This window comes from Triticum aestivum, chromosome 5A (assembly GCF_018294505.1).
Source record: "Triticum aestivum cultivar Chinese Spring chromosome 5A, IWGSC CS RefSeq v2.1, whole genome shotgun sequence".
NCBI classification, from domain to species: domain Eukaryota; kingdom Viridiplantae; phylum Streptophyta; class Magnoliopsida; order Poales; family Poaceae; genus Triticum; species Triticum aestivum.
This window is the reverse complement of record NC_057806.1, coordinates 3,601,580-3,673,668: the sequence shown is the minus strand read 5'-3', so window position 1 is coordinate 3,673,668 and position 72,089 is coordinate 3,601,580. Positions and strand designations below refer to the sequence as shown.

At 43.4% G+C, this 72,089-nt stretch overlaps 1 protein-coding gene and 2 non-coding genes across 3 annotated transcripts; all 3 read right to left on the bottom strand.

The window, feature by feature from the left end:
* Window positions 1-32,315: 32,315 nt before the first annotated feature.
* TRNAR-CCU (transfer RNA arginine (anticodon CCU)) lies at window positions 32,316-32,388 on the bottom strand. The gene has a single exon. It is a non-coding gene; the product is annotated as a tRNA-Arg (tRNA).
* Window positions 32,389-39,780: 7,392 nt separating this feature from the next.
* LOC123106266 (1,4-dihydroxy-2-naphthoyl-CoA thioesterase 1) lies at window positions 39,781-40,679 on the bottom strand. Its single transcript, XM_044528474.1, has 2 exons — window positions 40,229-40,679; window positions 39,781-40,134 (listed from the first exon to the last, which is right to left on the bottom strand). The coding sequence occupies exons 1-2, from the start codon at window positions 40,562-40,564 to the stop codon at window positions 39,937-39,939; spliced, it is 534 nt and encodes a 177-aa protein (XP_044384409.1). The 5' UTR covers window positions 40,565-40,679; the 3' UTR covers window positions 39,781-39,936.
* Window positions 40,680-45,125: 4,446 nt separating this feature from the next.
* TRNAR-CCU (transfer RNA arginine (anticodon CCU)) lies at window positions 45,126-45,198 on the bottom strand. The gene has a single exon. It is a non-coding gene; the product is annotated as a tRNA-Arg (tRNA).
* Between the last annotated feature and the right edge of the window lie 26,891 nt (window positions 45,199-72,089).

Here is a 72,089-nt window from a genome sequence, read left to right as displayed (position 1 = left end):
CTATTTCCTTCTTCGCTTAGAGATCATGCTAAAGCTTGGTTTTCGTCTTTGCCTAAAAATAGTATTGATTCATGGAACAAGTGCAAAGATGCTTTTATCTCTAAGTATTTTCCTCCCGCTAAGATCATCTCTCTTAGAAACGATATTATGAATTTTAAGCAACTTGATCATGAACATGTTGCACAAGCTTGGGAGAGAATGAAACTAATGATACGTAATTGCCCTACTCATGGTTTAAAGTGCAGCAAGGTGGCCCAATCCTTTTTGGAGCAAAGGACAAGCCTGGACAAACTCTTATATAGAGAAAAGCGCTCCCGAGGACACATGGGAATATCGTCAAGCTAGTTTTCATCACGCTCATATGATTCGCGTTCGGTACTTTGATAATTTGGTATGTGGGTGGACCGGTGCTTGGGTATTGTCCTTACTTGGACAAGCATCCCACTTATGATTAACCTCTATTGCAAGCATCCGCAACTACAACAAAAGTATTAAGGTAAACCTAACCATAGCATGAAACATATGGATCCAAATCAGCCCCTTACGAAGCAACACATAAACTAGGGTTTAAGCTTCTGTCACTCTAGCAACCCATCATCTACTTATTACTTCTCAATGCCTTCCTCTAGGCCCAAATAATGGTGAAGTGTCATGTAGTCGACGTTCACATAACACCACTAGAGGAGAGACAACATACATCTCATCAAAATATCGAACGAATACCAAATTCACATGACTACTAATAGCAAGACTTCTCCCATGTCCTTAGGAACAAACGTAACTACTCACAAAGCATATTCATGTTCATAATCAGAGGGGTATTAATATGCATATAGGATCTGAACATATGATCTTCCACCAAATAAACCAACTAGCATCAACTACAAGGAGTAATTAACACTAGTAGCAACCCATAGGTACCAATCCCGGACTTGGAGACAAGAATTGGATACAAGAGATGAACTAGGGTTTTGAGAGGAGATGGTGCTGGTGAAGATGTTGATGGAGATTGCCCTCTCCTGATGAGAGGAGCATTGGTGATGATTTCCCCCTCCCGGAGGGAAGTTTCCTCGGCATAACAGCTCCGCCAAAGCCCTAGATTGGTTCCTCCAAGGTTCCGCCTCGTGGCGGCGGAGTCTCGTCCGGGAAGATGGCTTATGATTTTTCTCATTGAAAGACTCCATATAGCAGAAGATGGCCATCGGAGGGCCACCAGGGGGCCCACGAGGTAGGGGGCGCGCCCCCCACCCTCGTGGGCAGGGTGTGGCCCCCTTGGTGAACTTCTTGCGCTCAATATTTATTATATATTCTGAAAATGTCTTCCGTAAAGTTTCAGGACTTTTGGAGCTGTGTAGAATAGGTCTCTAATATTTGCTCCTTTTCCAGCCCAGAATCCCAGCTGGCGGCATTCTCCCTCTTTATGTAAACTTGTAAAATAAGAGAGAATAGGCATAAGTATTGTGACATAATGTGTAATAACAGCCCATAATGCAATAAATATCGATATAAAAGCATGATGCAAAATGGACGTATCAGCTGGCGGCGCCGGGGCAACTTAAAGCAAAGATCCGTCATTGTCTGGAAGACTATTGCATGCTCTACTCCGACTACTTGACAAAGTGTTTTGGCGCCATTATCTAATGAGCCGAAAGCTTTTTCTTGGGATTGTGAATTCCATCCGGGAGTTCGACAACTACTTCAAGTGCAAGAAGGATTGCACCGGCAAACTTGGATTCACCTCAATCCAGAAGTGCACGACATCTATGAGGATGGTTGCATATGGAGCTCCCGGTGATTCACTCGACGACTATGGGTGCATGGCCGAGTCCGCGACCATTGAGTATTTCTATGAGGATGGTGGCAGTGTTTGGACCGCAATACTTGCGATCACCCAATAATACTGAAGACACCGCTCGGATCCTAGCACAGAATGCAACAAGAGGATTTCCTGGGATGCTTGGAAGCATCGACTGCATGCATTGGAAATGGAAAAACTATCCATTTGCTTGGCAGGGGATGCACAAAGGCGCCAAAGGCGGTTGCAGTGTGGTACTTGAGGTAGTGGCCACATAGGACCTCCGGATTTGGCACTCCTTCTTTGGTATGCCAGGAACTCACAATGACATCAACGTGCTGCAGTGCTCCCCTGTCTTTGCCAAGCTTGTTGAATGTCATTCTCCTCCGGTGAATTTCGAGGTCAATGGGCAGCACTACAACAAGGGATACTACCTAGCAGATGGCATCTATCTGAGATGGTCTACATTTGTGAAGACTATCTCAAACCTTATGCCAGAAGGCAAGAACTCCCACTTTGCGAAGGTTCAGGAGGCTTGCAGGAAGGATGTCGAGCGGGCATTTGGTGTGCTCCAATCTCGATTTTCTATTGTACGGTACCCCGCTCAGACCTGGTCGAAAGATCAAATGTGGGAGATCATGACTTGTCGTGTCATCTTGCACAACATGATCATTGAGAGCGAGCAGGAAGAGCCAGTGTTTGACATGAACCATATTACAGGCAGGGTCCTCTTGCCCAAGTTGATCACCAGCTACCGGCAACCTGAAATCCCTTTCTCAATATGCGTCAGGAGATCCGAGACCCACAGGTGCATCAACAACCGCAGTAGGATATTGTGGAGCACCTATGGAGGTTCAAGGGCAATGCCTAGCTCGACGTGTCATGAAATATCAGTTTTTATTTGTTGAACTATATAATTTGTATTGAACTATTGGTTGAACTATTTGATTTCTATTAATTTCCTATGATGAACTATGTGATAAAAAATAACTTCCGTTGAATTTGCGCTGAAGCATGACGAATATGTGCTGATTTGTGCCGATAGCGGGCCGATTTTATGCCGAAAGTGGGCTGAAAAAGGGGCAAATTTGCGTCAAAATTGGGCCGATATCAGCGCCTGGGGGCGGCGACTGGGAACTGAATCGCCACCAAACCGATTTTAGTGCCGGCTCGCCCCCAGGCGGCGATTTTTCAATCCCCCTGGGGGGCCAACGGCTAGAGATACTCTAAGGTAAATAGTAGCAACAAAGGGATAGTATTTCAGCATCAAACATAGTATATTTCAGCATGAAGAAGGAGCATATTTCAGTACAATACAATAGTATGTTTCATCAGCATTTCAACAATAACAGTAGCTAAAAGGAGTATATTTCAGCAACAAACGGGAGCAAGTTTCAGTCTTACATGGTTCAACAAGATGGGCCTCGAGCTTGGATCAGTACATGGACGTACTTTGAGACGGGTATGTCAGGTTTTGGGTCCGGTACTACTCAAACGGGTTTAAACCCGTCAAACATGTTGGGTTTTATAATGTACCCATTAGTAACCCGTGGGGTTAGAAAGATGCTCATTTCCGTCCCCTAATAGGGTAAAAACCATGGGGACACGAGTTTCGAAGCATGTTGCCATCTTGAACCACATGCCGGTGGCTGATGGACAGGCCATGGAGGTAGCCCACCCATCGAAACAAGCGAGGCTACATCGATTCAGATAGGCAACAAATTATTAAGAGCATTTTGATGCATGCGGCATGTTAGAATTGAGTGGCTGCAAGGCAACCCCATTGTTCCCATAGCTTTGCTCCTTTTACCCGTCCTCCTCCCCTCTGCCTCATGTGCTCTTATGCTTTTTTCAATACGTGCTTATGGAATTATTCTAGCAATACTGGATTGAAGAGTTTGATAGAGGTTTAAGTACAGATAATATACACTGATTTGTTGGATTCTTTCTTTGCTAGGATCCACTGTTAACAGAATTCTATTGCAAATGATTGAGCAAACTCCTTTTTTCTTGATACAGTAAGCATTATTTGGAGAGCCACCATATTGATTCGCCTCAAATACGTACATTCTCCAAGGTGTGGCAGATGGTAATTCTGAAATTCAGGTAACAAATTTTCTTAATTTCCATCTAAAACAAGTTCCCAAAATTCATAATAGCACCCAGTAAATTTTATATGATATAAGTGCTTTTCTGTGATTTACTTTTGGAGATCCTCCAATAGCAGACTTGAGGAAAATTACAACTCTGAATAAATGAAGCGGGTGTGTTCTGTAACTAGCATACTCCAGATGAAATGAGAGACATTGCTAAATGGCGTTTCATTGTGATTCCGAAGCCCATTTTAACACATTCTTTTTGCTGGTTGCAGGTTTAATATGATTACAACATGCACACTTCTTGAACTGATACCATGATACTTGTGATCACTTACATGTCTACTATTTTGAATTGTGCACACATATTACTTTGTTAAATAAAAAGAATGTCGACATTATTGGTAATAATCTATCCATTCATCGTGCCTTACAACTATTTTAGGCAGGTTTGCGACCGGCATATCTGCATGCTATCCATATGTTCAGATTTCCTAAGCTGATATTTCTATTGTTGGAATTATGTGTCCTGCAACTGTATTCAAATTACTTGGAATTGATAAATATTCGGAATACCTCATTATGGAATTATACATGTATTTGTACATGGAATTGTTTTACATGTTTAGCATGGAATTGTTACTTGCTGGAACATACTTAAGTTTTATATATACTTAAGGAAGCTGGTCGATTATCGGTGGAATACAATATATACTAATTATATTGGAAAGACTACCCAGGTACACCGATGATTGGAAGGAGTTAGATCGTATAATTAGATTATAGCCCTAATGTTGATCTACATAATTAGAGGAATTTACACTCTATTATGACGCGTTGCTCATAAGCGCGTGCTCCGGGGACAAAACGGGTAGAGTCCGTTAAACAGACAAATATGATCGTGGTTGGTAATTTGATCTGGACTCTATCCCGGAAACTAGTGGAAAAGACTAGGAATCTTATATCTATATAAGAGATGGACTCTTTGGAACGACAGTATAAGAAGGTCCCTACCCCCTAACCTCAGATATGCGAATTGTGAGCGGTATCACGGATAAGCGCAAAGGAATAGGGGATAGACCACAAACCCTAAATTATTAACATTGGCATCATGAACAAGGTTCGGCCGTCGCTTGAACCAAATCCGCTGTGCACTCCGCCGTCGGTTGTAGTCGTAACCGGCAAACTCCATCGACCGTGGACTTCTCCACTACGTGTTACGTCCTGCGCTGCGATGTACGCACAAGGTACTGCTTAAATTGCTAGAGGCTGTCTGCAGTCTGTGCATGCACCGAGGAGGAAAAATCAAGCAGCTGGAGTACTGCTGCTTGCGCGTGGATGGAGGAGTAGATCTCGCCGTTTCCTGCTGCTGCTTGTTCGTGGATCAATCATGCTGAGGCTTGAGGTGATCTGCCACGCTGCTCGTTCGTAATCTGAATCCAACAAAATCAATTGGAAGAACTTCCGTGAAGACCAAGCTACCGTGGAGGGATCCGGCTTGCCTGCTCCCTCGCTATGCTCCCATCCGTGCTCCCACTCCATCCTACGCCTGTCTTTTTCTCCTTTTTCTTTCTAATCTAATCATCTCCTTCTGATTTTAAGGGGTGGGGTCGGGCCTTATCTTGTTCCAATTAAATCATGCCACCTATGCGGGAGCACGGATGGGAGCACGTTGGGGAAGCAGGCAAGTCTCGTCCATCGTGGAGTAGTACTCTGTACTGGCAAATTGATTTGTTGCACGGGTTTCGAGATTTGATTGTTTAATCAACCGCTTGCTACTTCTACGTTATACCAAGACCGCGATGGAAGATGGTCACGTCCAGAATTCATACTCGGTCTCTGCATCGAAGCTCTTTCTCGCGGGGTGCGTCTTCTATAAATATCTTCGCCAAATCTGTTGATCGTCCAGGCCCATGTGCGCCCCTGCATTATTTTGTGAGGCAAGGAAGGGGTACTTGAAGGCTCCCTATTTATTCGGGGAATATCGGTGGCATCAACTCTCCCTGTGACCATTTCGTCAGACCTGTAATTTTTTCTCTAATGGTATGGAAATGACATATTTTCTATTTTTGGGGGTTCATATCGGTTTGGCAATTATTATCACGGTTTGGAAAGTTACAAATTATGGTTTTATTTTCTACGGAGAAAATTGGTTATATGATTGATTTAAACAAACCGGAAAAGGCCAAACTAAAATGACAGTGTTGAGGAAAAGGAAATATATTGGGTAATGTGGTACTTATCAAATGGCTTGCATATTGATTTGGGGTCATTACATTGTTCTTTGTTTTGTTTAATATGTGAGCAAACGGATTGCATGGAAAACTATGAGCAATCTGGAATATATTTTTTCTAGAGGAATATTTCTCATAGAGTGCTCAATAATATTTATGATATTTTGTCTTAATGAGCATCTCAGTGACCTTTGTGTATGGGTGGCAAATGAAACATATTACTCGTTGTCTATTTTTTATTATTCTAAACTCTATGTCAAAATTGATCACAATAACTCCATTCGGTATTTGTGATTTGGGAGATTATTTGTTCTATGGAGGAAGATATATACTTTTCAAGGAAAAGATCTAGTCAAATGTTGTGGACTGCACCTCGGAAAGAATTTTAATATTTATCAACGGAATTGGCAAAGAGGAAGTGGAGGAAAATTGTGGTAATTATACCAACTTTGCATAAAAGGAATTCATGGAAGTGTTATTATTGAACATACTTTTTTATGGAGGAAGATAGGAGTCACTCCAAGGACAAGGAAATTTGATCTTCGTTAGTTCGTATGTATAATGATAATATTTGCACTATGTATATTTGTTTGTGGGCACTCTTTCAAATAGTTGGATTATGCGCTGGTTTATATACATCATTTATTGTTGGAATCCATAGCAACTTTATTGGCATGCAACAATTTCAAAGGAAAATTGATGTACTTTGGATTGGAAATTATGCCATGAAACTCCCTTGTGGAGGAAAACTATTATTGTTATAGGACACTCTGTGCAACTTCAGCGAGAAGTTAATTGATTTATTGTTTTATCTTGAAATATATTGATTATGACATACTATTTGGAAAAGGAAGAGTGGAAATATTGCTCATTGGTTGAATTAGTGCATTACGAATTTTCATACAATGGTCTATCTTTCTTGATGTCCATTGGAAGTTGGCAAATTGTTTATATTTGGCAAAGATAACTCCATATGGAGGAATATCGACAATGGGAACACATGCTTGGAATCTTATTATCTACATCATCAACGACTTGGTCACATATCTTGGAACTGGATCAAGAGACTTATTGATTCTGGAATTTTAAACTTTAGTGGGAGGACTATGGACATCCCCACTAGAGGTCAGATTATTTATTTCATCTCACTCTTCCATGATTACACTTTTACATGGTTACGCTTATATTTTATTATACAAGTTGGAAGGTTTTATTGTGCTGGTCACATGTTATACTGAAGTGGAAATCAGTTGATTAAATAATATCATAGTTTTAACAACCGATTGGTGGGGGAAGTACACTTCAGTAATATATCATTTGTATGTAAAGAGCATGGAACTATTCACCATTGTAATATACCATACACTCCACAATTGAATGGATGTATTGACTGTCTTGTATACTCCCTTTTTTGGAAAGAAGCATTGCACACTGTCATTTGTTGATATCATTCTCCATCTAGTACAGTCACTTGACTGGAAGGAAATCTTCTATTTTGGCATTAAATTCTCAGTTATTATAAAGCGCACACCAGGAATTTTTCATGGTTATTCTACTGGATCAAAGGGTGTTTCCTTAGTTATCTGGAAAAGGAATACTGGTGGAAAGTAGGAACACAATCATTTTTTATGATCAAGGGTGGAATTATTGACAATCATACTATAGTATAACCTTGATCACAAAGGAACCTACAAGTGAAACTCCCGACACTAACATGCTTAGGATAAGTGGGAGGAATTAACTTGGAATGTCATCTCTTGACAATTATTGTGTGTTTTTAGGGGAAGTCACTCTAAATTTTAGAGGAATCACTAAATTCTCTTAAGAAGGTTTGTTCATCAATGTCAACTATGGGTGGAAGAATTGCGGGAAGGAATAAACTCAAATGAGGAAGAGCATAGTTTGGGAACTTAATATCATATCAAATAACCGCAAGCCTATTGTCTGGAAGTGTTCTTTTTGTAAGGATATTTGGCTCACTGGAATATTATGATGTCACTCTTGTTATTCAATTATTCACACAGAGGGATATACTTTGTGGAAATTCTCTCTCCTGGAATTTTTGGGAAAGAGGAACTAAATACATGGTTTGCTAATTGAGTATATTAAATGTATGGTCTTATAACAAGCTTCACATCAATGGAATAGCAGGTCATATGGTTTTCTAAATGAAGCAAGGTGGTCATCTTCAAACGTAAGTGTAAAGTATTTTGCATTATTATTGTATATGTTAATATTGTTTTGTTGTTTGCAATGATAAAGTCACATTGATGGAAGTGTAAGCTTGGTCATCTTTTAACTGTCATATGAAGGGAACATTTGAAACATCCTATGTCTTACAAGTGGAAATACATAGAAAATAATTTGAAGTGTTTCTCTATGGAGAATTGCAAATTTGTTAAAATACCTTTGATAAAGGGAATCATACTCAGCGAGGAATTATATTTGAACTCCTGAGGAAAATAGAATAATAAATGGTACTGGAATTCATATGTACCTTCATTGTATTATCATACCTTAGCTACCGGAATTTATGTTGCATTCAAGCAGTGGGATGAAAGACGAGCAGCTAAGGGAATCTCACACATCATATAAGATTGTGGAAAGTGCATCACAACCTGTCACTTGTTCTGAAATTTATATTGAAGGTAAACACATTGAGGAAGCTATTACTCTATCTACAAGATGAGAAATAAGTCCAGGTACGCAAATTCATTTTTTTTTTGTAGTGCTAATATGGTGCAGGTTCACTGACCGAAGTCAGGAATTTCTTTCAAAACATGGTTACTGATGGAACTTCACTTACTGATTGGATTTGATATTTATGTGGTTTCGAAAATTTATTCAACATGATTATCTTATACTTGACTCGATGTGGAAATAATCATATTATTATATATGTGATGGAAAATAATTGATGCGGAATTTCACTTGAGGAAATAAAATACTCAAGGTGACTACAAAGGTGGAATTACACTCGAGCTAATAAAACTCGCGGCGCTGAGGACAGCTATGCTGGAATAATTAGGCGGAAATTAAGGTCTCTAGTGATCTTAAGTGTCACTGCAAGAAAACATACTGAGGGAAGGTATTGCTATATATTTCTTTGGATTTTCAACCTAGTGTTAATATGATTGTAGATCCCTTGACTGAGCCTCTTAGTCAGGAGGTGTTTGGCAATCATGTAAAGGCTAAGAGTTTACGTATATTTGAATGATCGTTTTGGACAAGTGGGAGATGTTGGAATTATGTGTCCTGCAACTGTATTCAAAATACTTAGAATTGATAAATATTCGGAATACCTCATTATGGAATTATACATGTATTTGTACATGGAATTGTTTTACATGTTTAGCATGGAATTGTTACTTGCTGGAACATACTTAAGTTTTATATATACTTAAGGAAGCTGGTCGATTATCGGTGGAATACAATATATACTAATTATATTGGAAAGACTACCCGGGTACACCGATGATTGGAAGGAGCTAGATCGTATAATTAGATTACAGCCCTAATGTTGATCTACATAATTAGAGGAATTTACACTCTATTATGACGCGTTGCTCACAAGCGGTTGCTCCGGGGACAAAACGGGTAGAATCCGTTAAACAGACAAATATGATCGTGGTTGGTAATTTGATCTGGACTCTATCCCGGAAACTAGTGGAAAAGACTAGAAATCTTATATATGTATAAGAGGTGGACTCTTTGGAACAACAGTATAAGAAGGTCCTACCCCCTAGCCTCAGATATGCGAATTGTGAGCGGCACCACGGATAAGCGCAGAGGAATAGGGGGTAGACCACAAACCCTAAATTACCAACATCTATGAATACTGTTACAGTAGCACAATAATTAATTGCCTTCAGGCAACACAGCAAGTGCACTTCCACACATACACCTAGTAGCTTCCTGAACAATTCCATATCATCCACTAGCATGCTCCAACCTTTCTTCGACTGTCTCATTCTTCAGATTGTCTCTCTTTCTGGTTCTTCACGGCAAACAATTCTTTCTCTAACTGTTCTTTACATAAATCATTACTGGTCGTCTGACAAAAACTAGTGCCATGGGCTTCAAATATATCACCTTCAACACCTGAATCAAAGCAACCGCTGCCGACTCCTCTGCATCAGTGCTTGCCAAATGCCAAATGGCTTACTCTTATTTAATAACATTATTTGTATTGCTCTCATGCCTTCTTCCATACAAAACATTTATACCGTGCTTTTCTGCCACCAAGTTTTTAATGAACAGAGACTTCAAAAACGAGACTTATAGTGTGATCCTGGATTTTATCTTTCACAACATAATACTTTATTTTTATTGTTTTCGCAGCATTACTTGACTAATAACATGTTATGTTACTCTAAGCATCTCTCTTCTTATTAAGTACATGTCACATAAGTAAAAATTTCTTGAAATACGCTATGTTGCTACTTAACTTATGACTAGTCTTAACGAGCAATACTTTCATTGGGTAACACATGTGTTTAATGTGTAGCGGAGATCGTGGGCGATGCCTTCGAGATCCTCGCCCGAGTAGAGGAAAGTTGCCTGACCGGAGGCCTGACTTGCACTTGAAAGTGACCCTCGTTGGTCGTCCCATGTTTTGTAATCGATCTGCATGGGCCTAGGCCTTTAGCTGTGCCGCATGTCATCGTAGGCCTCCCGATGGGCAAGTCCCTCGTCAGCCACCAAAATGTGCACCTGGCATGGGTGCTCTGGGCCGGCCCTGTTATTAGTTTCCCTTACTGTTGGTCCGTTTTGCACCGAGAGGGTGTTGGGCCGATTGATTTTGAGTCGGTTTTCCAATAAAAGCCGACTACCTTTGGAATTTTTAAGAATGTTCGCGAATCTTTCTTCTTATTGTAGCTGGGCCGGCCCCTTTTTTTACTGACCGCTTTATTTTCGACATTTAACGTTTTCAAATGCTTCATTAACGTTTTTCAGATTTGACACTTTTTTTATTTTTGTATGTTTTGGTTTTATATTTTTTTGGTCGGATTTTTATTTTTCTGTTTTTCTTCCTTTTCTTCATGGTTTTCACTAGTTTTCCCTTTTTTTTTCTTCGTTTTTATTTGTTTGTTTTTCTGTTTGCACTGTTTGTTTTCTTTTCTTGCTTTCTTTGTTTTTCATTTGTTTCTTTCCTTGTATTCATCTGTTTTTTTTCGTGTTTCTTTCTTGGCTTTCTCTACTCCCATTCTTTTGCATTGGTTTTTTTTCATTTTCATTTTCTTTTTTTTATTTTATTTGTTTTTTTATTTGTGGTTTTATTGGATATCTTCGGTTTTCTTAGTTTCTTTGTCGTTTTTCATAGGTTTCTTTGTTATTCAACACATGTGAACTTTTTTGGTACAAATTCTACACTATTCATATCAATCGATTTTTTTCTGATATGCATGCTTAAGATTTTGAAATGCATAATTCACATTTTTTGAAAACTTATATTTTTTTTCGGTCTACTTTTTTCCATACACATTGTACATTTTTTGTATGTATCTAATACATGTTTAACACTTTTACAATACAAGGTTAACAATTTTTAAATAAACGGTTAACATTTTTATATACACACGTTTAGTATTTTTCAATAGCTTGATTACATTTTAGAAAATACAATATTAACATTTCTTTAATACATGGTCAATATTTTTCTATACACATTTAACGTTTTCAAAATTCTTGATTATCATTTTTCAAATACACGATAAAGAATTTTTGAATACATGGTCAACCTTTTTTCTATACACATTTAATTATTTTTCAAAGTATTTATTAAAAATTTAAATACTTGTTTAACATTTTTAGTACATTGTCAGCATTTTTCTATACACATTTAACATTTTTCAAACACTTGATTAACATTTTCCAAATGCTTTTTAAGATTTTTCAAATACTTGATAAACATTTTTTAAATACATGATCAACTTTTTTCATACACATTATGTTTGTTTTGTATACATGATAAAGATTTTCTCTATACACATTTAACATTTTCAAATGCTTGGATAACATTTTTTCAAATGTTTTAGGTAAAGTGATTTTGGTAATATATTTATTTGTTGGGAAGTATAAACAAAAGTAGAACAGAAAGAAATAAACAAACATAAAAAACATGCAAAAAACGAGGTTGTGTCATCTCGTGTGGCTAGGCCGGCCCATCTCGTGCCTGGTGAAGGTTCCCTCGTGAAGCGGACAATGAGGTGCCCAGTATTGTGGGGCTGTCGCCCTAGAATATGATAAAAAATGCATAGCTCTGTAAGCCCACACAGCCCAATGATCAAAGGTCCACATGCTTAATGTACCGAGTTGGTGAAATAACTTGTTATATGTATGACAAAAATAAGCAATAAAATCCTTTGCAAATATAAATGTAAGAACTTTGCTATTTCTACATAGAACACCATCTAGTTCAATAGTAGCGCATGATTTTCATTTCCCCTTTTTTCTCAAAACACACAGACTCGTGGCTCATGGCGAAAAAACGATCGTGTATAAAACAGGCAAATTTGTTTATTAGTTTATAAAGCTATACATGGCAACTTTGTATGGGTAGCTTGTCCACTTTGCCTAGGTAGTTGCTTGATGTGTTCGTTCAATTGTCATAGTCGCGCTTGTTTTTTTATTTCATGTAGTTGTTACTCTGTTGGGTCGTCACCAGACTCTCTAGTTTTATCGGTTTTATTTCTGTTGTTTTCCTTTTATGATTATCTTTATTTTCTTCATCGGTTTTTAGGGTTTTAAAATTCCTTTCCTTTTCTTCTCACTGGTTTTCTTTGTTTCTTTCTCGAAGTTTATTATTTTTGTTTCTATTTTCTCTGTATTTCATTGTATCCTTCTCGGTTTTTGCTAGCTTTTTTCCTTTCTTTTGTCTTCATTTTTTCTTTTCTTTTGTTTGTTTCTAGTTCGTTTTCATTGGTTTTTTTTGTTTTTTTCTTTCTCGGTTTTCATTATTTGGCATTGGTTTTGGGTTTGTTTTCTTTGCTTCTTTTTGTCTCTCTTTGTTCATTCTCGGTTTTTACCATTTTCTCTCTTTTTGCAATGGTTTTCATCTGTTTTTATTTTCCTTTTTTTTATTCTCTTATTTTCTTCTTTGTTTCTTTGTCGGTTTTCATCAATTATTTTTTATTCAACACATGACTACTTTTCTCAGTACACAACATATATTTTTACTGTACATGTGAAACATTTTTGTTGCCACACTTTGAACATTTTTTTTAATACACGGTGTATATTTTCCCTTAAAATACAAGTTTTCAACAGTTTTTTGAATACATGGTCAACAGTTTACAAATACATGGTGAACATTTTTTAAATACAGAATTAAAATTTTAAAAATATATATATGTTTTTATGTTAATTTATTTAATGTATGTTGTACATTTTTTTGTATACGTCAGGAATAGTTTTTATGCACGTTTAACATTTTTTAAATACATGATCAACGTTTTTTCATACACATTGTATATGTTTTGTATACATTATTCGTATACATGGAAACCATTTTTTATTATACACACTTAATGTTTTTAAATTCTTGATTAACATTTTTCAAATACTTGATTTTTTTCAAATGCTTGATTAATATGTTTCAAATATGTGATCAACATTTTTTTTCATACACATTGTATATTGTTTGTATACATTATCTGTATCCATGAGAAACATTTTTTCTATACACATTTAACATTTTTCGAACATTGTCCTACTCTCATTCCACCGGATCAGCACGTCATTGGGCCTGGCTTATAAATGTGAGCCATGCAAAATCCAAAAAATGAGTGGAATGCCCCTCGTGTATTGAGAAGCTCTTGTGTTGTCATACACTCATTCTTTTATTTTGAACTATTGTCCTTCTCCCATTGGCTCGTTAGGGACCATGCGAGGTGGTGGAGCCATTAGAAAGCTCTTTCCCTGACATCATCTACCTTCTTCCTATGAACTCTCCCTCTCTCTCTCTCTCTCTCTCTCTCTCTCTCTCTCTCTCTCTCTCTCTCTCTCTCTCTCTCTCTCTCTCCATGAACCCTCTACATGTATCCTTCTGTAATCGAATTGTGAGATCCTGAGTAGTAAATCCATGTGTGTTATTAACATGTCATTCTATGGACACTCGGTACAGAACTAATTTACGAAGCATCGTCTTTTGGACACTAGGCAGAATACTCAACATGATCCTCGGTAAAAATTTCAGTTCCGTCCATTTCCCCATATTGTTTGGTGAAGCGAGAGAGGATTTTGTACGGTAGCTGGCGCGAGAATTTTTTTGCTGGGAAAGGTTTGGCTGGACGCCTGAACCCAGGTATAGGTGCTCCATGATTTTCCGGCCTTTGGAGGGATTGATGGATGGAGGGCTGATGGTTCACTGATGTGTCACTATTGCAAGGAACAAGTATGTACTTTGTTGAGTTATGTTATGTTCAATAAGTAACGTTTGCTACTAGTTATTAATTAAGCAATGAATTTACAAATAAAAGGTGAGCACATAATTTTGATTAGTTCTTAGTTAGTGCGGTCAAAGGCATGTCATTTTCAGTTGGTACATGGCCCTCATTGTGGTTTCAGATCGGCTCCATGGGAGCCAAAACCTAGGCCTGCTCTCGGAGAAGGCGTTCGCGCTTCCGCTCCTGGCACAAGTGTAGGCATTGCATCTTTTTTTTTTGGTTTTGTTCGAATTTCTTAGAAGTTTCGTCATTGCCCATCATGGTTGTGGCGAGCAGGGCTAGATCATCCTTGCCTATGGCGGCGACGACTACGTTCTCGACATTGGCATTATCCCCTTCGCTGTTGAGATTATCAACCATGTAGCAAGAAGTTGCCTGCTAAGGCTGGGAGTGGGTCGGGATGGCCACTGGAGAACTGTTGTCGCTCTCCTCTTCCTCCACCTCACCCTCCTCGAGGACGTCGTAAAGAGATTCCACATTGAGGACGAAGTGGGCAGTGGGTGGGTTGACGAAGATCAGCTCATGTGCTCCACGGGGCGTCGGGCTGTAGAGGGAGAGCTTGCCGCTTGAATCAACGATGAATTCCAACTCCCTGAAGAAGAGAAGCTGGCCTAGATTGTAGGTGTCAACGCCTCAGATCTTCCCCGCCGAGTTGGGGATGAAATTCATCGCTCCAAATGCAAAGATCTAGAGGTGAGGGAAGATGACATGGTTGAAGTTAGATCCCATTTGAATCTCGTCAAAGGATCGATATGGTTGACTAGAGGGGGGGTGAATAGGCAACTAACAATTATTAACTTTTCTTTACCAAATTAAACTTTGCATCAAAGTAGGTTGTCTAGATGTGCAACCAGGTGAGCAACCTATATGACGCAATAACAACAAACAAACAAGCAAGCAAGAGAAGTAACACTAAAGAGCTTGCACAAGTAAAGGTAAGAAATAACCAAGAGTAGATCCGGTGAAGACGAGGATGTGTTACCGAAGTTCCTTCCTTTTGAGGGGAAGTACGTCTCCGTTAGAGCGGTGTGGAGGCACAATGCTCCCCAATAAGCCACTAGGGCCACCGTATTCTCCTCACGCCCTCACACAATGCGAGATGCCGTGATTCCACTATTGGTGCCCTTGAAGGCGGCGATCGGACCTTTACAAACAAGGTTGGGGCAATCTCCACAACTTAATCAGAGGCTCCCAACAATACCACGAAGCTTCACCACAATGGACTGTGGCTCCGTGGTGACCTCAACCGTCTAGGGTGCTCAAACACCCAAGAGTAACAAGATCCGCTAGGGATAGGTGGGGGAATCGAAAACCTCTTGGTGGAAGTATAGATCGGGGCCTTCTCAACCACTCCCGAGCAAATCAACAAGTTTGATTGGCTAGAGAGATAGATCGGGCGAAAATGGAGCTTGGAGCATTAATGGAGCTTGAGAGGGAAGAGGTAGGTCAACGGGGAAGAAGGGGACCCCCTTTTATAGTGGGGGCAACAATCCAACCGTTGCCCCACTAAACAGCCCCGCAGAGGGCGGTAGTACCGCTTGGGTGGGCGGTACTACCGCTAATCCAGCAATACTGACGTTCCACCTAGCGGTACTACCGCACAAAGGAGAGAAGCAGGGACCTGGACCCAGAGCGGTACTACCGCGGTGGTAGGGGCGGTACTACCGCTGAGAAGCGGTACTACCGCCTCTACTGCCGCAATTAGTGCCGCAAAACCCGACACGAGAAAAAGAGCCCTCGAGTCGAGGCGGTAGGAATCTGGCAAGCCAGCGGTAGTACAGCTGCAGAGTCACCGGCGGTACTACCGCTGCGGAGCGATACTGCCGCTTGTGACCCCTCAGTAGTACTACCGCTGGGTAGCACGGTACTACCGCTGGGACCCAGACAAGACACACAAGTAGAGAAAAGATATCTCCATCGAAGCGAAAGGGCTCGGAGGGAGAGAAGCGGAAGTGTACGTGTTGATTCCACCCAAGCAAACCCACAGCGGACCCCCTCTTGATAGTACGGTGCCCTCTACGCAACTAGACCACCGAAAGAGAAATGAAAGAGCTACACCATCTTGAATGACACTCCGAGGGGAATAAATCATCTCGTGCCAAGGATGAATCTCTGATATGCTCAAAGCACACGATTAGTGCGCAAACACGTGGTCATCAATCACCAAAACCACATCGAGAGAGATATGCCTCAACAATCTCCCCCTTTTTAGTGGATTGATGACAACTAGGGATTTGCACAAGGAAAAGATATAAAAGTAAGAATACTTAGAACTACAAAATATAGACGGGCTTCCCCTGAATGTGTGCACCTAGTTAGTGGATCCTTTGGAATGCAAGACACACACATTCGGATCAATACTCCCCCTATATTTTATAGTCCAACAATTCTAAGCACAGGATATATGAGAGAAGGGTATAAAACAGGATAAGCATGCAACTCATAAGATACTACAGTACTGAAAGACATAAGTAATAAGGTAGCGATAGGGAGCATATGTCTCACACCATGTGTCTAGAACTTAGGTCTCACTGGCACCAAACCAAACCAAGCAAAGACAACTAGAAAACACACGAGAAAACACAAGACACAAAGACACGCTCGCAACACAGCAACAACCCAAATCCCTAAACTCTCCCCCCTTTGGCATCGAGACACCAAAAGGGCAAAGAGCATTGCTACGGCTCCAGGTGATGGCAAGATGAGGATCTCGAACATCACATCTCATCGTGATCATCTGCATCTCCGTCGTTGGTCGGAAACAGCTCGGCATCTGAATCAGTCCAAGGGCAATGCTGGTGAATCCATTCCTCCTCTTCAGTGATCTGTCCCTCAGAACCGCTGACAACGGTCGCACCCAGGTGACGCATGAGCTCCTTGTGGCGCACCCTGGCCTGCTTCTCAGCCACATGAGTCATGTACTGACCATGAGACTCCATGCAGAAAAGCTTCTTCATCTTGCGTTTAAGCTTCTTTGCCCAAGAAGGTTCTGCACTAGCGGGCCCAAAGTCCTCCTCATGATCATCAGTTTCAGCCTCACCCTCAGCCTCCATGGCAGCAGCAGCAGCAGTAGATGGACCCCCGGGTTTAGGCGCTGGGGTGCCCCAATTGTCCTTCTTCCTCAGAAGCTTGATCTCATGAGAAACCAAGTCTCCAGTTTCCAACATCACTCAGGGATAAACACGTGCCCAGGCCTTCTCAATGAGCCTCATGATGAATGGACCATATATCGGGCACTTGCGCTCAGAAACGGCAGAGAGAAGTTCAGACCACATAACATGAGAAATGTCCAGGCTCTCTCCAGTGTTTGCTTCCTTCTCATGCTAGCAGAAAAGAAGCATGTCCACGAGATAGGAGTGGGCCTGATCCAAATTCCCGATGCGAGGGAAGAGAGTCTCACGGAAGACACGATGAAGAATGTCCAGAAACGTAGACAGCTCATAGGTTTCCTTCTTAGTCACTGGGTGAGCCTTCACAGTGCAGTAGGGCCAAAGGGCTTGCTTGTGAGTGGATGTAGCATTGCGGTGAGGGCGGAAGCCTACTGGAGTCTCAAGCCCTTGATCTTCCACATCAAGTAACTCCATGAAGGCCTTCCACTTGACGGAAAGCAACTTGCCATTGGTCATCCAAGTCAGAGTCCTATCGGCATCAGTTCCAAGATGAATGGTAGCAAAGAATTGAGCCACCAAATCTGCATCGAAATCCTTGTTGAACTGCATGATCCTGAGAATGTTCAGCTGAGTACACATCTGAAGGGCTTCGCCAAAGTAGTCAGGGTTATTCTCCATGGCATCAGTGTCGATGGATCAAACATCAACATAGATATTCTTCTTGGCCTTGATCACATCAAAATAGACGGCAAACTGAAAGCGGTTCCAGAACGGGCGGTTGACCAAAGTGGGATCTTGGTCCGCCTCATAGGGGTTGCGGCGACGCTTTTCCCAAAACTCCTTGGCAGTCATCTCAGTCACAGTCTTTCCCTTTGGCTTGTTGGCGGATCTCTTCGACTGCTGAGGTGGTGGAGAAGCACTTGCGGATGCGCCTGCTGGTGGTGGTTGAGTGCTAAAGGAACCACCTGTTGGCTCAGAGGTGCGGTAGCGCTTTGATGTTGCATGCCCAGGGTTGACACGGTGGACCTGCTGCTCAGGATGATCATCACCTGGAACCAAACACAAGAACACGCAAAAAACCCAGAAAGAACGAGCATAAGCCAACAAACACAACAAAAGGATCAAGGTATGGCAGGAACATGATGGAACTTGGCAGGTAGCGGTAGTACCGCGACATGCACGCGGTAGTACCGCCCAAGCAGTAGTAGCGCTCCAAAGAGAGCGGTAGTACCACTCGAGGTGGGGAAACAGCAGTTCCCTACTACCGTGGTCAGATCCGGCACTACCGGCCTGCCAAATTCAAAAATATTCCTACCAAACTCTAATCTAGATAGTCTAGTTGCCTTCTCCAACCTACTCAAGCCTAGATTTAGCCAAAAATCTAGAGATGCAACCACCATTGCCCCTAAGACACAAGATCTGAAAACGAGACAAAAGGAGAGAAGGAACGGGGCCAATACCAGCATCCATGGCAAGAGAACGAGGTGGGGATCGACTTCACCGAAGGAAATGGAGAGGGACGCCCCGGAGACGAAGATCCGCCGGAGCCCTCCCGTGGGGATGCGTGGCTGGAGAGAGGAAGAGGAACGAGGGGGCGAAGCAAATGGGTATGGGGGAGAAGAAACCTCCCACTGCCCCGATATAACCCCCTGGTCCCGCCCCTCAGCGGTAGTACCGCACTGGGGGGCGGTAGTACCACTTATAAGCGGTAGTACCGCGCACCACCAGCGGTAGTACCGCCCCGCACGCCACGGTAACTAAACAACACGGCTTAGCTCGAAAGAAAAACAAAAGGCAAGAAGAAGAGAGAAAACACCAGCAAGAGGCCAAGACAGACCTCTTCAAGAGAGGGCGATGGCTGAGGCCACCTATGTTTGAGTCAAGAGGTATGGCGCCGCGAAGATTTTAACCTTGGGCCCATGAACAACACTCGTCTTTGAAGCACAAGAACCATCAACAATGGCTAATGTGAAAGACTTGATCAATTTATGCATAATGGAGGGAGGGAGAGTTCATTGAGAGAACAACACTCTCCCTATGTCCATGCCTACATCTAAACTAGAGAACAAATTGAGTGTGGTGGGGTGTGCAAGGGTTCAAGTCACATTGCTCGAATCAATGATATTTAGCTCATGCCTTAACTCGCGAAATCTTGCTTCATCCAAGGGCTTCGTGAAAATATCTGCAAGGTTATCATGAGTGTTGACATAGTTGAGCTCGATCTCTCCTTGCCTAATGTGATCCCGGATGAAGTGATACCGAATCTCAATATGCTTCATCTTGAACTGTTGCACCGGGTTGAGAGAGATCTCGATGGCACTTTCATTATCACACCAAAGAGGCACTTTGTCACAAATGACACCGTAATCCTTTAAAGTTTGCCTCATCCATAAGAGTTGTGCACAACAACTACCGGCCGCTACATACTCCGCTTCGGTGGACGAGAGAGACACACAACTTTGCTTTTTAGAAGACCAACTTACCAAAGAGCAACCAAGGAATTGGCACCCTCCGGAAGTGGACTTCCTATCCACTTTGTCTCCCGCCCAATCGGAATCTGAATACCCTACAAGTTTGAAGTTTGCTCCTCTTGGGTACCATAAGCCAAAGTTTGGGGTATGAGCCAAATATCGAAAGATTCGTTTAACCACCACATAGTGGCTTTCCTTAGGTGCGGCTTGAAACCGTGCACAAATTCCCACACTCAACATGATATCCGGTCTAGATGCACAAAGGTAAAGCAAGGATCCAATCATGGAGCGATATACCTTTTGATCCATCGCTTTACCATTGGGATCTATGTCAAGTTGGCACTTGGTGGGCATTGGAGTGGAAGCCGGCTTGACATCACTTAGCTTGAATCTCTTGAGCATGTCTTGAGTGTATTTGGCTTGGTTGATGAAGGTTCCTTCTCTTCTTTGCTTCACTTTGAACCCTAGAAAGAACTTCAACTCTCCCATGGAAGACATCTCGAACTTTGAGGTCATGAGAGCGGCAAATTCCTCATTGAAAGCTTTGTTAGGGGAACCAAAGATAATATCATCAACATATAATTGGCACACAAACAACTCCCCTTTGACCTTCTTAGTAAAAAGAGTGGGGTCGATTAGCCCAACTTCAAAACCACGGTCTTGTAACAACTCGGTAAGGTGGTCATACCACACACGTGGGGCTTGTTTAAGGCCATAGAGTGCCTTATCGAGTTGATACACATGATCAGGAAAGTAGGGATCCTCGAACCCGGGGGATTGCTTAACATAAACCAATTCATTAATAGGACCATTAATAAAAGCACTCTTCACATCCATTTGTTGTAACTTAAAGTTATGATGATAAGCATATGCAATCAACATGCAAATGGATTCAAGACGAGCAACGGGAGCAAAGGTTTCACCGTAGTCGATACCCTCAACTTGGGAGTAGCCTTGTGCTACCAAACGAGCCTTGTTGCGAATGATAATCCCATGGGCATCTTTCTTGTTCTTAAATATCCACTTGGTTCCAATGACATTGTGGTTCCCCGTCGGTCTTGGCACCAATCTCCACACTTTGTTGCGCTCGAAGTTGTTGAGTTCTTCATGCATGGCATTGAGCCAATCCGGATCTTCGAGCGCCTCATAGACCTTGTGGGGTTCGACACAAGAGACAGACGTGTGATGTTCATAATAGTTTGCTAATTGTCTACGAGTGCTTACCCCCTTTCTTAAGCTTCCAAGCACATTCGTCATGAGATGATCCTTGGTGGAGAGCTTGGAAGCAACCTTGACGGCACGACGCTCCAATTCCTCCTCGGGGGTGAGACAAGGAGTGGTCACTTGATCATCGTGAGCGTCGTCTTGAGCTTGTTCTTGTTCTTGAACTTGCTCGGAGGAGAGAACTTGACCTTGGGCATCACTTGGTGTGTCAACACCGTCTTGAGCATGATCTTGCCCTTGGTCTTGTTCTTGAGGATGAGGGCCTTCACGTTGTTCTTCGGAAGTGTGTGGGCCTTGGGTTGGTGATGGCTCCACTTGAGTGGAGCATTGTCCTTCTCCTTAGGCCACAAGGGGTTCCTCAATGGGTAGGATAAAACCAACACCCATTCTTCTTATGGCTTGAGGAGGAATTTCGTCACCTACATCACAAGTGCCACTTTGCTCCACTTGGGAGCCGTTATTCTCATCAAACTCCACGCTACATGTCTCCTCAATAAGTCCCGTGGATTTATTGAGGACACGGTAAGCATGAGAGTTTGTAGCATAAACAACAAATATGCCCTCATAAGCTCTAGCCTCAAATTTAGACAACCGAACACCTTTCTTGAGAATGAAACACTTACATCCGAACACCCGAAAGTACTTGAGATTGGGCTTGTTACCAGTGAGTATCTCATATGGAGTCTTGTTCAAGCCCTTGCGGAGGTAGAGCCAATTGGATGCATGACACGCGATGTTGATGGCTTCGGCCCAAAAGTTGTATGGAGACTTGAACTCCGCCATCATGGTCCTTGCCGCATCCATCAACGTCCGGTTCTTCCTCTCCGCAACACCGTTTTGTTGAGGGGTGTAAGGTGCGGAATATTGATGCTTGATCCCCTCATCACTAAGAAACTCATCCAAGGTGTAGTTCTTGAACTCGGTGCCGTTGTCACTTCTTATTGTCAAGATCTTTGCATTGTGTTGATGTTGTGCTTCATTTGCAAAGTCAATGACGGTTTGTTGGGTCTCGCTCTTCCTCTTGAAGAAATACACCCAAGTGTATCTTGAGTAGTCATCCACAATCACCAAGCAATACTTCCTACCCCCAATACTATCGAAGGATGGAGGCCCAAAGAGATCCAAGTGAAGGAGCTCCAAAGGCCTCTTTGAGTAAATGATAGTCGTGGGAGGGTGAGCCTTCTCATGTAGCTATCCCTCGATACAAGCACTGCAAGCACGATCTTTAGCAAAACTAACATTCGTTAGTCCACGGACATGGTCCCCCTTGAGAAGATTTTGCAAAGATCTCATATTGACATGGGCTAGACGGCGATGCCAAAGCCATCCCACATCAACTTTAGCCATTAGGCATGTCGCGGTCTTAGTGGGTCGCTCCGAAAAGTTAATCACATATAGACCGTTCTCGACATGCCCAACAAAGGCTACTTTAAAAGTCTTGCTCCACAAGAGGGCCACAGTATCAATATCAAAGAAAGTGGTAAAGCCCATGATTGCAAGTTGATGGATGAAAAGTAAATTATACGCAAGGGACTCAACAAGCATGACCTTCTCGATCGTGAGATCATGAGAGATGACTACCTTGCCAAGTCCCAATACCTTAGAAGATGAGGCGTCACCCCACTCGACATTGGTGGGCATAGATGGAATCTTGTGCACGTCCACCACCAAGTCCTTGCTTCCGGTCATATGACTTGTAGCTCCGCTATCGAGCAACCATGATCCCCCACCGGAAGCAAACACCTACAAGAGATCAATGCTTGATTTTAGGTACCCATTTTGTAATGGGTCCTTTGATGTTAGTAACAAGGGTCTTTGGAACCCAAATAGACCATTCAATATACTCATGACGAGAACCAACAAATTTGGCATAGACATGCCATCACTAGCACGACATAACACATAAGAAGGATTAAAGTAGTCGGCTTTGATGGAAGGGGTGGCATTGCCCTTTTTGACATCGCCACCCTTCGCATTGTTCTTCTTCTCCTTGGAAGCACTCTCTCCCTCCTTCACAAAGGTTTGCATGAGAAGAGGAGGTCGTTTGGTCTTGTCATTCTTCTTCTTGTTCTTGGACTCGGGCATGTACCCAACCCCTTCCTTGGCCACAACTCCCTTTTGGTTGGTCAAGAGGTCGTTGAGGTTCTTCTTGCCTTGTATGCAAGTCGTAAGACCTTTCTCAAGTTGCACCTTTAGCTTAGCGTTCTCCTCAACAAGATGCACATGCTCACAACACGGGTCAGTAGCATTTTCATTATCAATTAACATCATACGAGGAAAAGTGACTTTTTCCTTGGTTAGCTTTACTTGAAGTTGGTCATGAGACTCTTTGAGGCTAGCATGAGCACCCTTCAAGACCTTGTGAGCCTTGTCAAGTAGATCAAACTCCTCTTTGAGTCTAGCAAGATCAACCTCAAGTTCGGCCTTCTCGGAGTTTAGCACACGAGAAACAATGAGAACATGATCAAAATCTTTCTTTAACTTAGCATGATCAACGTTGTGTGACTCCTCAAGAGCCAAACGAAGACCATGCTCTTCCTCAAGAGCATTGGAAAGATCCGAGATCTCATCGGCATAGTCACGACTATGCCCTTCCATCTTAGAGATGGTATCTTCGTGAGCCTCGATCATGTCATTGGCTTCACCAAGTTGTTCCAAGAGAGCAACAAAGTGCTTCTTGGATTTACCCTTAAGTTTGCCCATAAAGGCATCAAACTCATTCACTTCCACATTAGCTCCCTCATGTTCATCAATGCTATCCGTCGAAGAAGGATGATTAATGATGGTAGTTTTGATGTTGGAGGTTACCTTGTTGGTGGCTTTAGCCATGAGGCACTTGGCGGTGATGCTCTCATTGGGTGAGTCGAAGATAGACACCCGTGGAGTCGTTGCAATGGCAACTGAGGCCATGGCAACCGACTCGCCATCTTCATCATCATCATCATCCTCATTGTACTCTTCTTGTACCACCAATGCCTTGGGAGGAGTCGTCTTGGTGAAGTTGCTCTTGTTGGGGAACGACTTGGCCTTGTCCTTTCGGATGAGCTTGCCAACATTGTCTTCCCTCTTCTCATATGGGCACTCCGCAACAAAATGACTCACATTGCCATAATTGTAGCAAGTCCTTACATGTTGCTTGCTCTTCGTGCCACTTGAGTTGTTTTTGTTAAAGTTTGGCCTTGAGTTTTTCTTGCTCCAAAATTGCCTTGAAGCAAGTGCCATGTGTTCATGATATGCATACTTTGTATCTTCGGGGTTGCTCTCCTCTTCTTCCTCTTCTTCTTCTTCAACGTAGAGCTTGGCCTTCAAAGCAAGGTTGGGCTTCTTTGCCCTTTGAGAACGAAGCACTGCATTGTTGGCGGTCTTGTCCAAAATGTTCATGGCCACAAACTCATCCAACACTTTGCTTGAGGTCAAAGTGTGGAAGTCCAGCCTTTGACGAATGACGGAGGACATGGCCTTGTGTTAGGGCATCATTGCCTTGAGGAATTTGCGCTTTGTCATCCGTGTCCTTGCTCCCGTGATCTCGGAGTGAGACCGCGAGTTTGGTTACTCTCCGATAAACCTCACGAGGTTCTTCATCTTCTTTCATTGCAAACTCATCGGCCTCATCTTGCACCACTTCATAGTTGGAGCGTTGAATGTTTGCGCTTCCCCGGTAGAGTGAGACAACACAAAGCCATGCGTCTTTGGCCAAGGCGAAGGGCCGAAGATGAGGTAGATCTTCGGGTGGAATTGCATCTTGAATGATGAAGAGAGCATTCTCATTGAATTGATTATCCACGGCTTCTCGAGGAGTGAAGTTGCTTGGATCATGCAGATAGAAACCTTCTTCAAGAATTCTCCAAAGATTAGTGTTCACATGATTTAAATGACGTTTAAAGCGGTAAACCCAAGAATCAAAGTCCTCATTTTTCACAATCTTAGGGGGGGACCGGCATGATTCAAATGAGTGGAAGGAACCGGTCCACCATAAACAAGTGGTGGTTCCACATGAGCAAAGATGTCGGTGCCATTCTTACCACTAGAAGGAGTCTTTTCGCTACTAGCTTCCCCCTTATCGGAGGTAGCATCCGTCACCTTGTCGGTGGGATTACCCACTTTCAACGGTGCAGTGGATAGTTTAAGCCCTTCAAGGAATTTAGTAAACATGCTTTCAACCTCGGTCGTCATGGAGGTTTTCAATGTCTCCAAGGCCACATTGAACTCCTCACAAGAGAACGAGGTTCCCCCATCGCCCGTAGACGAGATCGGATTCACATCGAAGTGTTCCTCCACACCGTCTACGGTATCAACCATACTCTTTAGACGGTAAAGTCCTTAATAAAGAGACGAGGCTCTGATACTAATTGAAAGGATCGATATGGTTGACTAGAGGGGGATGAATAGGCAACTAACAATTTTTAACTTTTCTTTACCAAATTAAACGTTGCATCAAAGTAGGTGGTCTAGATATGCAACTAGGTGAGCAACCTATATGATGCAATAACAACAAACAAACAAGCAAGCAAGAGAAGTAACACTAAAGAGCTTGCACAAGTAAAGGTAAGAAATAACCAAGAGTGGATCCGGTGAAGACGAAGATGTGTTACCGATGTTCCTTCCTTTTGAGGGGAAGTACGTCTCCGTTAGAGCGGTGTGGAGGCACAATGCTCCCCAAGAAGCCACTAGGGCCACCGTATTCTCCTCACGCCCTCACACAATGCGAGATGTCGTGATTCCACTATTGGTGCCCTTGAAGGCGGCGACCGGACCTTTACAAACAAGGTTGGGGCAATCTCCACAACTTAATCGGAGGCTCCCAACAATACCACGAAGCTTCACCATAATGGACTGTGGCTCCATGGTGACCTCAACCGTCTAGGGTGCTCAAACACCCAAGAGTAACAAGATCCGCTAGGGATAGGTGGGGGAATCGAAAATCTCTTGGTGGAAGTGTAGATCGGGGCCTTCTCAACCACTCCCGAGCAAATCAACAAATTTGATTGGCTAGAGAGATAGATCGGGCGAAAATGAAGCTTGGAGCATTAATGGAGCTTGAGAGGGAAGAGGTAGGTCAACGGGGAAGAAGGGGATCCCCTTTTATAGTGGGGGCAAAAATCCAACCGTTGCCCCACTAAACAGCCCCGCAGAGGGCGGTAGTACCGCTTGGGTGGGCGGTACTACCGCTGATCCAGCGGTACTGCCGTTCCACCTAGCGGTGCTGCCGCACAAAGGAGAGAAGCAGGGACCTGGATCCAGAGCAGTACTACCGCAGTGGTAGGGGCGGTACTACCGCTGAGAAGCGGTACTACCGCCTCTACTGCCGCAACTAGTGCCGCAAAACCCGACACGAGAAAAAGAGCCCTCGAGTCGAGGTGGTAGGAACCTGGCAAGCCAGCGGTAGTACAGCTGCGGAGTCACCGGCGGTACTACCGCTGCGGAGCGGTACTGCCACTTGTGACCCCTCAGCAGTACTACCGCTGGGTAGCACGGTACTACCGCTGGGACCCAGACAAGACACACAAGTAGAGAAAAGATCTCTCCATTGAAGCGGAAGGGCCCGGAGGGAGAGAAGCGGAAGTGTACGTGTTGATTCCACCCAAGCAATACCACAGTGGACCCCCTCTTGATAGTATGGTGCCCTCTATGCAACTAGACCATCGAAAGAGAAACGAAAGAGCTACACCGTCTTGAATAACACTCCGAGGGGAAGAAATCGTCTCGTTCCAAGGATGAATCTCTGATATGCTCAAAGCACACGATTAGTCCGCAAACATGTTGTCATCAATCACCAAAACCACATCGAGAGAGATATGCCTCAACATCTCGGTTTTCGCAAGCACGACCTGTGCCTAGTGCACCACTGTCGGTGTTAAATCCAGCATACCCCTTGGTAGGGTGATGAGACATGCCGGAAAGCCCAGAGGGAAAACATGAGACAAATTTAGCTAGGTTAAGGCCCACTCATGCTCGTGTTGTATTGACTAGATGGGGTGCACAAAGTACAAGGATGATCTCAGCGATCATAGCTACACCGAGGGATCACGAATAATGTCTCTATCGACTGGCCCGACCTTGACTTATAGAGGATACCGAGGTCGTAGGTTTAGAGAGTACTCGTCAGTTCTAAGGCGGTCAGAAAGTCCTTCTCGCATCGGACCTCCTTGTCTTGAACATCAAGTATAGTTGGCGCCTTCCTTTTAGAGGGTTCTGAGGCCAGGTTGTGGGCCTAGGCCATGCAGTGGCCCAGGGGGCCTCGAGCCGACTTTCGGCGTCCTGGAATACCTCTAGTGCTGGACATCGTCAATTTTATTACCATACCGCTAGGAGTGTGAGGATGGGACCAACATATATGGGGGAGCCTCCCATTACTTTAGAAATGCTAGGAGCATGCGCGTAGAGAGAGAGAGAGAGCACGCGCATGCATTGGACCTAATTAAGCGTGTGCGCTAGCTTGAATTTTCCTGTGACTTGTGACTTTGGACACTTGGCGTGGCCTAGACTCCGTTGCGTATTATTTTTATGTTTATATTTATTTTATTTATTTTTATTAAGCGAATCACACCTTTGCAAAAATATTATGCATGGCTGGTTTTGTTTCAACCATGTGCAGTGTATGTGTAGAGACATCGTCCTCATTTTTATGAGAGAGGCAAAGAGTCTCTAATGTAGCTCCCTCCCCCAATAGTTTGCTAGAAAAATTGTCGATGCAACATCTCACAACAAATATGATGAAGAATGAGGTGGAACCAATAAACAAAGGGTTGCGTGATGAAGAAAAAAGCACATCAAGTCGAAGCGGTGTGTGTACACCCGACGACCATTATAGAACAGAAAATTGTGTTTGGCTATAAAAACAAGACACGAAAAATTATGACGTGGCATGCCGCGTGTATCTGACGGCTAAGAATGATATGATAAATCGCTAAATGGGGTAAGAAATGAATAAACTTTTCATTAATGGGGTAAAAACTCGGAAAACTTCCCTGAATGGGTACTCTGGATCACCCGCAAAGAAGAAAAGAAAAGAGTGGGTACTCTAGATGCAAATGGGATAATTTATGTGAAAGAGTTAAACCAATGGGTAAGAGCATCTCCACTCGTTGGCATCCCCAGGAGGCATTTCTTTCGCCCATTGGGGGGCTGCCGGCGAAATTTTTTGCCTTGGGGCGCAAATCTTTCCACTCGTTGCGCCCCCCAGGAGCAGTGTTGAGACTCAAGTAGGCAGCGGCATTTCGTCGAGCAGGTCACAGGCGATGCCGTGGGCACGCTCCGGTGCATACAGGCCCTGCTCGCAGCGCAGTCCCTCCATTTGGAGAGGTCAGGGGAGGAAGCGAGTCCGGCGACGTCGTGCTCCATGTACTCGAAGACGGGGTAGATGTTGGCGGAGGAGCGGGAGGTGATGAGGCCGTGGATGCTGATCACGTCCGTGCTGCCCCACGGCATGCTGCTGGAGGTCTTCAGGCGGCTGCCGGTCGCGGCGGTGTGCCGCCGCTAGCGCCGCGTCGTGTCCCGCGCGCCCGGCCTCCCCGCCCCACCACTTCGGCTTCTTCCGCAACCACGGCCCGTCCGCGCTGCCGTCGTTCGTCCTCACCACGGGCATCACGCTCGCGCCCCATCAACGGCGTTGGGTGCACGTCCACTGGCGACACAGGAGGAGGAGGAGGGGGAGGAAGAGGTGCCGGTCGCTTCGCCACTGATACTGCTGCGGAGGTCGCTGCTGCTATGTAGCAGCGTGCGCGCCAAGGATGGCACCGGCATCGCGGCTGCGGGGATGCAGATAGCGTGGCAGCAGCAAGAGCAATACACGGAGCGTGGCGGAGCTCGCGGGCGCTGTGGGCGTGTGGAGCGTGGCGGAGCTCGCGGGCGCCGTGGGCGCGGGTGGGCTCGCGGCGGGGCAGGTCGTGGACCTCGCCAGGGAGGCCGCCGACGTCGGCCTCGCCACGCTGGAGTACATCCACGTGCACAAGACGGCGTGGCTCCTGGAGGCCGAGGCGGTGTGCGGCGCCATCGTTGCCGGAGAAGACGACGAGGAGGTCGAGGGCGTCCGCCGCCTCCCCGCACCGTCCGCCATGGCCTCGCCCCTGGCCTGCACCCCACACCTCGCGCCCCGCACCCCGCCGTGGCTGCCCGCCCTGCTGCGCCCGTGGATGGAGAGAAGGAGAAGAGAAGAGAGAAGCACGTGGATGGGCCCCGGAGGAAAAATGAGGAGAGAGGGAGTGGGAGGCTGACGGCGGGCCCAAGGCATGCAAAGCAGTCTCTCTCCTCCCCCAGCTGCCCCCCCGGGATCCTGGGTTTGGGGTGGGCTCGCCGGCCGTATTTTTTCCCAAATCCGGCGATAATTGAGGTCGTGGGGGCGTGACTGGGTCTTTTTTTTCCTCCGGCGACGAAAAAGTGCTCTTGGGAGCCTTCCTGGGGAGCCGGCTGGAGATGCCCTAAGAACTAGAATTCAGTCGATTCATTAATCGACAACCAAAAATGCCGGCTCCCTCCATAATGTGCATCCAGCTACATTTTTCTGGGCGACCCATGGAGTACTGGCTGCTGCTATTTTCTGTCTCTGTACTGCACTAGTAAGTTGGCACGTGCAACGCACGTGTATTCTTTGAAAGAATTCTGAGCCTCCCATCTTGGTTGCCATCCATGGTTGCCCACTCTGCCCACTCACATGACATATGACATCTTTGCTCTTTTGTAGTACTCCTAAGATCCCAAATAAGTGTCAAGGATCCAAAATAAATGTCGTGGTAAACTAAAACCACGACACTTATTTTGGATCAGAGGCAGTATATAGCGGACATATGTGCTACACTTATCTCTGTCATTTGCCAAATTGAGATAGTATTAATGAATGAATCAACGTCAACATTATATTTTATCCATGAATGGTTATTTATAACAGGTGATACCTAATATCGCATGCTTATGGCTAATCCCGATCTTGACAAACTCACCATATGATACCACAAAAGAAAACCCAATCAATCAAAATAACATGAAAGACAACAACTTCTGAAGTATTTAATAACAGCAAAAGAAAATTGCTAAATTAAACTTCGCATCAGGGTAACTTATGGTTCTTCTCGAGAATTAGAATCTCTGAATCATAAAAATCAACATGGCTTCCTTAGAGATATAGCTCAAGTTTGTTAATGTAGTTCAAAGCAATGGCTTATTGAAAAAAGCTTGTACCGGAGCTCGTTTCAGCCAAGTTAAGTATGATTCCAGTGAAATCAATCATTTGATCCGCTATTGTGTGCATAATGGGATTATACATTGAAGATGAAATTAGTGAACGGTGAGCACACACCTTTTATTTCACTGGGGTGTCCAGATATATAACTTGTGCTCACACATCTTTCTTCACCTTGCATGTCATATACATGTTGAAATCCATCGTACCTCGCTACTAATTCAAATTAGTGCACATCCTGATCGTAGCGGAGAAGCACCCGAATGACTATTTTGGATCTGCGAGATGTGTATACAAAATCAGTGAAATCGGTATAATATGATCATGAACATGGATGAGCAAAATTCAGACAATGCAAATCACACTGGTAATGAAGCTTAAGTGCTAAATGCCTGCATTCAAATCACCGATCAAAGAGTTTTAAACTATGTTAACAAGCTTGATTTGGCTTCAGTTATCAAGTGTATATGGGGCTACTTTTCGGTTGATCGATCTTAGGCAAGTGAAACGTGAATCACTACATCACATATGCCAAAACAGATAGCACACGTGAACCAATCTATGAAATGTGAAGATGGTACAGACGAATGACATAATAAGGTGAACAAAAGACAATACAAATGAAAGACCTCTCCGGACGTCAGGCCCGGCAGCGGTGTGTTTGAAGGTAGCACATCCCCTGACCGTGCGAGATGACGGGGAGATGTGAACTCACGGCGTCGCCGACGGCCCAGGCCAGGCGGTTTAGGCGGCGTCCCCGACGGCCGGCCAAGCAGTTCAGGCGGCGACGCTGATGGCCGAGGCTAGGCGAGGCGATGGCTGGGAGCAGCACGGAGCTGTGAGGGGCGGCGTCCCTGAAGGTGTGGCAGCTCGATTGAGGCGATGGGGGTGAGTCCTGATTGGTGCGGCAGGTCGATGTGATGGCGGCGGCGTGCAGCGGCTCGAGGCTATTTGGGTGGCGCGAGGCGGCGTCCCCGACGCTGCAGTGGTTCCCTTCTATCCTGAACGTGCGGAGGTTTCCTTTCATGCAAAGTGTTCGTAAGGAAGCAGACCAGGAAGATATAATCAGGAAAAAGAAAGTATTGCTTAGTGCTAAACGTGTTTAGTCGCTCACCATCAGGACAATAAGGACGGTTGGATGAACGTAAACGGATGACCGAGATTTGTTGGATTTGCCTCACTGGGTCTTTTTATATTGGTATAGATAAGGTGAACAAAAGACAGTACAAATGATAGACCTCTCCGGACGTCAGGCCCGGCAGCGGTGTGTTTGAAGGTAGCACATCCCCTGACCGTGCGAGATGACGGGGAGATGTGAACTCACGGCGTCGCCGACGGCCCAGGCCAGGCAGTTTAGGCGGCGTCCCCGACGGCCGGCCAAGCAGTTCAGGCGGCGGCGCTGATGGCCGAGGCTAGGCGAGGCGATGGCGGCGGCGTGCAGCGGCTCGAGGCTATTTGGGTGGCGCGAGGCGGCGTCCCCGACGCTGCGGTGGTTCCCTTCTATCCTGAACGTGCGGAGGTTTCCTTTCATGCGAAGTGTTCGTAAGGAAGCAGACCAGGAAGATATAATCAAGAAAAAGAAAGTATTGCTTAGTGCTAAACGTGTTTAGTCGCTCCCATCAGGACAATAAGGACGGTTGGATGAACGTAAACAGATGACCGAGATTTGTTGGATCTACCTCACTGGGTCTTTTTATATTGGTATAGATATAGATGTACAGGCAGCGGATGAGCTTTGTTGGAATTTAAAGTAAAAAATCAACCGCGCCAGGTAGGGGTCGAACCTACGGCCTTCCGCTTAGGAAACGGACGCTCTATCCACTGAGCTACAGGCGCTGCTATGGATAATTTTCATATGAAATGGAAAATAGAAACGATTAGGCAAGGGGCAACTGAATTTCACAAAAGATGAATACCATCCATTTCTGTGGATTTAATGTTGAACTAGTAAAACAAATCGAATATGGATTTTTTGTCACAGGGAACAAGACGTTCGAGAAGCTAGGGACGATCGAAACACTGTCCAAAATGTTTGTGTACCTGAGGACGGTGTACCACATGCCGAGTGTCAGCGCCACCACCCTCCTCAACATCTTCTCTAGCTCAAGCAATCTCACCACCGTCTTTGGCCCCTACGTTAGTGATACCTAGCTACCTCGGCCGCTGCACCGCCATTGCCATCGCCACTATCCCCTCCTTCATTGGCATGTTCATCCTCACTGTCCCCTCCTTCATTGGCATGTTCATCCTCACCACCACTACTGCGATCCACGCCCACCACCCTCCAGTGTGCAATGTGTGGCAGCCTGGCTCAGCAAACCAGATATGCCCTACATACAAGCCCAAGTACTAATGTCTTCTGGTGTACAATGCACATCGGTGGAGCCGAACGGCAATGCTCACAGATGGAATCGAGGGAGAAGTCTCTCCCGGCCCCACAGATCGACAAGCGCGGCATGGAGATCGAGGAGTCATAGTTTTTGGACGCCTTCGTCACCTCCCTCGAGACCGAGTGTCAGGACGATGTGTGGGGGTGGCTCCTCACGAGAAGGACCTGTGGTGGGTCATCGCAGATTTGGAGTAGGAGTACCAACGGTACCGCCACTACTTCAAGCATTACAACAACGTAGTGCTTGGAGACGAGAATGGGCTCAGCATGGAGGACCCGCCGACCAAAGAAGTCGTTAATATCTCATCAGGCGATGGCAAGGAATAGGGCGGTGCGGCGGCAGTTATGCTTAATTATGCATACTAGTAATCTTTGTTTAGAACGACTGTCTTTTCTTAGAGGTATGTTTAGGTCTACTAGATCTTTTTACTTAGTAAGTGTGAGGTGAACTTGCTCGATTTAGTTAGTGTGACCTATGCTTAAGGTTGCTGAATCTTTTGTTTGCTCAAATTAGCAACTGTTGAAATTGTGGAGTATATGCAATGACATAGGTGATCACTATAATCAAGAGAAAATATGCACCAAAATTCTTATGTTCTCAATCATCGCCTTGAGAACATTGCTACAAAGCCACTGGAGGTTATCTATGATGGTCATGCAAGACAGCGTTCGTTATAGATCCATCGACGGTCATCGGGACGGGGACGAGTGGAGGTTATCTTTGATCTCCTTTTACCTCGACACTCTTGCCTCTTGTGGCATTGCTCCAGTCACGTGGCGCGCGCTACACCAGCATGCCCTTCCCTTGCAGCATTCATGCATGGACCACCCCACACTGATCACCTAGCACCACGCTCATGGCATCAGCCACCACGCCGCCCCATAGTCGTAGCACCGTCTGCAGCATCGCCACACTCATCGCATCATCACCTTGCAGTAGCAGCTCCACTCGTCCCCGTCGCAGGAACAACTCCACCGCTTCCGCACATGCGCACATCAAACGGGTATGAAGACGGGTTAGTATTTTCTGCCTGCAGCTGGTTGGCGCCTAGCTAGCACCACCTAAATCAGGAGGGTGATACACAAGGTAGTCCAGGTCAGGGCGTGTAGGGCTTGCATGGCAGCACATAAGGGGGTGATCCCTTTGTGCTAGCCTCCGCATGATTCTCGCGACTGTTTGGTCTCCTCGCAGTTCATGCTGAGATTAGACTATCCAGATTCTGCGACAAATTTTAGGTGTTTCCTTGTGTCATCACACTAATTTGGCATACTTACCTGAGGGCGACCACCGTAACATACATAGAAAAAATAGTTAAGATAAATCAAAGATGATCAAACGACCAAATGGTGAACATACTCCGTCATTTTCATGCTCACGGTATATACGCTCAACATCAATGCTCATTAGGCGGTACAGAAAGATGAAAGTAATGCTCTACTCTTGATGCCACCTCAGCAGAAGCTTTGGCAATGTTGAAGGGGCTGGAGCTGCTCGAGAGGTTGGGTTGCACAAATATTCTCATTGAATCCGACTCGCTGGAATTGATAAATATGCATGCAAGGGTGAGGTTGATATGTTCAGTCCATATACTGCAACCTTGGTGGAATGCTTTGCGAAAGCCCAGACGATTGATGGTATTTCTTTTGAGTTTTGTCCCAGGGAAGCTAGTCATATGGCTCATCATCTTGCAAAACATGCTTATGATAATCAGTTAGAGTTGATCCACCATCCTTTTTATTGCCTTATGTTTTACACGACGTAACCCTGTTGACAAAGCAATAAATCATACGAGAGGCTTTCCCACTCAAAAAAAAAAAAACTCGCCATATGACTTTTTCTCTTCTTCTTTGTGTGTGCGTGGGTGGGGGGAGGGGGACAGATCACATGGGTGAATCTTTTATTTTTAGAGTCTTACTTAAAACTTAAGTTGATGCAGTTGACTCGAGTGAGATTTTCATCATAGTTTCTTTTCTAACATGTAGATACACACATATAGTTTCGACACAAAATCTACAATTTACTGGTAGAATAATTTTTCAGTTCGAAGGTATGTCTGATTCTAACGCCTGACTGAACACGCATCCTCGATGCATTCAAACACCTTCATTAAACCCCGCGTAGAAGCCGAAAAAACTACTCTGGCCACATGTCTTTTCACGAGCGGGCCAACATTAAATACAATGCCAGGAAAGCTCGTCCCGTGCTCCCTCAATTTAAACGAGGTCAGAGACCAGGCAAGAATTGCACCACTCCGCCGCTCCACATCTCCTCCTTCCACCATTTTCCCCACTCTTATGATAGCATCCGACAAACAGGAAGAGCAGTTCTCCAGCTAGGTGGCCTGCCGAGTCCGGCAGATACAAGCGAGGAAGCTCGCTGCTCCACGTCCCTTGCCTAGCCTGATAGAGCAAGTTGCAGCCCCAAGCCGGCACATGGTTCAGCAACTCGCCGCTCCACCTCCCTCGCCTAGCCTGACGGAGCAAGTTGCAGCCCCAAGCCGACACATGGTTCAGCAACTCGCTAGCTCATGGAGGAGTGGCGAGTTGCTCCAGGCCGGCACGGCGGGGAGCATTGCAGCACGAGCACCGTCGATGACGCTGCGCCGTACCGCGTCAGTGCCTGCGACCACGCCATCCGTCCTTTACGTGCGCATAGCCACACCATGCAAGCAGAGAAAGAAGCCGACTACATAGATGTTGACGAGGTGGTGGCCCGCACAGCTGCGCCTGCCGCCATCAACAAGGAGAAGCAGAACGCAGGAGGCCGCCGCCGCTTGGATCCCATGAAGGCCACCGTCGAGGCACCGCCGGTGTACACAGCCGGTGTCTTGCCCTCTCGTCGGCCACCGTCGTCCTTTTACCCAAGAACCAACTTTGGTCAGTGCAGCGTAGGGACCCTTCCCCTCCGGCTGAAGTATCCGGCGGCGGTTCCACTCCTATGAGCGATGGGGAAGCGAGCCCTCCTTTACGCTGAAGCATATACATCCGGGGCTCACCACAGCCAGTCATGGGGACGATGTTAGAGACCCGCCACGGCCGCCAGTAGGCTAGTCGAGGGTATCATATCATCGGAATGGATATCCGCCGCCGCCGCCGGACCTAAACTAGTCTCGTTTTGTTTTTAGTTGAAAGTATGTCCAAAATGTAACCGTCTTTGTCTAGTTTGCATTAAATCCGTCATGTTGATATGAAATCCGGCCAAGTTTGCATGAGTTCCATCCGGTTTGTTGAAAAAAGTTTGAAATGTATGTAACTACGGTTAGATATAGATAGACGGGTACACACGGTGAGCTGTTGCATCGTCATCGTCTGTTGGTCGCACAGAGTTTGCCGGAGATGAGGCCAAAAAGCCCCTCCCTCTGCTCGGTCGGGACAAGCTAAAGGTGAAACTAAAGCACAGCGGCACCGCTCCGGGGCCGCGCAGCCGCAGCCGCTCACATCTGTAGCCCCATGTACCCTCCGTCCAGCTCTAGCGTGAGGGCATCGGCAGGGGCGATGACGGCGAGCACAAGGCCCATCACATGGATACATGGGCCGGGGGTGGTGGACCTTAGCCTCAGGCTGTCACTCGGTGGGCGGTTCGGGGAGGAGAGGAGGAATGGCGAGGGCCTCGCAAGGTCCTCGCCGGTTGCATGCATCCAGGAGGTGGCGCCAACTATGGCAGATGCGGAGGCGGGGAATGATGCTGACGTGTAGCCCTCGGCGACCGCCCAGCCGCAGGGTAGTGGCTTCCCTCTGAATGGTGTCATCATTTCTAGGAGCACCTTCCTTGGTAGCACCGCTAGCGTTGAGGTCCAGCCCTCGGCGACCCCGCAAGGGAGTGGGAGTGGTTTCCCTTTGAACAACATCAAGGAGGAGGAGGAGGAGGAGGAGCCCGTGGCAAAGCTGCGGGCGAGTTTGTGCCCGTACCAAGGTGATGTTTCCATAATGCTATATATCTATAATTCTGTATTTGTCCTTATAATTCAATGCGATCAACTAAATTCATGCTCAGCAATGGTCTTTTTTTAAGATTAGACTCAGGCCAGCTCATGCATGGCTCTCGTGTGCTGGGTTTGCATACATCTGACTGGTAAATATTTTCCTAGTTAGGTCAGGTGTAACAGACACTAAGTAGATGAAGAAGAAGCAGGGTCAGCCTTTTAATGATTGCTTGCAGTAGTACGCACAGTGCTGAAGCTATAGTAGTGTAGTTGGATGAAGGTTATGAACCTATCCTATCCATCCATCCATCCATCCATCCATATATGTCCTTTTGTTTGGCAATTGATGACCTTTTCTTTCTTGATTTTCATCGGTTTTCATCATGTTTCTTTCACGGCGTTCTATTCCCCTTATTTTGCATTCTTTTCTTCCGTTCTGTTTTTTTGGTTCCTTTGTTTCTCCTTTAGGGTGTTATTGGATTTCTTTGTTTTTCTAAGTTTCTTTATCGATTTTTGTTGGTTTTTTTTTCTTCAACACTTGTGAAATTTTTTGGTACACATTCAACATTTTTTGTATACATCAAAAATATATTTATTATACAAGATTAAAATTTTAAAATACATGGTTAGCATTTTTTTAATACTTATATTTTTATGTCTAATTTTATCCATACACATTTTATTTTTTTGGTATATATCTAATACGCATTTAACATGTTAGTTAATACACTGTCAACATTGTTTCTGTACAAATTTTTAACATTTTTCTTATGATTGATTATAAAAATAATATTAAGATTTTCGGAACCCATGGTCACTATTTTTTCTATATGCATTTAACGTTTTCAAAAGCTTGATTAACATTTTCAAGTACATGATTAAATAATAAATGTTCAACATTTTTTTCTATACACATTTAACTTCTTTTAAATGCCTTATTCACATTTTTAAATAATTTCTAAGCATTTTTTAGTACATGGTCAGCATTTTTATATAAACATTTCAGATTTTTCAAATACTTATTTAACATTTTTTTTCATCTGCTTGATTAACATTTCTTAAATACATAATCAAGTTTTTTTATACATTTTGTATACACAAATAATATTTTTCAAATGCTTGGTTAACATTTTTCAAATGTTTTACGTAAAGTTTTTTTGTAATATATTTATTTAGAATATTTGTAACTATAGACAAAACTAAAATACAAAGCAAAAAAACAAAAACAAAAAACGTGAAAAAAAACGAGGCTCTGTCCTCCAGTGCGCTTGCGCCGGCCCATCTCGTGCCTCCTTTCAGGCGAGGCTTCCCTCTATCTCATGTGAAGCGAGACATAGAGGCGTCCAGTAATGTGGGGCTCTCGCCGTAGGCATGTGATAAAAAAAACTGCATACCTCTGTAAGCCCACACAGCCCAATGATCTAAAGTGGACATAGCTTAATGTACTGAGTTGGTAAAAAAAACTCATTAAATGTAAAACAACAGGTAATAAAATCCTTTGCAAATATTATGCAAGAACTTTGCTATTTGTACATAGAACACCATCAAGTTCGATAGTACCGCATGCTTTTCCTTTCCGCCCTTTTCTCAAAACACACAAAGTCGCGGATCATGGCTAAAAATCAATCGTGTATAAAAACATGCAAATGTGTTTTTTATATTATAAGGCCATACATGGCAATTTTATTTGGGTAGCTTGTCCACTTTGCCTCCGTAGTCGCATTGATATATATACTCGTTTGTGGTTAACTCTTTACCACGAGTAGTAAGTATGTTCAGATGTGATCAATTACTCACAACGTGGGCTCTGACTCGATAATCATGACAAGATATATGACATTCTTGTTTGCTTTGCGTGTCCATTTTACATTGATAGTCACGCCAAGTTACCCGTGTGTGGTTAACTCTTTACGCAGGAGCAGTTTCACCGGTATTTTTGGATTCGATTGCTTACCATCTTTGTTAGGCTGGTCACAATGGGCAAGAACATAAGCTAGTAACTTCACATTTTCCTAGACTATGTTACTACTTCCATAGTAGGTAGAAACATCTATGTAGTGTCATGCAACGATGTATTTATTAGGTTATAGACTCATTGTTTCTTGGAGTGTGTGATGTTCCGGTAACTTAGCTAGTTACCACAAACACCTCTCTCTTCATTAAATACGTGCCACATAAGCAAAGTCGTATTGGAGTGTGTGATGTTACTCCGAAGTTCCTCCCCACTGTGACCAGCCTTATGATCCGATCGCTTACTCATGAGTACTATGCCACATGGGTAGTTTGTCACCATAGTGGTGCCCAGGGGCAGACCGGGGATTGGGCCAAACCCCGGGCCCTAGGCCGGCTACAGTGCCCAAGATGCTATAGTAAAGGCAGTATTTATTCTGCACGCCCAGGGCCCAGACCCCCCCGGCCTCGGTCCTGGACCCACCACTAGTGTCGACAAGATATATGATTAGAGCACAAGGAAAATGCCTTTAGTAAAGCCATATATATGACGTTCTTGTTTGGTTAGCTTGTCCATTCCGCCATGAAAGTCGCTCGGGATACTTGCTTGTGGTTAACTCTTTACTCACGAGTAGTTGAACCGGTATTTGATTGCTTACTCACGAGTAGTATGACCTGCATTATAGGATTAGATCACTTACTCATGAGCAGTATAGCCACTATATTTTGAATTCCAGTAAAAAAATAGAGAAAAAATATATCTTGAAGTTAATGTTACTATGAAGTAAGCTAAGAGTGAGCAAATGCAGGCACAGACAGTGAGAGCACATGATGTGTTTGTTTGGTCTACTAACTTGCACTTGTATTTAATTATCATCGATTTTTCTTGGGCACGCTTTTGATCGTGCTGACTTGTAGAGCCCCCAACTGATCCAACTGATTGATCAATCAATCAAAAGAACATCAGTGCGTGTAAATGGATGGACAAACTAACTGAACCGACTCAAGAACAGAACATTGTTTTTTGTGATCGACCGACGAACGGATCAACACAAGTACACAACACGCACTAACTGCTAGAATCTGGTTTAACTAGTAGACATATCGTACACATAATTAGTTTTACAGTTTGCTGGTGGCGGTGGTGGTTGGTGCAGGTGCAGCGCCATCGGCGGCGTACTTCTTGAGGGCGTCGCCGGCGTGGTGGAGGTTGTCCGGCACGGGCAGGTTGCAGAGCAGCGTCACCTTGGCCTCGGCGATCTGCGGCCCCTTCTTCATCTCCGCCGACGGGTCCATCTTCCACAGCTTCACCTCCCACACCTGAATTGATTCTGAATTATCCCATGCATGTCCGAGCCAGAGGGAGAATAGCTAGACGATTAGGTTCGGAGTCCAGTGCAGACTGCAGACAGACCTGCGTGGAGCGGCCGAGGTGGACGGGGACGGCGCGGGCGAGCACGACGTCGCCGAGGGCGGCGCTACGGAAGTGGTTGATGCTGAGGTGCACGCCCGCGACGCGGCGGTAGCCCGACGCCATGTGCGCGCCCATGCTGGCCAGCGCCTCAGACACCAGCGCCGACACGCCGCCGTGCAGCACCTTGAACGGCTGGCAGCAGCGCTCCGTGACGGGGAGCCTCCCGGCGAGCAGCGCGGGGGAGACCGTCTCGATCTGGAAGCCCACCGCGTGTAGCACCCGGTCCAGCTCCGCCGTGTCGATGTCGCTACTACTACCGGGCTTCGCCGCCGCCATGGCTGCTACGTGGGAGCACCTCGCAGCGCCCGGCCGCCTCTACGTAGATGAAGAAGAAGCAGGGGCCAGCCGTGCAATGATGGCTTGCGGTAGTACGCACAGTGCTGAAGCTCTAGTAGTGTAGTTGGATGACCTTTTTGTTTGGCAATTGATGACCTTTTTGTTCGGTAGCGTCAACAACCAACCTCTAGAGCAGCACCGCTAGCGCACGCACGGCTAGCGTCACAGCCACCTCACCTCCATCGAAACTCTATACGGCCCATGGGCCTTTGGGTAAGCGGACGTGACCCATCATTGATACCATGCTTTGTGTGATGGCTGGCCCATTTGGGTATCATTTTCGTCACATGGTGATGGACAGAGAGAGACGCGAGAGCTATATATCGTGGCATTTCCTATTTGCCGCTTCAGGCGCCTGTTATTGTATATTTGGCAAACCCACGATCTAGTTGTTCATTGTATGGCACAGTAACCAACCGGCCACCCTCATTTGATGTGTTTATTTACATCTTCGTTCTTTTCTTCTTCTTTTTTTCCTTTTTCTTCTTTCTTCTTTGGTCTTTCTTCTTCCTTCTTTTCTCTCATTTCCCCCCCTTTTTTTTCCTTTTTCTTGTTCTTTTTTCTCTTTTCTTGGAATTGTTTTGTTCAGATTTTATAGTTATCTTCTTACTTTTATTTTTTGTTTTCTTTTTCCTTTAATAAATGTGTTTCGTGAACTTTTTTTTCAAAATATATGAAATTTTTAGAAAATGGATGAAAATTTTCAAATTCGTGATTTTCTTTGCAAAATCAATAACCTTTTTTCAAAATTGATAAAAAAATAAATGTTGAAGAAATCCTTTAAAAGTTGACGGATTTTAATTAAAATTAATGAACCTTTTTTTCAAAATCGATGAACATTTTTCAAAATAGTTCTACTTTTTTCAAAATTGATGTATTTTTTTTCAAATTCGATGAGAGCAGCTCATCTAGCGGCACGCACGGCTAAGGTCAGAGCCACCTCATCTCCATCGAAACTCGCTTGCTTGCTGCGTTAATTCTGGGCAAATCCTATTCTGCGCTGCAGGCGCCGGTTAACGTGCATTTTGTTTTTTTTTAGGGTCGTTAACGTGCATTTTGTTAACGGGTGCTTGCAGCGCACACCACCTCCCGCCATCTGGGCCGGCCCGTTTAATTTTTCTTCTCATTTGTTAAATCGCAAAAACAATGCGCTTCCGGTGAATAAAACTAGAGACCTCCCTCGTGTTACCACGCTACGTCTACCAAACCACCACCAAGCCGGATATGGTAAGAAGCAACGTTTCCCTTCTTTTATTCTTTATTTTTCCTTTTTTTTCTTTTTCTTCTTTCTTTTTCTACTTTCTTTTGTCCTTTTCCTTTTTCTTTTGTCCTTTCCTTTTTAAATTTTGATGTACTTTTTAAAAATTCGATGAAGCTTTTAAAATTTTGATAAACTTTTTTCTAATTTGGTAAACTTTTTTTCAAATCTGCTGAACTTTTTCGACATCCGATGAACTTTTTTTCAAATTCGACGATTTTTTAGAATTATGATGAATTTATTTCAAATTCGATGAACTTTCTTTCAGATTTGATGAACTGTTTTTCAAAATCAATGAACTTTTTTCCAAATTGAATGAACTTTTTTCAAAATTGATGAACTTTAATTGAAGAACAATGCACCTTTTTCCATTTTGTGAGTTTTTTCTTTTAAATTCGTGAACCTTTTTTTAACCAGTGATCTTTCTTTTGTGAATGGTTTTTTAATTCCTATTTTTTCAAAAAACTTACACATATTTTGTGAACAGTCAACGGTTAACTGGCCTGCCCGGTCAATTGGTAAAAAATAATCCCATACTAGTGAACTTGTTCTCTTTCACATAGGGCCGCTAGGATAGTTGTTAAGCGTAGCGCGCTGCAATTAATCGGAAGTAGGCGAATGGTCCGGTGTTATGCAGGATCTTGCGCGAGAGGTGTGGCTTGAGTTGGACTCCCCGCGTAGTACTCCTTTTTTTGGTGGTTTTTGCGCTACAGTATTTCTGTGCGCTACGGGCCGGCCCACTAGTTCTCCTGTGAGTGCTAGTTCGCTTCGGAGGTGCTTAAGGTGCCGAGTAGGACCTCCCCTCGTGGTGGTTTTCGTCGCAGGACTGTCTGATTATATCGGGGTTTTTTTTTCTGTTGTTTTCTTTCTTATGATTTTCTCATTTCTTCACCGGTTTTTTAGGGGTTTCCATTTTCTTCTTTTTTTCTCACTGGTTTTCTTTGTTTCTTTCTCAATTTTACAAAACATATATTTTTAGTGTACACGTGAAACATTATTGTTGACACACGTTCAACATTTTTTTAATACATGATGTACATTTTTCCTTAAAAAACATGTTTTGAACAATTTTTTGAATACATGGTCAGCAGTTTAAAAATATATGGTGAACATTTTTTAAATACAGAATTAAATTCTTTTAAATATATATGTTTTTATATCTACTCTTATTTAATGTATGTTGTGCATTTTTCCGTAAACATTAGGAATAGTTTTTTATGCACGCTTAACATCTTTTAAATACAAGATCAACATTTCTTTCATACACATTGTATATTTTCTGTATACATTATTCATATAGATGGAAAACATTTTTTACTATACACACTTAACATTTTTCAAATTCCTGATTAATATTTTTCAAATACTTGAATAAAAAAATTCAAATACTTGATTAACATTATTCAAATACATAATCAACATTTTCTCATACGCATTGTATATTGTTTGTATATATTATTCATATTCATTAGAAACATTTTTTCTATACACATTTATCATTTTTTGAATGCTTGATTAATATATTTTTCAAATATATGATCAACTTTTCTCATACACATTGTATATTTTGTGTATCCATTATTCGTATACATTAGAAACATTTTTCGAATGCTTGATTAACATTTTTCACAAGCTGCGACATTTTTTGAATAGATGATCAAGTTTTTTTCATACACATTGTATATTTTTTGTATACATTTTTCATATACATGAGAAAGATTTTTTCTATACACATTTAACAATTTTCAAATGCTTGATTAACATAGAGAGAGAGAGAGAGAGCATTGCACCTAATTAAGCGTGTGCGTTTGCTTGAATTTCCGTGTGGCTTGTGAGTTTGGACGCTTGTCGTGCTCGTGGCCTAGACTCCATTGTTTATTATTATTATTATTATTATTATTATTATTATTATTATTATTATTATTATTATTATTATTATTATTATTATTATTGTACCTTTGCAAAAACATTAGGCATGGTTGGTTTTGTTTCAACCATATGCAGTGTATGTGTAGAGACATCGTCCTCATTTTTACTAGAGAAGCAAAGAATCTCTACTATAGCACCCTCCGCCAATAATTTGCTAGAAAAAGTTGTCGATGCAACATCTCACAGCAAATATGATGAAGAATGAGATGGAACCAATAAACAAAGAGTTGCCTGATGAGAAAAAGCTCATCAAGTTGAAGCGGTGCGTATGTACTCCCGATGATCACTAGAAAAGAAATTGTGTTTAGCTATAAAACATTTTACCTGTTCGGGGGCAGAAAATAACAACATAAGAAAAGTTATGACGTGGCATGCTGTATGTATCTGACAACTAAGGGCATGTACAATGATGGTATCTTAGGAGTGTCATGTAGGATAAATAATAAAGTGGGTGAAAGAGAACTCATAAGAAAAGACTTGTCTTCTCTTAAGAGAAGATAAGAGATGATCTCTTACCATAATATATCTCATCACGTTTTTGGGAATAGCTAGTTATGGATGATAAGACTAAGAGATAACTCATTGTAGATATTTTTCTTTGTCATCTCTAAATTACATGCAAGACTTAAAATAAGACTATCTTATCAACCATTGTACATCTAGATATATTTATACCTGCGACAAGTAATTTGGAACGGAGGGAGTACATGTCATAAGAATCACATGATAAATCGTTATATAGGATAAAACTGACAAACTTTCCATTAAATGGGGTAACAACTATTTCGCAAAACAAAAGGGGTAACAACTAGAAAAGCCTCGCTGGATGGGTGATCTGGATACAAAACTATTAAATGATAGATCATGACGATCCAGTTGCTATCTTTCTGTCTCTGTACTGTATGTACATGCAGCTAGCAGCTGTCGAGAACGATCGAGAGTTAGAAAAAGAAACGTTCCTATACCTGAGCACGAGGGGAAGATGAAGATAAGTGTCCGATAAAGAGGCTGAGTCGTCTTCGTCGGAGGCAATACTGCATCAGATTATAGACCCAAGCCCCATGCCTAGCTTTGTTGGAATTCAAAGGAAAAACAAAATTCAAAAACGCACCAGGTAGGTTAGCTTTGTTGGAATCCAAAGGAAAAACGAAATTCAAAAACGCGCCAGGTAGGTTAGCTTTGTTGGAATCCAAAGGAAAAACAAAATTCAAAAACGCGCCAGGTAGGTTAGCTTTGTTGGAATCCAAAGGTAGATGCTAAACACTCGTATAACACACTAAGCCAAGAAATCACCAGTAACAAAAAAAAAGTTAGCGCGCCAGGTAGGGGTCGAACCTACGGCCTTCCGCTTAGGAAACGGACGCTCTATCCACTGAGCTACAGGCGCTACTATGAGAAAATTTAATGAGATGTTCTCTAGAAACAGCTTGGCAAGTGGCAACCGAATTTCACAAAAGATGAATCCCTATCTTTTGATTTAATTTTGAACTAGTAAAACTAAACGAATATGCGTTTGTTTGTCACAAGGAACTGAGACATTGTAAAAGCTAGGGACGATCGAAACACTATATATAGAACATGTTGGTGTACCTGAGGACGGTGTACCACATGTCGAGTGTCAACGCTACCACCCTCCTCAACATCTTCTCTAGCTCGAGCAGTCTCGCCACCATATTTGGCGCCTACGTCAGTGATCCTTACCTCGGCCGCTACACGCCATCGCCGCCGCCACCGTCCCCTCCTTCATTGGCATGTTCATCCTCACCACCACTGTTGTGATCCACGCTGACCACCCTCCAGCGTGCACATGTGGCACCTGGGCTCAGCAAAACATATGTGCCCTGCATACCAGCGCAAGGACTAACATCTTCTGGTATACAGTGCACATCGGTGGAACCGAACGATGTCGTTCACGCGACGGAAAATTGAAGAAGAAGCCCCTCCCGGCCTCACAGATCGACGGGCGTGAGATGGAGATCAAGGAGACATAGATCTTGGACGCCTTCGCCGCCTCCCTCGAGACAGGGCGCCAGGAGGAGGTGTGGAGGGTGGCGCATGAGGAGGAGCTGTGGTGGTGGGTCATGAAGAATTTGGAGCAGGAGTACCAACGCGAGCTCTGGTGCCGCCACTACTTCAAGCATTACAACAACGTAGTGCTTGGCGACGACAATGCACTCAACATGGAGGACCCGGAGGTCAACGCCACCAAATCGTCGACCGGAGAAGTCATTAACATCTCATTAGATGACGACGAGGCACAGGGCGATGCGGTGGTAGTTATGCTTAATTTTCACACAAGCAATCTTTGTTTAGAACGACAGTCTTTTCTAGAACTATTTTTAGGTCTACTAGATCTTTTTAGTTAGTAACTGTGAGGTGAACTTGCTCGATTTTGTAAATGTGACCTATGCTTAAGGTTGTTGAATCTTTATTTGTTCAAACTAGCAACTGTTGTTAAATTATGGAGTGTATGCAATGACATGGATGGTCACTATAATAAGAAAAATACACACCAAAATTCGTATGTTCTCAATCATTGCCTTGAGCACTTTGCTACGAAGCCACTAGAGGTTTGCCACGATGGTCATGCAACGATGTTTGGGGGGGGGGGCCTGATGGAGCTGCTGTTACGGTGTTCGTTGGAGATCGAGCGACAGTCATGGGGATGCGGCAAGGTAGTGTTGTGATGACCATTGTTAATGCTGCGAGGAAGCGACAGAGGAGATGTGGTTACGACAGTCGTCGCCGACAAGGCAAGGCGATGCTGCAAGGGAAGCTGTGGAGTTGTTGCTGCAAAGAAGATGAGTGGAGATGCTACTGCAAGGCAATGATGCGATGAGTGTGGCGATGCTGCAGACGGTGCTGCAACGACGGGGCGGCGGCGGTGACTGATGCCATGAGCGTGGTGCGAGGTGATCAGTGTGGGGTGGTCCATGCATGAATGCTGCAAGAGAAGGGGACACTGGTGTGGCACGCGTCACATGACTGGAGTAGTGCCACAAGAGGCAAGAGTGCCAAGGTAAAAGGAGATCAAAGAGTCACACATTCACGCATCAAACAGCTGTGAAGACGGCTTAGTATTTTCTGCATGTAGTTGGTAGGCGCCTAGCACCACCTAAAAAGGGAGGGGCATGTTGGAAATATGCCCTAGAGGAAATAATAAAGTGATTATTATTATATTTCCTTAATCATGATAAAGGTTTATTATTCATGGTAGAATTGTATTGACCGGAAACTTAAATACATGTGTGGATACATAAACAAATATCGTGTCCCTAGAGAGCCTCTACTTGACTAGCTCGTTGATCAAAGATGGTTAAGGTTTCCTAATCATAGACATGAGTTGTCATTTGATAATGGGATCACATCATTATTAGAATGATGTGATGGACAAGACACATCCGTTAGCATAGCATATGGGCATCCAGGTCCCGCTATTGGTTATTGACCGGAGAAGCGTCTCGGTTATATTTATATCATTCTCGAACACATAGGGTCCACACGCTTAACGTTCGTTGACGATATAATACTATGTGAGTTATGTATGTTGGTGACCGAATGTTGTTCTGAGTCCCGGGTGAGATCACGGACATGATGAGGAGCTCCATAATGGTCTGGAGGTAAAGATTGATATATAGGATGGTAGTATTTGGTCTCCGGAAGAGTTTCAGAATGCACCGGATAATTATCGGTTCACCAAAAGGGGTTCCAAAAGGCAACGGGGATTTGTTGGGCCTAACGGGCCAAAAGGAGGGAGCACACCAGCCCACAAGGGGGCTGGCGCGCCCACCTCCTGGCCGCCGGCCCCTAGGGAAGGAAAGAGGAGGGGTTGGCCCCCTCCTGCCTTTCTCCACACAAGAGAGAAGGAAGGGGAGGCGCCTTAAGGCAGTCGACCCCTTTCCTTTCCCCCCACGGGCCAAGAAGGAAGAGGGAAGCGCCTAGGGCAGGCGCCCTAGGGCGGCTGCCGCCCCCTTGAGGTGCGCCTAGGGCTGCCTCCCCTCCTCCCTCCACCTATATATATGAGAGGAGGGGAGGGGCGCCACAGACCACGAAATCCCCAAGCCGTGTGCCGGCGCCTGATACGTCTCCAACGTATTTATAATTTGTATTGTTCCATGCTATTATATTATCTGTTTTGATGTTAATGGGCTTATTTATACACTTTGATATTTTTTTGAGACTAACCTACTAACCCAAGGCCCAGTGCAAATTGTTGTTTTTTTGCCTATTTCAGTGTTTCGCAGAAAAGGAATATCAAACGGAATCCAAACGGAATGAAACCTTCAGGGAGTTATTTTTGGAACAAACGTGATCCGGGGGACTTGGAGTGGACGTCAAGAAACAAACGAGGAGGCCACGAGGCAGGGGCGCGCCTACTCCCATGGGCGCGCCCTCCACCCTCGTGGGCCCCTCGTAGCTCCACTGACCTACTTCTTCCTCCTATATATACCCATATACCCCGAAAACATTCAGGACCACCACGAAACCCTATTTCCACCGCCGTAACCTTCTGTACCCAAGAGATCCCATCTTGGGGCCTTTTCCGGAGCTCCGCCGGAGGGGGAATCAATCACGGAGGGCTTCTACATCAACACCATAGCCTTTTCGATGATGTGTGAGTAGTTTACCTCAGACCTTCGGGTCCATAGTTATTAGCTAGATGGCTTCTTCTCTCTCTTTGGATCTCAATACAAGTTCTCCTTGATCTTCTTGGAGATCTATTCGATGTAACTCTTTTTGCGGTGTGTTTGTTGAGATCCGATGAATTGTGGGTTTATGATCAAGTTTATCTATGAACAATATTTGATTCTTCTCTGAAATCTTTTATGTATGATTAAGTTATCTTTGCAAGTCTCTTCGAATTATCAGTTTGGTTTGGCCTACTAGATTGATCTTTCTTGCAATGGGAGAAGTGCTTAGCTTTGGGTTCAATCTTGCGGTGTCCTTTCCCAGTGACAGCAGGGGCAGCAAGGCACGTATTGTATTGTTGCCATTGAGGATAAAAAGATGGGGTTTATATCATATTGCTTGAGTTTATCCCTCTACATCATGTCATCTTGCCTAATGCGTTACTCTGTTCTTATGCATTTAATACTCTAGATGCATGCTGGATAGCGGTCGATGTGTGGAGTAATAGTAGTAGATGCAGAATGGTTTCGGTCTACTTGTCACGAACGTGATGCCTATATACATGATCATGCCTAGATATACTCATAATTATGCACTTTTCTATCAATTGCTTGACAGTAATTTGTTCACCCACCGTATATACTTATGCTATCTTGAGAGAAGCCACTAGTGAAACCTATGGCCCCCGGGTCTATCTTTTATCATATAAGTTTCCAATCTATTTTATTTTGCAATCTTTACTTTCAATCTATATCATAAAAATACGAAAAATATTTATCTTATTATTATTATCTCTACCAGATCTCACTCTCGTAAGTGATCGTGAAGGGATTGACAACCCCTTTATCACGTTGGTTGCGAGGTTCTTATTTGTTTGTGTAGGTAAGAGGGACTTGCGTGTAGTCTCCTACTGGATTGATACATTGGTTCTCAAAAACTAAGGGAAATACTTACGCTACTTTGCTGCATCACCCTTTCCTCTTCAAGGGAAAACCAACGCAGTGCTCAAGAGGTAGCAGCGCCCCCTCTCCTTCTAGTTCGTCCTCCGTCCAAAAACCGTTGTGCTTGGCAAAGCCCTACGGAAATAACTTCACCACCACCATCATCACACCATCGTGCTGCCGGAACTCATCTACTACTTCACTCCTCTTGCTGGAACAAGAAGGCGAGGACGTCATTGAGTTGAACGTGTGCTGAACGCTGATGTCTACTACGCAACTTTATTCTTGTACATACGTGTTGGGCCTCCAAGCGCAGAGTTTTGTAGGACAGTAGCAATTTTCCCTCAAGTGGATGACCTAAGGTTTATCAATCCATGGGAGGCGTAGGATGAAGATGATCTCTCTTAAACAACCCTGTAACCAAATAATAAAAAGTCTCTTGTGTCCCCAACACACCAAATACAAATGGTAATTTGTATAGGTGCACTAGTTCAGCGAAGAGATGGTGATACAAGTGTAATATGGATAGTAGATATTGATTTTTGTAATAAGAACAATAAAATACAGCAAGGTAGCAATCGATAAAACGAAGCACAAACAGTATTGCAATGCTTGAAAATGAGGCCTAGGGTCCGTACTTTCGCTAGTGCAATCTCTCAACAATGCTAATATAATTGGATCATATAACCACCCCTCAAAGTGCGATGAAGAATCACTCCATATCTAGCAGAGAACATAAGACGAAATTGTTTGTAGGGTACGAAACCACCTCAAAGCAATTCTTTCCGATCAATCTATCCCAGAGTTCGTGCTAAAATAACACCAAGCTATTCTTTCCCATCGATCTAACCAAGAGTTCGTACTAAAATAACACCAAAGAAAATTCAGATTCATAATATTCTATCCAACCCAAAGAATCTCAAAGAGTGCCCAAGATTTCTACTAGAGAAACAAAGACAAGAACTGATACGTCTCCAACGTATCTATAATTTTTGATTGCTCCATGCTATATTATCTACTGTTTTGGACATTATTGGGCTTTATTATCCACTTTTATAATACTTTTGAGACTAACCTATTAACCGGAGGCCCAACCCAGAATTGCTGTTTTTTGCCTATTTTAGGGTTTCGTAGAAAAGGAATATCAAACGGAGTCCAAACGGAATGAAACCCTCGGGAACGTGATTTTCTCAACGAACAAGACCCGGGAGACTTGGACCCTATGTCAAGAAAGAAAAGAGGAGGCCACGAGGTAGGGGGTGCGCCAGCCTACCCCAAGCGCGCCGTCCACCCTCGTGGGCCCCCTGTTGCTCCATTGACATACTCCTTCCTCCTATATATACCTACGTACCCCCAAACGATCAGATACGGATCCAAAACCCTAATTCCACCGCCGCAACTTTCTGTATCCACGAGATCCCATCTTGGGGCCTGTTCCGGAGCTCCGCCGAAGGGGGCATCGATCACGGAGGGCTTCTACATCATCACCATAGCCCCTCCGATGAAGTGTGAGTAGTTTACCTCAGACCTACGGGTCCATAGTAGTAGCTAGATGGCTTCTTCTCTCTTTTTGGATCTCAATACAATGTCCCCCTCTCTTGTGGAGATCTATTCGATGTAATCTTCTTTTTGCGGTGTGTTTGTTGAGACCGATGAATTGTGGGTTTATGATCAAGTCTATCTATGAACATTATTTGAATCTTCTCTGAATTCTTTTATGTGTGATTGGTTATATTTGCAAGTCTCTTCGAATTATCAGTTTGGTTTGGCCTACTAGATTGATCTTTCTTGCAATGGGAGAAGTGCTTAGCTTTGGGTTCAATCTTGCGGTGTCCTTTCCCAGTGACAGTAGGGGCAGCAAGGCACGTATTGTATTGTTTCCATCGAGGATAACAAGATGGGGTTTTCTTCATATTGCATGAGTCTATCCCTCTACATCATGTCATCTTACTTAAGGCATTACTCTATTTTTAACTTAATACTCTAGATGCATGCTGGATAGCGGTCGATGAGTGGAGTAATAGTAGTAGATGCAGGCAGGAGTCGATCTACTTGTCTCGGACGTGGTGCCTATATACATGATCATACCTAGATATTCTCATAACTATGCTCAATTCTGTCAATTGCTCAACAGTAATTTGTTCACCCACCGTAGAATACTTATGCTCTCGAGAGAAGCCACTAGTGAAACCTATGGCCACCGGGTCTATCTTTATCATATTGATCTCCTACTACTTAGTTATTTCCTTTGCTATTTACTTTGCCTTTATTTTACTTTGCATCTTTATCATAAAAATACCAAAAATAGTATCTTATCATATCTATCAGATCTCACTCTCGTAAGTGGCCTTATAGGGATTGACAACCACTATTTGCGTTGGTTGCGAGGATTTATTTGTTTTGTGTAGGTACGAGGGACTCGCGCGTAGCCTCCTACTGGATTGATACCTTGGTTCTCAATAACTGAGGGAAATACTTATGCTACTTTGCTGCATCATCCCTTCCTCTTCGGGGAAAACCAACGCAGTGCTCAAGAGGTAGCAAGAAGGATTTCTGGCGCCGTTGCCGGGGAGGTCTACGCAAAATTCAACATACCAAGTACCCATCACATACCCTTATCTCTCGCATTACATTATTTGCCATTTTCCTCTCGTTTTCCTCTCAACCACTTCACCCTTGCTGTTTTATTCGCCCTGTCTCTCTATCCTCCCTCTCTTTCTCTATTTGCCTCTTTTTGCCCGTTTGCTTTCTGTTTGCTTGTGTGTTAGTTTGTTTGCTTGTCGTTATGGCTAGTCCCTTATCTTCTCCGTTATCTCCTGAGAATGAAATTCTAAATTTTAAGCAAAGGGAGGGAGAAAATCTAAAAGACGCTTGGTATAGAATTTGCAATGCTCAAAATAGATCTACTAGGAAGCAATCTACTTCCGTTCTCCTTCGCAATTTTTATGTAGGCATTACTCCTTGGCACCGTTATGTTCTTGATACTATTACCGGAGGGAACTTTTTTGGTAGCCATACTTTTGATTCTTATAATGCTATGTTAGATTTATTTGGCTCACCCACTCTCTTGGTCAATGGAACTAAATTAACTTTGGAGCATGTAATGCAAAGGCTTGAAATTATTGAAAATAAGGTTGCTACCGTAGAGTTAATTGAAAATTTGGATAAAAAGATCCATAGCCGAATCTCTCAATGTGGATCTAAAGTAGGAGTTACTTTGAAAGATATTAAAGAAAAGGAACCCATAGTTAATGAGAAAATAAATAATGATTCCGTTAGGATCAATAAACTCGAGAATATTATTACTAACTTGGGAACCGCTTTTTCTTCCGTAAAGAACACTCCAAGCCCTTCCACTAAAGTTGCCAAGATTATATACGTTCCTAAAAATAAGGGTGAATCCTCTAGTAAGGATGCGGATCTCAAATCTATAAGTATTCATCCCAATCTTTTTGCTATCATTAAGGAACCATTTGTTACGAACGGATTTTTCGATCTTGTGCCTAAAAGTTTGATAATTAATAAAAAGAAAGAAATTACTAAAGATGGTAGATGCCTCATTGAAGAATTTCCTACCAAAGATGGCAATACCTACATCTATTCTTGCTTGTTATGCCTAGCTAGGGGCGTTAAACGAAAGCGCTTGTCGGGAGGCGACCCAATTTTCTTTTTTTCCTTGCTTTTTGCTCCTGTTTAGTAATAAACAATTTATCTAGCCTCTGTTTTGGTCATGTTTTTTGTGTTTAATTAGTGTTTGTGCCAAGTAGAACCGTTGGGAAGACTTGGGGAAAGTCTTGTTGAACTTGCTGTAAAAAACAGAAACTTTAGCGCTCACGAGAACTGCTGTCAATTTTATTTGGAAAGTGATATTTAGTTAATTCTTTTTGAAGATAATTAATAGATAAATTACTAACGTCCAGAAATTTATTTTAGAATTTTTGGGGTTCCAGATCTTGTGCTAGCTACAGATTACTACAGACTGTTCTGTTTTTGACAGATTCTGTTTTTCGTGTGTTGTTTGCTTATTTTGATGAATCTATGGCTAGTAAAATAGTTTATAAACCATAGAGAAGTTGGAATACAGTAGGTATAACACCAATATAAATAAATAATGAGTTCATTACAGTACCTTGAAGTGGTCTTTTATTTTCTTTCGCTAACGGAGCTCACGAGATTTTCTACTTTAAGTTTTGTGTTGTGAAGTTTTCAAGTCTTGGGTAAAAGATTTGATAGATTATGGAACAAGGAGTGGCAAGAGCCTAAGCTTGGGTATGCCCATGGAACCCCCAAGATAACCTAAGGACACCTAAAAGCCGATGCTTGGGGATGCCCCGGAAGGCATCCCCTCTTTCGTCTACTTCTATTGGTAACTTTACATGGAGCTATATTTTTATTCGCCACATGATATGTGTTTTGCTTGGAGCGTCTTGTATTATTTGAGTCTTTGATTTTTAGTTTACCACAATCATCCTTGCTGTACACACCTTTTGAGAGATCCATACATGATTTGGAATTTGTTAGAATACTCTATGTGCTTCGCTTATATCTTTTGAGTTATACTAGTACTTCACTTATATCTTTTAGAGCACGGTGGTGGATTTGTTTTATAGAAACTATTGATCTCTCATGCTTCACTTAGATTATTTTGAGAGTCTTAATAGCATGGTAATTTGCTTTAAATCCTAATATGCTAGGTATTCAAGAATAAAAAAATTCTCTTATGAGTGTGTTGAATACTATGATAAGTTTGATACTTGATAATTGTTTTGAGATATGGAGATGCTGATATTAAAGTCATGCTAGTTGAGTAGTTGTGAATTTGAGAAATACATGTGTTGAAGCTTGTGATTCCCGTAGCATGCACGTATGGTGAACCGTTATGTGATGAAGTCGGAGCATGATTTATTTATTGATTGTCTTCCTTATGAGTGGCGGTCGGGGACGAGCGATGGTCTTTTCCTACCAATCTATCCCCCTAGGAGCATACACCTAATACTTTGCTTTGATAACTTGTAGATTTTTGCAATAAGTATATGAGTTCTTTATGACTAATGTTGAGTCCATGGATTATACGCACTTTTCTCACCCTTCCACCTTTGCTAGCCTCTCTAATACCGTGCACCTTTCGCCGGTATCATACACCCAACATATACCTTCCTCAAAACAGCCACCATACCTACCCATTATGGCATTTCCATAGCCATTCCGATATATATTGCCATGCAACTTTCCACCGTTCCGTTTATTATGATACACTCCATCATTGTCATATTGCTTAGCATGATCATGTAGTTGACATCGTATTTGTGGCAAAGCCACCATTCATAATTCTTTCATACGTGTCACTCTTGATTCATTGCATATCCCGGTATACCGCCGGAGGCATTCATATAGAGTCATATTTTGTTCTAAGTATCGAGTTGTAATTGTTGAGTTATAAGAAAAATAAAAGTGTGATGATCATCATTATTAGAGCATTGTCCCAGTGAGGAAAGGATGATGGAGACTATGATTCCCCCACAAGTCGGGATGAGACTCCAGACAAAAAAAGAAAGAAAAGAGGCAATAAAAAAAGAGAAAAGGCCCAAATAAAAAAAGAAAAGAAAAAAATGAGAGAAAAAGATAGAAGGGACAATGTTACTATCCTTTTACCATGCTTGTGCTTCAAAGTAGCACCATGATCTTCATAGTAGAGAGTCTCTCATGTTATCACTTTCATATACTAGTGGGAATCTTTCATTATAGAACTTGGCTTGTATATTCCAATGATGGGCTTCCTCAAAATGCCCTAGGTCTTCATGAGCAAGCAAGTTGGATGCACACCCACTTAGTTTCTTTTTGAGCTTTCATATACTTATAGCTCTAGTGCATCCGTTGCATGGCAATCCCTACTCACTCACATTGATATCTATTGATGGGCATCTCCATAGCCCGTTGATACGCCTAGTTGATGTGATACTATCCTCTCCCTTTTTGTCTTCTCCACAACCACCACTCTATTCCACCTATAGTGCTATATCCATGGCTCACGCTCATGTATTGCATGAAGATTGAAAAAGTTTTGAGAATGTCAAAAGTATGAAACAATTGCTTGGCTTGTCATCGGGGTTGTGCATTATTTAAATATTTTGTGTGGTGAAGATAGAGCATAGCCAGACTATATGATTTTGTAGGGATAACTTTCTTTAGCCATGTTATTTTGAGAAGACATAATTGCTTTGTTAGTATGCTTGAAGTATTATTATTTTTATGTCAATATGAACTTTTGTCTTGAATCTTTTGGATTTGAATATTCATACCCAAATTAAGAAGAATTACGTTAAAATTATGCCAAGTAACACTCCGCATCAAAAATTCTATTTTTATCATTTACCTACTCGAGGAGGAGCAGGAATTAAGCTTGGGGATGCTTGATATGTCTCCAACGTATCTATAATTTTTGATTGATCCATGCTATATTATCTACTGTTTTGGACATTATTGGGCTTTATTATCCACTTTTATATTATTTTTGGGACTAACCTATTAACCGGAGGCCCAGCCCAGAATTGTTGTTTTTGCCTGTTTTAGGGTTTCGAAGAAAAGGAATATCAAACGGAGTCCAAACGGAATGAAACCTTCGGGAACGTGGTTTTCTCAACGAACAAGACCCAGGAGACTTGGACCCTACGTCAAGAAAGAAAAGAGGAGGCCATGAGGTAGGGGGGCGCCTGCCTACCCCAGGCGCGCCCTCCACCTCGTGGGCCCCCTGTTGCTCCACCGACGTACTCCTTCCTCCTATATATACCTACGTACCCCCAAACGATCAGATACGGATCCAAAACCCTAATTCCACCGCCGCAACTTTCTGTATCCACGAGATCCCATCTTGGGGCCTGTTCCGGAGCTCCGCCGGAGGGGGCATCGATCACTGAGGGCTTCTACATCATCACCATAGCCCCTCCGATGAAGTGTGAGTAGTTTACCTCAGACCTACGGGTCCATAGTTAGTAGCTAGATGGCTTCTTCTCTCTTTTTGGATCTCAATACAATGTTCTCCCCCTCTCTTGTGGAGATCTATTCGATGTAATCTTCTTTTTGTGGTGTGTTTGTTGATAGCGATGAATTGTGGGTTTATGATCAAGTCTATCTATGAACAATATTTGAATCTTCTCTGAATTCTTTTATGTATGATTGGTTATCTTTGCAAGTCTCCTTGAATTATCAGTTTGGTTTAGCCTACTAGATTGATCTTTCTTGCAATGAGAGAAGTGCTTAGCTTTGGGTTCAATCTTGCAGTGTCCTTTCCCAGTGAAAGTAGGGGCAGCAAGGCACGTATTGTATTGTTGCCATCGAGGATAACAAGATGGGGTTTTCTTCATATTGCATGAGTCTATCCCTCTACATCATGTCATCCTGCTTAAGGCGTTACTCTGTTTTTAACTTAATACTCTAGATGCATGCTGGATAGCGGTCGAAGAGTGGAGTAATAGTAGTAGATGCAGGCAGGAGTCGGTCTACTTGTCTCAGACGTGATGCCTATATACATGATCATACCTAGATATTCTCATAACTATGCTCAATTTTGTAAATTGCTCAATAGTAATTTGTTCACCCACCATAGAATACTTATGCTCTCGAGAGAAACCACTAGTGAAACCTATGCCCCCCCGGGTCTATCTTTATCATATTGATCTCCTACTACTTAGTTATTTCCTTTGCTATTTCCTTTGCCTTTATTTTACTTTGCATCTTTATCATAAAAATACCAAAAATATTATCTTATCATATCTATCAGATCTCACTCTCGTAAGTGGCCTTATAGGGATTGACAACCCCTATTTGCGTTGGTTGCGAGGATTTATTTGTTTTGTGCAGGTACGAGGGACTCGTGCGTAGCCTCCTACTGGATTGATACCTTGGTTCTCAAAAACTGAGGGAAATACTTACGCTACTTTGCTGCATCATCCCTTCCTCTTCGGGGAAAACCAACGCAGTGCTCAAGAGGTAGCAAGAACGTGCACCAACCCCTATGCATAGATTACCCCAATGTCACCTCGGGAATCCGCGAGTTGAGTGCCAAAACATATATCAAGTGAATCAATATGATACCCCATTGTCACCATGGGCATTCATAGCAAGACATACATCAAGTGTTCTCAAATCCATAAAAGTATTCAATCCGATAAAACGAAATCTCAAAGGGAAAACTCAATTCATCACAAGAAGATAGAGAGGGAGAAACACCATATGATCCAACTATATTAACAAATCCCGCGATACATCAAGATCGTGCCATCTCAAGAACACGAGAAAGAGAGGTTAAACACACATCTACTGGTACAAACCCTCAGCCCCGAGGGTGGACTACTCCCTCCTCATCATGGTGGCCACCGGGATGATGAAGATGGCCACCGGTGATGAGTCCCCCCTCCAGCAGGGTGCCGGAACGGGCCTAGATTGGTTTCTCGTGGCTACAGAGGCTTGAGGGATGGAACTTCTGATCTAGGGTTCTCCCCGAGGGTTTTTGGAATATTTGGGAATTTATAGGGCGAAGAGGTAGTGCGGGAGGGCACCGAGGTGGACACAACCCACCAGGGCACGCCTGGGCCCCCGTGCTCCCAGGTGGGTTGTGCCCCCCTCGGGGCACCCCTCTGGAACTTCTTTGGCCCACTGGATGTCTTCTGGTCCAAAAAAAATCTCCAAAAATTTTCGTAGCATTTGGACTCCGTTTGATATTGATTTCCTGTGAAGTAAAAAACAAGCAAAAAACATCACCTGGCACTGGGCACTATGTCAATAAGTTAGTCCCAAAAAATGATATAAAGTTGCTATAAAATAATTGTAAAACATCCAAGAATGATAATATAACAACATGGAACAATCAAAAATTATAGATACGTCGGAGACGTATCAGCATCCCCAAGCTTAATTCCTACTCGTCCTTGAGTAGGTAAATGATAAAAACAGAATTTTTGCTGTGGAATGATGCCTAACATGTTCATCACATATTCTTTTCTTTATAGCATGGACATTTGGACTTTTATATGATAAAAAGCAATAGTCTAGTTTTGACATGAAGATTTCAATACTCAAGCATATCGACAAGCAACCATGTCTTCCAAAATATCAACACTAAAGCAAGTTATCCCTAGCCCATTATGCTCAATCATTGACCCATTCATGAAACACACTCGCATATTAGCTACGCTCAATGCTCAAGTACGATCATAGTGCCCCTTAGTTGGTGCTTTATAAGAGAAGATGGAGACCCAAATAAAAATAAAATTTGCATAAAGTAAAAGAAAGGCCCTTCACAGAGGAAGTATGGATTTGTAGAGGTACCAGAGCTCAAAGAGAAATAGAGAGGTAATTTTTTTTGGGTGGCATGCTTTTCCTGTCAACGAAAACGATCGAGTAGTTCCCAATACTTTCCATGCTAGATATATCATAGGCGGTTCCCAAACAGAAAATAAAGTTTATTCCTTTTTCCACCATACTTTCACTTTCCATGGCTCGTCGTATCCACGGGTGCCTTCCATACTAACACTTACCAAGGAATTTATTATGTGAAAACATATAGTAAATTCATTTTTCATTTCGGGACTGGGCATCCCTAATACCTTTGTCGTACTCTCGTGCAATGACAAGTGAATAAACACTCATCTTGAGAATAACACATCTAGCTTGGAAATATACCATCCACCCCCTACCATTTCATGAGCGGTACGAGCACACAAAAGAGAAATTTATTTTGAAGATTAGAGATGGCACATACAAATTTATTGGGGAACGTAGCAATTTCAAAAAAAAATCCTACGCACACGCAAGATCATGGTGATGCATGGCAACGAGAGGCGAGAGTGTTGTCTACGTACCCTCGTAGACCGAAAGCGGAAGCGTTAGCACAACGTGGTTGATGTAGTCGAACGTCTTCACGGCCCGACCGATCAAGCACCGAAACTACGGCACCTCCGAGTTCTAGCACACGTTCAGCTCGATGACGATCCCCGGACTCTGATCCAGCAGAATGTCGGGGAAGAGTTCCGTCAGCACGACGGTGTGGTGACGATCTTGATGTTCTACTGTCGTAGGGCTTCGCCTAAGCACCACTACAATATTATCGACAACTATGGTGGAGGGGGGCACCGCACACGGCTAAGAGATCAATGATCAACTGTTGTGTCTATGGGGTGCCCCCTGCCCCCGTATATAAAGGAGCAAGGGAGGGAGGCGGCCGACCTAGGAGGAGGGCGTGCCAAGGGGGGAGTCCTACTCCCACTATGAGTAGGACTCCTCCTTCCCTTGTTGGAGTAGGAGAGAAGGAAAGAGGGGGAGAGGAACAAGGAAAAGTGGGCTGCACCCCTTGTCCAATTTGGACCAGAGGGGGGGGCGCGCCTCCTTCCTTTTGGCCTCTCTCCTCTATTCCCGTACGGCCCAGTAAGGCGCATATACTCCCCGGCGAATTCCCGTAACTCTCCGGTACTCCGAAAAATACCCGAATCACTCGGAACCTTTCCGATGTCCGAATATAGTCGTCCAATATATCGATCTTTGCGTCTCGACCATTCGAGACTCCTCGTCATGTCCCCGATCTCATCTGGGACTCCGAACTCCTTCGGTACATCAAAACTCATAAACTCATAATATAACTGTCATCGAAACCTTAAGCATGCAGACCCTACGGGTTCGAGAACTATGCAGACATGACCGAGACACGTCTCCGGTCAATAACCAATAGCGGAACCTGGATGCTCATATTGGCTCCCACATATTCTACGAAGATCTTTATCGGTCAGACCGCATAACAACATACGTTGTTCCCTTTGTCATCGGTATGTTACTTGCCCGAGATTCGATCGTCGGTATCTCAATACCTAGTTCAATCTCGTTACCGGCAAGTCTCTTTTACTCGTTTAGTAATACATCATCCCGCAACTAACTTATTAGTTGCAATGCTTGCAAGGCTTAAGTGATGTGCATTATCGAGAGGGCCCAGAGATACCTCTCCGACAATCGGAGTGACAAATCGTAATCTCGAAATACGCCAACCCAACAAGTATCTTCGGAGATACCTATAGAGCACCTTTATAATCACCCAGTTACGTTGTGACGTTTGGTAGCACACAAAGTGTTCCTCCGGTAAATGGGAGTTGCATAATCTCATAGTCATAGGAACATGTATAAGTTATGAAGAAAGCAATAGCAAAAAACTAAACGATCAAGTGCTAAGCTAATGGAATGGGTCAAGTCAATCACATCATTCTCCTAATGATGTGATCTCATTAATCAAATGACAACTCATGTCTATGGCTAGGAAACATAACCATCTTCGATCAACGAGCTAGTCAAGTAGAGGCATACTAGTGACACGCTGTTTGTCTATGTATTCACACATGTATTATGTTTCCGGTTAATATAATTATAGCATGAATAATAAACATTTATCATGAAATAAGGAAATAAATAATAACTTTATTATTGCCTCTAGGGCATATTTCCTTCAGTCTCCCACTTGCACTAGAGTCAATAATCTAGTTCACATCGCCATGTGATTTAACATCAATAGTTCACATCACCATGTGATTAACACCCATAGTTTACATCGTCATGTGACCAACACCCAAAGGGTTTACTAGATTCAATAATCTAGCTAGTTCACATCGCTATGTGATTAACACCCAAAGAGTACTAGGGTGTGATCATGTTTTGCTTGTGAGAGAAGTTTAGTCAATGGGTCTGCCACATACAGATCCGTAAGTATTTTGCAAATTTCTATGTCAACAATGCTCTGCACTAAGCTACTCTAGCTAATTGCTCCCACTTTCAATATGTATCCAGATTGAGACTTTGAGTCATCTGGATCAGTGTCAAAACTTGCATCGACGTAACCCTTTATGATGAACCTTTTGTCACCTCCATAATCGAGAAACATATCCTTATTCCACTAAGGATAATTTTGACCAATGTCCAGTGATCTACTCCTAGATCACTATTGTACTCCCTTGCCAAACTCAGGGCAGGGTATACAATAGGTCTGGTACACAGCATGGCATACTTTATAGAACCTATGGCTGAGGCATAGGGAATGACTTTCATTCTATCTCTATCTTCTGCCGTGGTCGGGTTTTGAGTCTTACTCAAGTTCACACCTTGTAACACAGGCAAGAACTCCTTCTTTGACTGTTCCATTTTGAACTACTTCAAAATCTTGTCAAGGTATGTACTCATTGAAAAACTTATCAAGCGTCTTGATCTATCTCTATAGATCTTGATGCTCAATATGTAAGCAGCTTCACCAAGGTCTTTCTTTGAAAAACTCATTTCAAACATTCCTTTATGCTTTGCAGAATAATTCTACATTATCTCCGATCAACAATATGTCATTCACATATACTTATCAGAAATGTTGTAGTGCTCCCACTCACTTTCTTGTAAATACAGGCTTCACCGCAAGTCTGTATAAAACTATATGCTTTGATCAACTTATCAAAGCGTATATTCCAACTCCGAGATGCTTGCACCAGTCCATAGATGGATCGCTGGAGCTTGCATATTTTGTTAGCACCTTTAGGATTGACAAAACCTTCTGGTTGCATCATATACAACTCTTCTTTAATAAATCCATTAAGGAATGCAGTTTTGTTTATCCATTTGCCAGATGACAATTGCTAACATGATTCGGATAGACTTAAGCATAGATAAAAGTGAGAAACTCTCATCGTAGTCAACACCTTGAACTTGTCGAAAACATTTTTGCGACAATTCTAGCTTTGTAGATAGTAACACTACTATCAGCGTCTGTCTTCCTCTTGAAGATCCATTTAATCTCAATGGCTTGTCGATCAATGGGCAAGTCAACCAAAGTCCACACTTTGTTCTCATACATGGATCCCATCTCAGATTTTATGGCCTCAAGACATTTCGCGGAATCTGGGCTCATCATCGCTTCCTCATATATAGTTCATAGGCTCGTCATGGTCAAGTAACATGACCTCCAGAACAGGATTACCGTACCACTCTGGTGCGGATCTCACTCTGGTTTACCTACAAGGTTCGGTAGTAACTTGATCTGAAGTTTACATGATCATCATCATTAGCTTCACTAATTGGTGTAGTAGTCACAGGAACAGATTTCTGTGATGAACTACTTTCCAATAAGGGAGCAGGTACAGTTACCTCATCAAGTTCTACTTTCCTCCCACTCACTTCTTTCGAGAGAAACTCCTTCTCTAGAAAGGATCCATTCTCAGCAACGAATATCTTGCCTTCGGATCTGTGATAGAAGGTGTACCCAACATTTTTCTTTTTGGGTATCCTATGAAGACGCACTTCTCCGATTTGGGTTTGAGCTTATCAGGTTAAAACTTTTTCACATAAGCATTGCAACCTCAAACTTTTAAGAAACGACAACTTAGGTTTCTTGCCAAACCATAGTTCATACGGTGTCGTCTCAACGGATTTAGATCGTGTCCTATTTAACGTGAATGTAGCTGTCTCTAATGCATAACCCCAAAATGATAGCGGTAAATCAGTAAGAGACGTCATAGATCGCACCATATCTAATAAAGCACGGTTACGACGTTCGGACACACCATTACACTGTGGTGTTCCAGGTGGCGTGAGTAGTGAAACTATTTCACATTGTTTTAACTGAAGGCCAAACTCGTAACTCAAATATTTTACTTCTACGATCATATCGTAGAAACTTTTATTTTGTTACGATGATTCTCCACTTCACTCTGAAATTCTTTGAACTTTTCAAATGTTTCAGATTTGTGTTTCATCAAGTAGATATACTCATATCTGCTCAAATCATCTGTGAAGATCAAAAAATAATGATACCTACCGTGAGCCTCAATATTCATCGGACCACATACATCAGTATGTATGATTTCCAACAAATCTGTTGCTCGCTCCATTGTTCCGGAGAACGGAGTCTTAGTCATCTTGCCCATGAGGCAAGGTTCGCAAGCATCAACTGATTCATAATCAAGTGATTCCAAAAGCCCATCAGCATGGATTTTCTTCATGCGCTTTACACCAATATAACCTAACCGGCAGTGCCACAAATAAGTTGCACTATCATTATTAACTTTGCATCTTGCTTCAATACTATAAAAATGTGTATCACAACGATCGAGATCCAACAAACCATCTTCATTGGGTGTATGACCATAGAAGGTTTTATTCATGTAAATAGAACAACAATTATTCTCTAACTTACATGAATAACCGTATTGCAATAAACATGATCAAATCATATTCATGCTCAAGGCAAACACCAAATAACACTTATTTAGGTTCAACACTAATCCCGAAAGTATAGGGAGTGTGCGATGATGATCATATCAATCTTGGAACTACTTCCAACACACATCGTCACTTCACCCTTAACTAGTCTCTGTTCATTCTGCAACTCCCATTTCGAGTTACTACTCTTAGCAACTGAACCAGTATCAAATACCGAGGGGTTGCTACGAACACTAGTAATATACACATCAATAATCTGTATATCAAATATACCTTTTTTCACTTTGCCATCCTTCTTATCCGCCAATTACTTGGGGTAGTTCCGCTTCCAGTGACCAGTCCCTTTGCAGTAGAAGCACTCAGTTTCAGGCTTAGGTCCAGACTTGGGTTTTTTCACTTGAGCAGCAACTTGCGTACTGTTCTTTTTGAAGTTCCCCTTTCTTCCCTTTGTCCCTTTACTTGAAACTAGTGATTTTGTTTACCATCAACACTTGATGCTTTTCTTGATTTCTACCTTCATCGATTTCAGCATCACGAAGAGCTTGGGAATCATTTCTGTTATCCCTTGCATATTATAGTTCATCACGAAGTTCTACTAACTTGGTGATGGTGACTAGAGAATGTAACATCCCAAATTTGCAATTTGGAATGTTATACACTAGATCATCATGCATATCATATTTTCTTGCATTTTGCCCGATCCTAGAAATTTCACGCAACTCAAGGACCCTCGGAGAGAGTTGGAGATTTCGTTATTTTCATATTTGAGAGTTTTCTCGAATTTGAAAAGAGGATCATTTGATTTATTTATTTCATCTTCAATAATTTTCCGATATCAAAAATATAAGAGAGGGAATAATATGAATTTCCCAAAATTGAGGAAAAATGAAGATTTAATGAATAAATCAAATTTTGGTTTCGGTGTTTGTTTGCTTTTTCTTTGGATAGGGAAAAATGCGCGTTTTCAAAAATTGCATTTTAGGCCCGGAGAAAAGTTCATTTTGTTCGACTCATTTTTAGGAGTCGGGGAAAATTTACTTTAGGCATTTTGGAGTTCGTTTAGATTTTCTTTCTTTTGTTTTTCTGCGCGCGAAACCGTTTTAAAAAAAAACTCCCGCCAGGCCAGCCGGGCCAAAGGCCCAGCCAGCCGCCGCTGCGCCCCAGCCTCCCTGCGCGCGTGCGCCAGCGCCAGGCGCCAGGCGCCAGGCCGCTGCCTCGCCTCTTAGCCGAGTCCCTCTAGGACTCTAGGCTAGCCCCCTTTCCTTGTTTTGTTTTCCCTCTTTTGCTTGCCCCCTACCCCAAGTAAATCCCCCCTCACCTATATAAATACCCCAAACCCCCCCTCTCCTCACATCAAAACCCCAAGCCCCTCTCCTCCTAAACCGCAGCAAGCAGCAGCGCGCAGCCCCAAGCCGCCGCCTTAGCCGCGCCGCCCCGCGCCTAAGCCACCGCCGCCGCCCTTAGCCGCCGCCGCCCGGAGCCCGCCTCCCGAGGTAGCCGCGCCTCTCTTTTTCTTCAACGGTCCGGTTTTTCCTAAAAGAACCGTTCCGTTTTCTCTCCGATTCTTTTCTTTTTCTTCCGGTTTTGTTTCGGTTTTCTTCCGAAAACCCTAGATCGGTTTTTCGTTTCTTTTTCGGTTTCTTTTCCGAAAACCCTAGATCGGTTTTCGTTCTTCTATCGGACCGTTCGTCCCAACGAACGTGATCACCGATTATTCCCGGTTAACAATGTCCGTTCGTTTAACCGTTCTTCGTTTTCTTTCTCGTCGGTTTTATTCCGCTTTCTTTCCGATCGCGATCTCAGATCCGATCTTCGTTCTAGTCTTTCTTCTCGCTCGTTTATCGGAATCAGGTGATTCAAGCGCCTGGAGTTTCGTTTCGAAACCGCCGTTCCGTCTAATCAACTTAAACAAGTTTTTGCCCCGGTAAAATTTGACCTAGTTTCAACTTGCTAGAACCGAGTTGTTTTCTTCCGCCGTTTGTTTTTCCGTCATCTGTTCTTTCTTTCTTTGCAACCGGAGTTCTTAAGTTGAACTTTCTGGTTCGTTCTCTTGTTCGAGTTTTACCTGTGCATTAGATGAGTACTTATTGTGTGCTTGTTGTTTGTCTGCGATAGATCACCCGGATTGCGCCGCCTGTTACTTCGAAACCCTAGGTCTCGCGGATCATCAGCAAGGCAAGTAACACTTTGATCATACCTTTTCTACAACCCATGTTTTATTGCATTAGATCAATCCTCTCACATTGCATGATTAGGATCTAATTAAATTGTGGGATGGGAAGTAGATGAGGTAGTACCTATTACCTGTATTATTATGAAACCTTTGGGAGTTACTTCTACGTTTGCTATTATGCCATGCTATGCTAGTAGACGTGGATTGGGTGAGTGATATCCATGACAGATGTGAGTTGATAATTTTAATGGTTTATCTAAGGTGGCAACTTAAACACACATCTGGGTGGATTGAGGCACCTGATGTCTATCAGGACTTGCCTGTTTTATTTTGGACCGCCACCCAGGCTCAAAGGGATCATAAGATAATTCATGCTAGAAACTTCCGTGTGCAGCCACATGCTACTATGGGCTCTGGCATAGTTGACTAAGTTGTGCGAACTCTTACGGGGTGGACTAGCAGATGTAGGGGTTGTAGGTGGTACGGTCTACCCCACATGTAAGGTGCTAGCGCTTCTGAAAGACTATGTCTCGGTCATCCGTTTCTCAAACACCATGTAGTGCGAGAAAACAAACGGAGGCGATCGAGTCATGTGGGGAAAAGTGCGCAAACCTCTGCAGAGTGTACAAACTAATCATGATTAGCCGTGTCCCCGGTTATGGACAACTTGAGTATCTAGTACTTGAATATCATGTGAATCTCATCATGTTACTTCTAATTAATGTTGTTGGGTTTTAATTGTTCACTTAATTGGGATCGGAATGCTGTCAACCATTCTCGATGTTTCAACAACTACCATGATAGTTAAATAAATTTATTCCTTTGCAGTAGGGAAAAACTGGCTTTACGCAAAACTGTAACCATAGAGCTTTCCACCAGCCATATATGCATATAGTATAGCTGTTTCATTCCATTACTCTCTATGTGTTACATTGCCAGCATATTCCATGTGCTGACCCGTTTTCGGGCTGCAACTTCTCATGTTGCAGACTTTTCAGACGACGAGTAAGGTGCTTTTAGGTCGTGGTTCTATACTCAGTGATGCCGTTGGAGTTGATGGACCCATTTATCTTCCAAGTCTTCCGCTGTTATCGACACTAGATGGCCTTAAGCCATATTTATTGTAATAAGTTCTCTTTGAGACAACGATGTAATAAGTGTGTGATTGCCACTCTGCTATAAATCCTTCGATGTACTGTGTGGTGTCAGCATTACTGATCCAGGGATGACACCTGAGCACAGAGCACTTGATCCATTCGGGTCGGGTCGCTACAGAGAATGGTATCAGAGCACACGCTGACTGTAGGACACGACCACTAAGTTAAAGCCATAGACCACCATTCTCTTCTCATTTTCTAACTCCTCATCTTTTCTACCCTTTTAGGATGACGAACGTGAAGATTAAGTACGCTCAACCGGATGAAGGCACACCTTTTGGATTTCACTTGAAGGAAGTCACCAAGTACCTGAACATTGGATTACCAAGCTTCACGGGAACCTTCAACGCCACTCTGCCTGAAGAGGAGCGCTGGAAGATTCAAGCTCATGTTCCGGGAAGAACATTCGCGCCAATCACGAAGCCCATAGATAGTGTTTTCAATGCACCAACCTGGAGTCTGGGAAGGAGCATGGCAGCTCATATCACCATAGGACGCATTGGAGAAGTTTACCAAGAAGACCTCAAGGACACTATCTACCAGATTTGCGGACGCCGAGATGAACAATGGGAGTTAGTCAGCACCAAGAAGGATAGATCCATTGCATCTTTCATCCAGGAGTTAAACCAGCACATTCGACGCCACGAGAACCAGATGTGCAATGATATGATAGAGTTGAAGAATGCAAAGGCAAGGATCATCGAGCTAGAAGGAGAACTGAAGTCTACACGCAAGGACTACATGGACGAGATCGTAGCTCTAGCGAGACACAATGGCGATCTTAAGCAGGAGATTGAAGAACTCAAGAGGAAGTTAGCATCCAAGGAGGAGGACGAGTACGTCGCATGTCCGGACAACTACATCATCATCGACGACACCGATTCGGATCCAAGTGAACCCGACTTTGAAGACGAAGCTGGAGCAGATATCATGGAGTCTTCCACCGGTTCAAATTTCTAGATGACCACCAAATAGTAGTAGTATTTCCCCCATGTAAACATTAGTTCGAGCACTTTTGCGATAGTTTTAGATCGTTTGTAAGCCCTTGTTTGATTGAATGAAGTGATTTTGTGTGCAATTGCTCATGTGCATTGGGGTAGTGTTTTCCCTTTAGACCCCACTCTATTCTTAATTCTCGTCTTTTCTAAACCCTCAGATGCCTCCGAGACGTGACAATGGATTCCCACCGGAGCTCACTCAGTTGATCCAGCAGCAGAATCAATTGATGCAGATGTTAGTCCAGAACCAGCAGAACAACAACAACAACCCACCACCACCACCACCTGTTGACCACTTAGCCTGTTTTCTTAGGCTGAATCCACCGGTGTTTTCCAGTAGCACCGAGCCAATAGTAGCAGACGATTGGCTCCGCAAGATAGGAGGGAGTTGACCACTGCAGGATGCACGGATGGTGAGAAAGTGAAGTTTGCCGCTCACCAGCTTGACGGACCCGTGGCAGCATGGTGGGAGAACTTCACAGCCACTTACCCAATTGACACTGTCACATGGGATCAGTTTCAGCAAGCTTTCCGCACTGCCCATGTTTCAGTAGGAGCTATGGCCCTGAAGAAGCATGAGTTTTGCAACTTACGCCAAGGAGGAAGGACAGTTGGCCAGTACGTTGACGATTTTAGCAAGTTAGCACGTTATGCCCCAGATGACGTTGCTACGGATGCAGCTAAGCAGGAGAAATTCCTGGAAGGACTGAATGATGAATTGAGCATGCAGTTGATGGTAGCCACCTTCAACAACTACCGGGAGTTGGTAGATCGTGCCATCATGATTGAAGGGAAGCAACAGCAGATTGAGAATCGTAAGAGGAAGTATGGACAGGGGAAGTATAATTCTGGAGCCCAGCAGAAGCCCCGTTTTGCCCCTAAACCGGGATTTCAGTTTCAGCACACCCATGGAGGAGGTAGTTCTCACAACCATAATGGCCACAAGAACGGTAATGGGAATGGAGGAAGCAATGGCCAGAACCGGACCACTCCATCGACCCCAACCAAGAGAGATCTGAGTCAAGTCACATATTTCAAGTGTTCCAAGACCGGACATTATGCCAATGAATGTCCCGAAGGCCAGAATGGAAATGGCAATGGAAGCTCTGGGAAGAAGCCGAACCCTTTCAATAGGGGACAGGTGAACCACATTAATGTGGAGGACGTTGAAGATCAGCCTGATGCAGTAATCGGTAAGTTTCTAGTTAAGTCATTTATTGCACTCGTACTTTTTGATACTGGTGCATCGCATTCATACATATCAAGGGGATTTGTGGATAAATATAACCTGCCAACCCAAGCCCTTAGGTCACCCATGTTAGTAAGCTCACCAGGAGCGGAGTTTATGGCTAGACGATGGTGTGATCGGTTACTATTAAGGATTGGTAACTATGTGTTTCCCTCAGACCTAATAGTATTGGAATCTCAAGGATTGGATGTGATATTAGGCATGGATTGGTTGTCGATGTATGGAGGAAACATCGATTGCGCTAGTAAGTCAATTTTGCTTACCACACCAGAAGGAAGAAGGATCAAGTATGTATCCCGGCATGTGCCAAACAGGACACAAGTAAACTTCCTAACAGGAGTTGTCCAAGAAGAAGTACCAGTGGTAAAGGATTTTCCTAATGTATTTCCTGAGGAATTACCAGGCATGCCACCGGATAGAGACATTGAGTTTTTGATTGAGTTATTGCCAGGTACAGGCCCAATATCGAAGCGACCATACCGGATGCCAGCAAAGGATTTGGTGGAAATTAAGAATCAGATTAAGGAGTTATTGGATAAAGGTTACATTCGCCCAAGTTCTTCGCCTTGGGGATCACCCGTACTTCTAGTGGAAAAGAAGGATGGATCATTAAGGATGGTTGTAGATTATCGGGGATTGAATGAAGTAACCATCAAGAACAAGTACCCACTGCCAATGATCAACGATCTGTTTGATCGGTTACAAGGAGCTAAAGTGTTTTCCAAGATCGATTTGCAATCAGGGTACCATCAATTGAAGATTCAAGAGCAGGACATACCTAAGACAGCATTCACCACGAGATATGGACTGTATGAGTATACCGTTATGTCATTTGGATTGACTAACGCACCTGCCTATTTCATGAATCTGATGAACAAAGTGTTTATGGAGTTTTTGGATAAGTTCGTCGTAGTGTTCATTGATGACATCCTGGTTTATTCAAAGAATGAAGAGGAGCATAAGGAACATTTGCATTTGGTTTTGGAGAAACTAAGGGAACATCAGTTATATGCCAAATTCAGCAAATGCGAGTTTTGGTTAAAGGAAGTTGGATTCCTCGGACACGTTATATCTGGGGAAGGTATAGCAGTTGACCCCACAAAGGTTGAGACCGTAATCGAATGGGAAGCACCAACAACAGTTGGAGAGATCCGGAGTTTTCTTAGACTCGCAGGATACTACCGGAGATTCATTGAAAATTTCTCAAAGATTGCGAAGCCTATGACGGAGTTGTTGAAGAAGGATACTAAGTTCAAATGGACTGAGGAGTGTGAGGCTAGTTTCCAGGAGTTGAAGAAACGTTTGGTCACCTCACCAGTATTGATTTTGCCAGATCAGACCAAGGATTATGAGGTGTATTGCGACGCTTCACGTCGAGGACTTGGAGCAGTGCTTATGCAGGAAGGAAGAGTTGTTTCATATGCTTCACAGCAACTGAAGCCCCATGAGTTGAATTATGCCACGCATGATTTGGAGTTAGCAGCCGTAGTGCATGCATTGAAGACGTGGAGACATTTCCTCATTGGAAATCATTGTGAGGTGTACACGGATCACAAGAGTTTGAATTACATTTTCACTCAGAAGGAGTTGAACCTCCGACAAAGGAGATGGTTGGAGCTCATCAAGGATTATGACATGAGATTGCATTACCATCCTGGAAAAGCTAATGTAGTAGCTGACGCATTGAGCCGTAAGAGCCATGTCAACACCCTAGTGACGGGAGAAGTACCAAAGGAGTTAGCAGAAAACCTTCGTGAGCTATGTTTGGAAATAGTTCCGAGAGGCTATGTAGCAGCATTGGAGATTCAGTCAACATTGATGGATAAGATCAGAGAAGCTCAGAAGTCTAACAAGGAGATTGCTGCTATAAAAGAGAAATTGAGCGAAGGAAAAGCAAAGGGATTTCGTGAGGATGAGCACGATACCTTATGGTTTGAGGACCGTGTTTATGTGCCAAATGACCCGGAGATCAGGAAGTTGATTTTGCAAGAGGCACATGATTCACCGTATTCGATTCACCCAGGGAATACCAAGATGTATTTGGATTTGAAGGAAACATTCTGGTGGACCGGAATGAAGAAGGATATTGCAGCATATGTAGCAGTTTGTGATGTATGTCAGAGAGTAAAGGCAGAGCATCAGAAGCCAGCAGGATTGTTACAACCATTGCCAATACCCGAATGGAAGTGGGATAAGATAGGCATGGATTTTATCGCAGGACTACCCAGGACGAAAGCAGGCTATGATTCGATATGGGTAGTAGTTGATCATTTGACGAAGGTAGCACATTTTATTCCAGTTAAGACCACTTACACCAGTGTTAAGTTGGCAAAGATATACATGACTAGAATCATTTGTTTGCATGGAGTTCCGAGGAGTATCGTATCAGATAGAGGAACTCAATTTACCTCAAAGTTTTGGAATCAGTTGCATGAAACTTTAGGAACCAGACTGGAGTTCAGCACAGCTTTTCACCCGCAGACAGATGGACAGACTGAGAGAGTCAATCAGATTTTGGAAGATATGCTGAGAGCTTGTGCACTAGAGTATGGATCTAGTTGGGACGATAACTTGCCGTATGCAGAGTTTTCTTATAACAACAGTTACCAAACCAGTTTGAAGATGGCACCTTTCGAAGCTTTATACGGAAGGAGGTGCAGAACACCGTTGTCATGGGACGAAGTTGGATATCGTTAATTCTTTGGACCGGATTTGATTAAGGAGTCTGAACGGAAAGTTAAGTTGATTCGAGATAGGCTCAAGGTAGCCCAGTCCAGGCAGAAGAGCTACGCAGATTCTAAACGCAAGGAGACAGTCTACGAAACCGGAGACAGAGTTTATCTCCGAGTATCCCCACTTCGAGGAGTTAAGCGCTTTGGAGTTAAGGGAAAATTAGCAC

Coding starts and splice junctions, on each gene's coding strand:
- LOC123106266 (XM_044528474.1), bottom strand. CDS start 40,564: ATGGCGGCGGCGAAGCCCGGTAGTAGTAGCGACATCGACACGGCGGAG. Junction 40,135..40,228: donor ACCTCGGCCGCTCCACGCAG/GTCTGTCTGCAG, acceptor GAATCAATTCAG/GTGTGGGAGGTGAAGCTGTG.